This window comes from Papaver somniferum, chromosome 10 (assembly GCF_003573695.1).
Source record: "Papaver somniferum cultivar HN1 chromosome 10, ASM357369v1, whole genome shotgun sequence".
In the NCBI taxonomy this organism is placed as follows: Eukaryota; Viridiplantae; Streptophyta; class Magnoliopsida; order Ranunculales; family Papaveraceae; genus Papaver; species Papaver somniferum.
In genome coordinates, this window is record NC_039367.1 from 76,106,254 (window position 1) to 76,167,201 (window position 60,948).

The 60,948-nt window shown below is 35.9% G+C and overlaps 5 protein-coding genes, 1 long non-coding RNA gene and 1 other non-coding gene across 8 annotated transcripts; 4 read left to right on the forward strand and 3 right to left on the reverse strand.

Moving 5' to 3' along the window:
* Positions 1-21,117: 21,117 nt before the first annotated feature.
* Positions 21,118-22,313, reverse strand: LOC113315209 (non-specific lipid-transfer protein 3-like). Its single transcript, XM_026563516.1, has 3 exons — positions 21,895-22,313; positions 21,675-21,791; positions 21,118-21,556 (listed from the first exon to the last, which is right to left on the reverse strand). Exons 1-3 carry the CDS (start codon positions 22,220-22,222, stop codon positions 21,426-21,428), a joined length of 576 nt encoding a protein of 191 aa, XP_026419301.1. The 5' UTR covers positions 22,223-22,313; the 3' UTR covers positions 21,118-21,425.
* A 397-nt stretch (positions 22,314-22,710) lies between these two features.
* LOC113316910 (protein YLS3-like) lies at positions 22,711-23,727 on the forward strand. Its single transcript, XM_026565068.1, has 3 exons — positions 22,711-23,167; positions 23,268-23,360; positions 23,473-23,727. Exons 1-3 carry the CDS (start codon positions 22,834-22,836, stop codon positions 23,487-23,489), a joined length of 444 nt encoding a protein of 147 aa, XP_026420853.1. The 5' UTR covers positions 22,711-22,833; the 3' UTR covers positions 23,490-23,727.
* A 135-nt stretch (positions 23,728-23,862) lies between these two features.
* Positions 23,863-23,944, forward strand: TRNAS-GCU. Its single transcript has one exon. It is a non-coding gene; the product is annotated as a tRNA-Ser (tRNA).
* A 176-nt stretch (positions 23,945-24,120) lies between these two features.
* On the forward strand, positions 24,121-25,825 carry LOC113318106. 2 transcript variants are annotated; one of them, XM_026566229.1, is made up of 3 exons: positions 24,121-24,573; positions 25,276-25,320; positions 25,412-25,825. In XM_026566229.1, the coding sequence occupies exons 1-3, from the start codon at positions 24,144-24,146 to the stop codon at positions 25,732-25,734; spliced, it is 798 nt and encodes a 265-aa protein (XP_026422014.1). In that variant the 5' UTR covers positions 24,121-24,143; the 3' UTR covers positions 25,735-25,825. The 2 variants fall into 2 exon arrangements, with proteins under 2 accessions (XP_026422014.1, XP_026422015.1); XM_026566230.1 differs by having other exon boundaries at positions 25,395-25,798.
* A 64-nt stretch (positions 25,826-25,889) lies between these two features.
* Positions 25,890-30,317, reverse strand: LOC113318105 (probable RNA helicase SDE3). Its single transcript, XM_026566228.1, has 5 exons — positions 30,146-30,317; positions 29,058-29,876; positions 28,610-28,780; positions 26,975-28,432; positions 25,890-26,596 (listed from the first exon to the last, which is right to left on the reverse strand). The coding sequence occupies exons 2-5, from the start codon at positions 29,835-29,837 to the stop codon at positions 26,234-26,236; spliced, it is 2,772 nt and encodes a 923-aa protein (XP_026422013.1). The 5' UTR covers positions 29,838-29,876; positions 30,146-30,317; the 3' UTR covers positions 25,890-26,233.
* An 11,440-nt stretch (positions 30,318-41,757) lies between these two features.
* Positions 41,758-43,010, reverse strand: LOC113315803. The gene is made up of 5 exons (XM_026564052.1): positions 42,728-43,010; positions 42,349-42,575; positions 42,120-42,263; positions 41,895-42,017; positions 41,758-41,763 (listed from the first exon to the last, which is right to left on the reverse strand). The coding sequence occupies exons 1-5, from the start codon at positions 43,008-43,010 to the stop codon at positions 41,758-41,760; spliced, it is 783 nt and encodes a 260-aa protein (XP_026419837.1).
* A 1,695-nt stretch (positions 43,011-44,705) lies between these two features.
* Positions 44,706-47,139, forward strand: LOC113319732. The gene is made up of 3 exons (XR_003345775.1): positions 44,706-45,123; positions 45,251-45,264; positions 46,041-47,139. It is a non-coding gene; the product is annotated as an uncharacterized LOC113319732 (long non-coding RNA).
* Positions 47,140-60,948: the final 13,809 nt, after the last annotated feature.

Here is a 60,948-nt window from a genome sequence, read left to right on the forward strand (position 1 = left end):
AGAAAGAAAAAAAAACTATTGAAAAATAGTTTATAGTTCCTATTCCATTAATGAAACAATAATCACCAAAATAAAATTGGTGTTTCTTCTCTAATTTTTCATAGAGAAAGAAAAAACATATCCATAGAAAGATGGTTTAAAGTTTCTATTCCTCTAATGAAACTATAATCATCAAATTAAAATTGGTGTCATCGCAGATTTTCATCGTTATTACGGTAATTAATCACATGCATGGTTCATGAACCTCCGGTCGATTTACTTCGGCATCTTTGTCCATTGGACAAAGATCATATGATTTATCATATGGTTTATATTTATTTGCCCGAAACCGTATGTCAAGAATAAGAATTCCCACAAAATGAATTTTTTTCCATATGCGATGATTAATACGACATCTTTTAGTTTGTCGAAACGATTTCGATAAATCATACAAACCAATTGAGTTGGTGTTAATTTTTTCCATCGTTTCCATAAGAAGAGAGAATATATTGGCATATTTTCCAAATTTTTGCCAATATGGTGCGATTTCGAAAACCAACTTGTACCATCAAATATGGTTTTATCAAATAATAAGACATTGGTGTCTATCCCTTTAAAGAAACTATTTATCAACCATAATATGGTGTTTTTCCTAGAAAAATAGCGATTTACGGTTTCTTTATCTTCTTAAAAAGAAACTTTCTCTTAATCAATCCCAAAACGGTTGAGATCGTTATTCGTAATATTTGCAAATTCCAGTGAATAAAAAATTACTGCATTCTTGAGGGATATATCGAGCAATTTTAATTTTTTCCTGATAATAATCTCCGAATTTTTTTGGACTGTTCCACTTGTAATTGGAATATGGTAGGACACTAAAGGTCAGTGGGTATGCACCCGGCTTGTTAGCCTATATTATTAGTCCTTGCAGTGACTAAATTGATCTTGAATTTAGTTTCTTTTGAAAAAGAAAGTGTCCATAATCTCATTCTAAATCACTATCTCTTTGGCCTTAGAGGTCATAGAATTATTTGGAGATTTATTTTCATATTTTATATGTTTTTGACTGTAACCAATGAAATTCATGGTTAATATTCAATTTGTATGTCATGTAGACTACAATTTAAATTTTTAAAGACAATTTTTTTTTAATGTCTTTTGAAGTCATTATCTAGAGTCCAACTGGTATTTTTCTTAAAATCCAGAATACATTCCGAGTATATGTCCTTGATTTAATCGTATAATACTCTACGAAACTTATTTTCGTATACGAGATGATAATACTTCCGCCATAATCAGGGGGAGACTATACACTATACGTTTCTCTCCCATCATGATTAGATTGAAAAAGGTTGTTATCTCAAATAGGCGCACAAATATTTTATTTTTATTTTAATAAGATTATGCCTCTTGGTAAGGCAAATCCAGTCACATATAACAAAAATTAGCATGTTAGAATAAGCTACAGATAATACTTCAATAGAGTCTATCAGAACAAGATTCGCATTCTCATAGTTCATATCTCCTCACTGGAAGATGGGGAGATTATAATGTCCGCGGGCACTGGTACCTGTATTTCGGTGATTTTTTTTTCAAGATATGCATACACTTGAGAATTGTGTAGGATCGTGATAAGCTAATATGATTGTCGAATATTCAGTTACAGTAGCTAATGAAATAATAAAAAATGGTGGTTTCGAACTCCTTTGCAAAGGAATATCGACATATGTGATTGGTTGGCATACAATTCAAATTAGATTAGATTTATTTCTCGATTAACGCAATTTTGGATCCAAGACTTAACACCTTAAAAGTGCCAATCCCATTAATTACAGGATGGATTAGTCATAATGTGTTATACGAGAAATCTGTTCGTTGTAAAAACGATTTGAGGGTTTTCTTTTTGCACAGACCCCAGGATTGTTTCAATAGTTGTTCTTCTTATATGACACATTTGGCGTGGCAGTGTTTGAAGGACTCGTATGTGGTCGGGGAACATATTCAAATTTGTGATCCTCGGAATATTCAAATTATATTCAGGCGGCCACCTGACTTGATTATGGCAGGGTTAGCAATCCTCAATGTATTTTTAATTTTTTTTTGTACAAAACCAAAAATCTGGATTAGTTGATTGATGCTATCAACTTTATAGGTCTTTTGAGGAGTCCTTAAAAACACCAAAATCCACGCTTTTGCGTCATAAATTTTATTTTATTTTCTTTCTTAAATTTGCAGTTAGAATTATGCTAGCATAAACCCGTCTTGAAGATAGACTAGATTTATTCTTTTGATGCTTATTTTTGAAAAACTCATGTAGTTGGGTTAGCATCGATAAATACATCAAAAGTTGTACTCTTTTCCCTTCGTTTCAGGTTTTGTCCCATGTGGTTTTCCTGACAAGGTTTTAGCGAGGCAACATCTCTGACGTTTAAATTTCTTTTAATGTTGATATTTGTGCTCTTTTTCCTTCGTCCATATTTTTTTCCCATTGGGTTTTACTGGCAAGGTTGTAGTGAGGCAATTTATTTCAACATAGTGGTCATCCAAGGGGGAGTTGTATCAATTTTTATTATTTGGTGGATTCCCACTATTCACTGGGTCATTTTGTTAGACCAAATCAACATAACCATCTCCTAGAAATTTGGATGTCCTTATGAACCCCATACAACGTGTTAATAAATATAGTTTTGTTCATTTACACTAATATATCTATAGCTTGGCATTTCAATGAAGAAACAACATCAACTATTTCTGCAAATCATTTTCGAGAATCTAGCAACCTAAGACACAAGTCGTCAATATATTTAAAGAAGAATGAAGACTCGAGAACAACAACTATTAGAAGACTTACACAAAAGAAGAGTTCATCAGTCAGCAATTTTCTTCACGAAAGAACAAGAATCTTTTGCATTCAAGAAATACGTTCATCAAATTAGGAAGTTGCGACTCAAAGATTTGCAAGCCAAGGTTTAACTGAAGTACTCATCAGGGGGAGCGCCATCATCAAAGGTGCATTTACTGGACTTATCGCGTTGTACTCTTTTCCTTTATCAAGGGTTTGCCCCACTGGGTTTTCCCTGTCAAGGTTTTAACGAGGCAACATTTGTGTGTCCAACATTGTTTCAAGTCTTTATGTTCTTATGCAATTTCAGGTTTTTCTCTTTTGAGTTTTTCTGGTATATTTGTAATGAGTTAGCCACAGTGGTCATCAGGGGGAGTGTTATAAACCTAAAGTTTAATTACTAAGATGCCATTTGTGTCTAAGATTAGGGTTTACATACCTTGGGCACCAAATCCTCTATCTATATAAATAGAGACTTGAACTCTGTGTTCCACACCTATATTAATAGAAATCTCTCTCTCGTCTTCCCTATCTATTTTCTAGTTTACAACATTATCCAAATTTTAAGATATCCAGATATATAATTGTGATGAGTCCTAAAAAGTGCATATTTCTATATATTTTTCTTGGCATTTAACTCATCTTTTGTGCATTAATTCTACATTTTATCCCATATTCTGTATTTTCTTTGTTTTCAAGAATAAATATTTTTATTAACTAATTTTGCATTTTTAGGTAATAAATAAAGTTTGGATGAATAGTGGAGCGGAAAAGAGCAGAAAAGTGGTGAAAATCCGGGAGGAATTACACAAGGAAACCGCGAAGAATGTTGTGCACAAGACCAGAAGGATGAAAATGGGCTCACAAAGGAAGAAATTATTCTTAAAGAAGAAGTGGGCTCAAGATTGTTTAATCCCAAACACATTTCCTAAACCCAAACCCATTTTCTAAGCCTAAAATCAATACCCAAACCCGTTTCCCCTCTTAACCGTCAGATTGGATCCATTCCATCATCCAACGGTCGCTTCATCACAGTGCATCAAACTCTGAAGCTCCTGTCTAACACTACAGCACCTAACTCCATCTGGAGCCATCTGTTTTGTTGTGTCTCACAATCCTACGGTCACTGCAAGCATTGCCATCTCAGCCGATAGATTCGATCCAGATGTGTCGATCCAACGCTTTAACTCACTGGACATCGAATTCTGATACATCCGCTCAACACCCTAGTACCTAACCCTATTCCTACCCAACCAAACACCCCCCTCACTCTTTTCCATCGACTCCATCTTCTCTTTCTCCCCTCACATCCTCTGCAACCTCCATGTCCGCCACCATCTCCTCCACCTGCTATCCCAACTGCTCCGCCATCACCACCATAATTACCACAGCGTCAAACAATGATAACCCATCATTGTTCCCCTCTCCCTAGTCCATCTATTCTACCTATTTCACACATATCCTTCTCCGAAACCCTAGGTGTGAAGTGGGTAAATTAGGTCGATCTAGAGTCAAATTGGCGGTATGGGAAGCAAGAGAGGACCAATGACAAGCATGGATCGAAGTTTGATTGGATTCAGAGATTAGGTAAAATTTTAATTTCAATTTTTAAAACCCTAATTTTTCTGACATTGGGGATTTTTTGGGGGAATCGATTACATGTTTAATTGAAGTATGGGTTAGTATATTAGGGTTGTTATCAGAGTTAGGTAGGATTTTTTTTGATTTAATTTGTATTTTCACCAAACCCTAATTGGACTGATGTGGTCCTGTTTTGGGGAAAGTTGGTTTGTGTATAAATAGGGATGATGGGTGTGTGTTAGAAGTCATGCCTGGACTAGCCAGTGCTTCACCCAAGAGGACTGGAATATCCAGTGCCTCAAGGGTTAGTTTTTATTTTAAATGATGTTGTGCATTTCAATTGTTTTTATCCTATCCATGCTTTGATCTTGTTGTGCTTGAATTGTCTAGGATTGAATATCCTTATAGGTTGTTAAAACACTAAGCAAGCTTCTCTGCGGGTAGTTGCAGTGTGAGAGCCCCAACTATCACAAGGTTTAGAATTCATCTTAGTGCCTTTAGCCTCCTTTCTAGACCAACCCTTAGATGAACAGCCGGCTTTGAACCGCAACTGTCATCTAGTTATTCAGAAATCCTAGAAGATGACTGATAACTAACAAGGGACAAGAACATAGCTGGAGGACCTGCCTTTGTTTCTTTATCACTGTCCTTGGCTCACAGCCTTGGTTTGTTTATCTTTGTTTCAATGTTTCTTATTCACTGCCACTGAATTTCACTTTCTTTGTTCTCTGTCACTGTTACCTCATTGCTTTAGTTACTGCCTTTTTAATTTAGATAACTAGCTTAAAAACTTCAACTATACACCCTAGTCTCTGTGGTTCGACCCTGCCTTGCACACTCACTACAACAGACCCTGTGCACTTGCAGGTATCATTTCTGTGAATCTTTTAGAGAGCCACCAAGTTTTTGGCGCCGCTGCCGGGGACTTGGCGTTGTGTGGTTGTTGTTCTTTTTATCTTACTTTGCTGTTGTTTTTTTTTTTGTAACTTAGCTGCTGTGTAGTGTAACTTAGTGTAACTTAGTTGCATTGCATACTGTCATGTCATACTTGCATATCATTGCATAATTTTCATAACTTAGGAGCATTTTCATCTTGCATTTGCATATTCATCCTGCATCATCTGTTTTCTTGCATCTTAGTAGCTCTGTAACATGCTGTGTAGTGCAAGCATCTCTGGCCATGTTTATCTTGTAGCAGTTGCATATCTTGCTCTCAAGTTATTGAAACTTCTGGGACTAAGAACTTGGTTGAGTGACAGGTACTGCTGAAGCTGTGCTGCTGCTGGTGCTGCAACTAATTGGTGCTGAGCCTCTGGTGCTCTTGCTGTTGTTGCTGCATCTGTGCTGCTACTTTCTTCTTCTCCCTGCTGTTGCTGAAGCTGTTGCCCCTCCTGCTGCTGCTGCTTGCACTGCCTCTGCTGCTGCTGATGCTCCTGTGCATGCTGCGTCACTCTTTGCTGTTGCATCTTCTTTCCTGCAAATTTCTTGCTTGTGCACTAAGTGCATTGCTGTTTCTCTTCTATGCACTGTTGCATTCTCCTACTTGCTGCTGCTGCTGCTCTGCTGCGCTTGTTGTTGTTGTGAAATTGTTGCATTGAACCAGGCTCTTGCACTGAATTGTAGCTGCTGGCTAGCCCTTGCTTGCTAGCTAGCTAGTTGAATCTGCCCCTGGTGCTGCCTTAAAGCCCCTGCTGCTGGTGCAAATCCCTGAACTGGTGAAGCTGCTGAGCCTTGATTGCTGGTGAAGTTGCTACCTGTTGTTGCAAAGCCCTTGCTTGCTTGCTTTGTCATATTTGGGCTTCACCATTTTGAACCTGAACTGGTGCCCCTGTTGTTGCTGAAGCTGTTGCCCCTCCTGGTGCTGCTGCTGCTTGCACTGCCTCTGCTGTTGCTGGTGAACTGGTGGAACTGAGGATGTTACTTTCCCCTGTTGCTGCTAACTGCTGCTTCCTTCTGCACCTGTTGCTGTGCTGCTAAGGCTGAAACTTGCTGAACCAAAGCTGCAGCTAGAACCCAAGCCAAACTGGTCTGTAATACAAGCCAAAGAAGAAAGACCAAAGCCCAACTGGGCTTCAACAAGAGCTTAGGATGATCAAAATCCCAACTGGGCTTTTGCAACCAAACTGAACAGTTGGGCTGTGCTTCACAGGTAAGCCTAAACCCATTAAAAGAACCCAAACTGTGGGCTTCCATTTTTCTTGTGGGCTTGTAATATTAAACCCAACATTTGGGCTTATATTTTCTATTGGGTTTGTAATTAATTTCTTGTGGGCTTGTTTGTTTAATTTCTTGTGGGCTTGTGGTTTTAGATTGATTTGGGCCTGTTGTTTTAATTAAAAAAAAAAACTGAACTTTTGAAGTTGGGCCTCATATTTTAGTTAGTAGCTAGCCAAAGCCCAACTGAATTTCTGGGACTGTGGGCTTAACATCCATTTGAAAACTAAACATTTGCACTGTGGGCTTGACCCAAAAACAGAAAACGTTTTCAAAGCCCAGTTGGGCCTCGACCTTTGGCTATTTAAGAGCCCAAATTTCAAATTGTTACCTGGGCTTGTTTCTGAACTGTGGGCCTGAACCAAACTTCGAGTGGGCCAAAATTCCAAAAACCAACAGTGAGCTTTACTCACCAGCAGTGGGCCTGTTTTTTTTCAAAAACGTAGCTGGGCTTCGCAAAACCCAACAGTGGGCTTGGTCTCCTTATCCCATTAAAAACCAAAATTTTTCTTTTTCCCTAAAAAACCAAATTTTATTCCAGCAACCCATTAAAACCAAAAGGCCTTGCTCCCGATTTTAAAACCAAATTTTTCTTTTCAAAACCCATTAAAAACCAAATGTCTCCCGACAAAACCAAATTTTTCCCAAAAAGTCCAATCCCATTAAAAACCAAATTTTCTTGTATATAATCCAGTAGATAAAAATTTTAAAAATCCTTTTGTTCTTTTTGTATATATTTTGCTAATCCAATATGATCTCGGCTGACATATGTTGGATTCTTGCCTTGAATAACGGAGTTCTAATCTTGCTTTCGCCGAAATCGGGTATTCTCTTTCCTTTTTCTCTACTCAACATGATCCTCTTCACATGTTGTATTATAATTTTGTTCATATTTTGAAACATTGAGGACAATGTTTAGTTTAACTTTGGGGGTATAGAGTAGATACCACGATCACATGTTATAATTGAAAACAAGAACTCCTTCTTTTTGAAAAAAATTAAAAAATTGAAAAAAAATAAAAAATAAAAAATCATAAAAATGGAGCTCATTTACCTTGAAATGTTGACTCTTGTGCAAATATGTAAATTTTAGGAGTCTTAGTCTAGATATTTAGGCACCCTGATTCTAGCACAATTCACATGTGATAAGAAACTTGCACGCGCACGATCTACCAATACATGTATAGCCTCGATCTTCAAGGTGTTTGATAGGAAGTTAGATTGCTAATCACTTTAGAATACTGAATGAGACTTGACTAGCTTGTTCTTTGGTTGGCTGGGATAGAAGTTGGAGGATACGTTAAGAAAAGCAACCATAGAATTTGACCGGATGCATTCGATAAGGGCCACCTCTTGCTAAGAGTCATGTAATTATGTTTTTTTGTTCATGTATCAAAAGTGTCACTATGTTGTAAAGATCAAAGTTATTTCTTCAAAAAAAAAAAAAATAATCAGAAAAATCAGAAAAATCAGAAAAATTCAGAAAAATCAAAAAAATATCAGGAAAAAAATAAAAAAAATAAAAAAAAAATCAAATATTTATTTATTCCATGTTTTGTCATGTTAAAGACAATAGTTCTCTCTTGTTCCAAAAATAAAAGAGAGTAATCAATGTAAATAAGAGTCATGTAAAGAGTCATCTTTTTGTTGTAAATAGTCTTGTAATAAGCAAGGAGGGTGCAGCCATCGATGTATAACGCGGGTAAACTGAAATATCACCAACTCATTGGGTGAACATTCACAATTCTCGTAAAGCCGGACAGCTAGCTTGGCTTAGAATTCGGTTCTTAGCCTAAAAACTATCTCTTGGTGATTAGTAGTCATAACTTCAGGTCATTCTAGAAACATGTGAAGATACACTTTACACTCTTATCACGTGTCTTTAGTTGTTATCAGTGCTAGGATTGTGCCTTTGATAGCTAGATTGACATCTCCATTTTGCTGTGAGCTTAAACTGTCTTGCACATGTCACATTTGATGGAATATGAGCTTATATTTTGTCCTAGAACTTTGTAGGTACGTTCTAAGCAAACCTTCACGAGACTTCACTCGTCCACTAGGGACACTTAGTGGTTTAAAAGGCTTAGTTCATATGCTAAATGCATTCGAGAGACCAGCGACAGTGGTGTAGGTAGGATTTCCTTAGTTTTGTTTTACTTGAGGACAAGTAAAATTCAGGTTTGGGGGTATTTGATGAGTCCTAAAAAGTGCATATTTCTATATATTTTTCTTGGCATTTAACTCATCTTTTGTGCATTAATTCTACATTTTATCCCATATTCTGTATTTTCTTTGTTTTCAAGAATAAATATTTTTATTAACTAATTTTGCATTTTTAGGTAATAAATAAAGTTTGGATGAATAGCGGAGCGGAAAAGAGCAGAAAAGTGGTGAAAAGCCGGGAGGAATTACACAAGGAAACCGCGAAGAATGTTTTGCACAAGACCAGAAGGATGAAAATGGGCTCACAAAGGAAGAAATTGTTCTTAAAGAAGAAGTGGGCTCAAGATTGTTTAAGCCCAAACACATTTCCTAAACCCAAACTCATTTTCTAAGCCTAAAATCAATACCCAAACCCGTTTCCCCTCTTAACCGTCAGATTGGATCCATTCCATCATCCAACGGTCGCTTCATCACAGTGCATCAAACTCTGAAGCTCCTGTCTAACACTACAGCACCTAACTCCATCTGGAGCCATCAGTTTTGTTGTGTCTCACAATCCTACGGTCGCTGCAAGCATTGCCATCTCAGCCGATAGATTCGATCCAGATGTGTCGATCCAACGCTTTAACTCACTGGACATCGAATTCTAATACATCCGCTCAACACCCTAGTACCTAACCCTATTCCTACCCAACCAAACACCCCCCTCACTCTTTTCCATCGACTTCATCTTCTCTTTCTCCCCTCACCTCCTCTGCAACCTCCATGTCCGCCACCATCTCCTCCACCTGCTATCCCAACTGCTCCGCCATCACCACCATAATTACCACAGCTTCAAACAATGATAACCCATCATTGTTCCCCTCTCCCTAGTCCATCTATTCTACCTATTTCACACATATCCTTCTCCGAAACCCTAGGTGTGAAGTGGGTAAATTAGGTCGAGCTAGAGTCAAATTGGCGGTATGGGAAGCAAGAGAGGACCAATTACAAGCATGGATCGAAGTTTGATTGGATTCAGATATTAGGTAAAATTTTAATTTCAATTTTTAAAACCCTAATTTTTCTGACATTGGGGATTTTTTGGGGGAATCGATTACATGTTTAATTGAAGTATGGGTTAGTGTATTAGGGTTGTTATCAGAGTTAGGTAGGATTTTTTTTGATTTAATTTGTATTTTCACCAAACCCTAATTGGACTGATGTGGTCCTGTTTTGGGGAAAGTTGGTTTGTATATAAATAGGGATGATGGGTGTGTGTTAGAAGTCATGCCTGGACTAGCCAGTGCTTCACCCAAGAGGACTGGAATAGCCAGTGCCTCAAGGGTTAGTTTTTATTTTAAATGATGTTGTGCATTTCAATTGTTTTTATCCTATCCATGCTTTGATCTTGTTGTGCTTGAATTGTCTAGGATTGAATATCCTTATAGGTTGTTAAAACACTAAGCAAGCTTCTCTGCGGGTAGTTGCAGTGTGAGAGCCCCAACTATCACAAGGTTTAGAATTCATCTTAGTGCCTTTAGCCTCCTTTCTAGACCAACCCTTAGATGAACATCCGGCTTTGAACCGCAACTGTCATCTAGTTATTCAGAAAGCCTAGAAGCTGACTGATAACTAACAAGGGACAAGAACATAGCTGGAGGACCTGCCTTTGTTTCTTTATCACTGCCCTTGGCTCACATCCTTGGTTTGTTTATCTTTGTTTCAATGTTTCTTATTCACTATCACTGAATTTCACTTTCTTTGTTCTCTGTCACTGTTACCTCATTGCTTTAGTTACTTCCTTGTTAATTTAGATAACTAGCTTAAAAACTTCAACTACACACCCTAATCTCTGTGGTTCGACCCTGCCTTGCACACTCACTACAACAGACCCTGTGCACTTGCAGGTATCATTTCTATGACTCTTTTAGAGAGCCACCAAATTGATGTCAAAATTCTAGTGTTAATAGAGAATCCACGGTTCATCGTATATTTGAAGTGTTACTCTTATGAAAAAAAAGGTTAGTATTGCAAAAAATATTCATATGTTTAGAATTTTGATTATGTTGTTTACAAAATGTTAGTCATAATAAGCCAGGTGGATCTTACTTCAATAGGAATACTAATGATTAGATTGCAACTAGTGTTAGACCTCAGGAGTTGCATTTTTTTATCAAAAAAATGAAGGCTCTAAATCAGGTTCATCCAATGACAGTACAACATCCTCTAACGACGAAGATCCCTTCCAAGTTAAGGTTTTTGTCCAATGTATCAACCTTGTAGTCTTGTTCTTGTCTAGATACAAGTATTAAGTTAACGTATGTTAAACTTAAAAGCCTTACAAACTGTTTTTCTAAATTTGACAGGTAAAATAATTTGTGTGTCTAATAATTACTGACCACGGTTTCACATTTGCATACATCAAATTTACATTTGCAGTTCATGTGTGCAGTGACAAACCTAGAACAAAAGTTCAATGGGGGCATTGATCCAGAGCTAGCCTTGAGAGCGGTTCCTATAGAATTTCTAAGAATTAGTCAAAAATCCATCTACAGAGCTGTTTGAAATCCATGAGGAGCCTAAATTGGTTGTCAGATTAACATCATAAGGATCTCTCTAAGTTTTATCAGTTAAAAAATTAATTGGCAAAACATAAAGGCGGTCCACTGTTAACAATAAAACTAAAATAGCTCAAAGTTTTGTCAGTTAGATTACGAGTACTGGAATGAGGTTAGCAAACCAATATTTCCACTAAACTTAGCAAATTAATCTAAACGTTTATGTATATAAGATTCTATAATCGATTTTAAAGTTAACTGTTGGTATGATTTCATAACACAATTTCCTCAAACCCCCAATAATATTTTATCACTTTGATTATGTTGGAGAAAATGAGTTTTTAATATAGAATTATTAGTCTTGGTGTGGTTTGATCTTAGGACCTAACGGTTTCTATGGACACTTGTTCCTTTTCATGAAGGAATGAAAGAGATAACATTGGATAAAATTATAAATGTATACCACCATATAACTATGAACCTTAGTTAGTTATACCATATAACTATGAATCAACCAAGGTCTATTCTTTTCTCAATAACTTCTTTTGGGAAAAAATAGAACAAGATTTTAGTTCTTTAAACGGTTTTTGCTTAATGGGGCGGTTGACCTGCTTGGAATTATTTTCTTACCAAAAATAATTAATGTCTTAGCTGTTTTTGCCTATTTTGAAAACCTTTTGATCAGTTGCGCATCGTAGATTTTTTTTCCCAGGTGGCGTGGGAGTGAGATTTTCTTACTAAAAATTATTTATGTCAACATAATTAATGTCTTAGCCGTTTTTTCCCGTTTTGAAACCTTTTGATCAGTTGCGCACCGTAGCTATTTTTTCCCAAGTGGCGTGGGCGTGAGAGACTTGCCATAGCTAGTGCTTATATGCACAAGTGTGAGTCAACCAAGATCTATCTTTTCTCAACAATTTTTTTGGAAATTTCTTTTGGAAAAATAAAATAACGATTTCTTAAACGGTTTCTGCTTAATGATGGCGGATGACCTGCACGGGATTATGTTGTTGCCAAAAGTAAAATTGATAAAAAGGAAATTTTATTGCTTAGGGGGGAGAATAGTTACAGTCTTTTGCAAGAATACTGCAAATATCATCCGGGAAATTATCCAATACATTAATGTTAGCAGCTGTTTGTCTAACAGATTTTGCAACTGCATCAGCCACTTGGTTGTCTCTTGTACTAACAAAAGAGAAGTTGCATTGCAGAAAATTTGAGTTAGGATACTTTATTTCTTTAAGTAAATTCATGTTTTCCCATAGAATTAGGAACATTATCTTGAAGTGACTGAATGACCAGCTTTGCATATGCTTCTATGTGAATTCTTGAAAGTTGTTTTTCCTGCGCCCACACCAAATCTTCACGTATGGCCATACATTCATCAGTTTCTGGACTTAAAATTCCATCTGCATAGAATCCTTTGATACCTTCACAGCAACCTGTAGAAGTACGCAGCACAATACCAGTTCCAAGAGTATTAGTATCATAATCAAAAGAGGCATCTACATTAAAATTTAAAACATTTTGCATAGGGGGCTGCCATTGTGAAAAACTATTATGCAAAGTGTTATGAAAGTGTTCATCAGATTCATGTAATTGAGAATGAGAGTTAAGATGATAAATAATTTTTGCATGGAACTAAAAGGGTTAAGAGTTACTCCTTGAAATACTGCATCACATCTGTCTTTCCAGATGATCCATGCACTGATCATTAAAGTATATAATATTTTTTCATTAGTAGAACTGTTGCTACTTGTAAACCAACTTTCTACCCATTCTGAGACTGTATTGCAACTGTTTTGCACTTTATCAATGTCTACATTAACCAACCTCCATATTGATCTGACACAATGAAATAACAGTTGTTCCATGGTTTCAGCAATATCACCACATATTGCACACTGAGTTTTCATGCTGGTATTGTATATAGATCAAGCTTACACCGAGTAGAATTAGTTTCATGTATGCATTTCCATGCAAACAACTTAACCCTGTGAGCTGTATTACACTTCCATAACACCTTCCATACAATGTTTGGAATAGCTCTTCCATTAACTTGAACTTCTGTATTACTCATAGTGAGCTTCTTGTAAGCACTTTTAATAGTGAATTTACCATCCTTTGCTGGCATACAGACCATTATGTATTTCTTTGAAGTATCGAGAAATAAACTCCGAATTCTCTGAGAAGTACCAGAATCAAAGAGCAGGTTAAGAAGTTCTATGTTCCACTTATTGGTGTTTGGTAGAATTAGTTCTTCCACTTCTTGATAAAATCTGTGAAACTCATTAACAGTTTGAGGTGGTGAAGTAAGACCAGGAACCCATCTATCCAACCATATTTTAGCCTTCTTACCATTATTGACTTCCATGAAATAATTTTGTTGAACAACTTGAATACCTCTGATAATACCATTCCAAGTATATGAGCAGTTAACAGCTTTAAAATTTTGATGAAGAATATCTCCATTACTGAAATATTCCAAGTGCATATGATTCTGTACACAGTCTCCATGATATCTTAGTAAGAAGAGCTAAGTTCAGCATTTCTAAGTCCCTAAAATCCAGACCACCCATATCTTGAGGTTTACAAACTTTGAGCCAAGTAAGAGGATTAGAATCGTTGTTAGAATGATAACCCCAAAAGAATTTTCTCCGGATAGTTGTAAGTACTGAGGAGATTATTAGGAAACCTAAATGTACCCATTTGATAAATTGGTACTGAATTCAACACATGCTTTATCATTGTTGACCTGCCAGACTGAGTGAGGGATGTAGATGACCATGCTGAATATCTGTTCATGAAATTTTCTTCAATAGCCTTGAATGATTCTTGTTTAGAGTGACCCAAAAGCAAAGGAGAACCAAGATATCTTTCTTTGGAATTCATAATCTTAACTCCTAAAATCTGAGTAAGAGTTTCAGCTACAGAAGGGTTGTTTGTTTTTTTTTACTGAAATGCACTAAAGATTTTTCAAAGTTGATGACCTGACCTGATTGTGAGCTGAAGTTTTGAAGAAGTTCCAAAAGATTGTTAATTGAGGAGAGATTTGCCTGAGTGAAAATCAAGCAGTCATCTGTAAATAGCAAATGATTAATGGTTGGAGAGTTGGCAGCCACTTTAATACCTTTGAGGGTGTTATTTTGATGAGTAGAAGAAAGATTCCTTGAAATTTCATTGCAAGGATGAACAGATATGGTGATAATGGATCATCTTGTCTAATGCCTCTTGTAGGGTGAAAGTCTTCACAAGGAGTACCATTAAGCAACACAGAAAGAGATGTTGTGCTGATGCATTAATAAACAAGGTCAAAAAAAATCATCACAAAAGCCAAAATACTTGAGAACTTTAATTAAGAAGTTTCATTCTGGTCTGTCAAAAGCCTTTGACATGTCTAGTTTTAAAGCCATCCAACCAATTTGACCTATTTTCTTCTTCATGGAATGAATAATCTCTTGGGCTATGACTGTATTGTCACTTATTAGTCTTCCAGAAACATATGCAGCTTGGTATGGAGATATAATTTTCTCCATAACAGGCTTCAGTCTGTTTAACAATAATCTTGGATATCATCTTGTATGAAGAATTGCAGAGGCAAATTGGTCTAAAATTGATTTTTTCTTCTTAGGAATGAGAGAGATAAATGTTTCATTAAGTTGTTTAAAAAAATGAGGGAGGATCCATGGACACTCTTAGATGGACAAGGTCAGACAAGATTTGCGTCATTTTCTCCGGTAAACTCAAACGACAATGAATTTAAGTCTAATATTTTATTGATATGTTCCTAGTATAATACTTTACATTCCAACCTAAAATGAATGCAATTCGAGATATAAAACCTAACCATCTACCGATCTTAATTTCAACCGTTAATTTTGAATGACTGATATTCAAAGGGGTAGATGGTGGTTTTATACATCTCGAATTGTGCTCATTTTTTGTTGGAATGTAAAATCTTATAAGAAGAATATACCATCAAAATATTAGACTTAAATTCATTATCGTTTGGGTTTTGCGGAGAAAATGACACAAATCATGTCCGACCTTTTCCATCTAAGAGCGTCCATAGATCCTCCCTCTTTAAGAATATGCTTAGTTTCAAAAAATCTTGTGATCATCTGACAAATATCTTCACCAATAATCCTCCGCTAACTTTTGTAGAAGCCTGCTTGGAAACCTTTTGGACTTGGTGCACTCCAGTTCTCCATACTCTTGAGTGTGTCATGAATTTCTTGATGAGAAGGAACTCTACTTAGTGACGAATTATCAGCGTCAGATATAATTGTGGGAATAAGCATGAAGAGGCTTTCATCAAAAGTAACAGTAACTGAAGTACTTATTTCCTTGAAATGAGAAGTAAGATGCTGAGCTATTTCTTCCCTTGTGTGTAACCAATTGTTGTTATGATCTTGTAGAGAATCAATATTGTTCCTCAATCTTCTTCTATTTGTCTTGTTATGAAAATACTTGCTATTATTACCCATTTCTTTTATAAAGTGATCTCTGGACTTTTGCTGACATAAATCATTTTTGTACTTCTGCCATTTAGAGAGGTCCTTGTTGATGTTTAAAATCTTGTTGTGGTTTTCATCAGAAGAAGGTTGTTCCTGTTAAATATCCAATCCAAAAAAATGTATCAACAATAATTTATGTTTAATATAATGTGCAGTTTAGTATCTTAGCTATTTTTGCGCGTTTTGAAAATCTTTCGATTAATTGCGCACTATAATTTTTGTTATTAATCAAATTTATTCATCATTAACTGCATCTTATATCAAATCAAATTTCACTCCCTATAAAAGCAAAAAGATTTGTTCATTCCAAAATGTACCAGAAGCGGCTATTATCCCCACTTTTTTTCACCTCTTCTTGCTTTGTTTTGCGCATTATGTGTTTATATCTTTCTCTAATCTCTGTTGTTGAGTTCATATGAGCGAGCAAATATTGTAGTACTATACAATATTTGTATCGGGCAGTTTTGTCACGGACTTAACTTCACTATGGGGTATTAGAATCGCTCATTATTGAGGTGTACTGGTAAAATAATTATGTTAAGGGGAACTTGATGATCAAGTAACTCTGTTCTCGGTACGTTGTTTGTCAATCAATAATCCAATTCAGTTTTCAGCAATTCTCTTTGACAATATTTTTCTAGTATTTCATTGTTGTAGATACAACAAGTCAAGATTGTGTATATTAGGGTAAGTAAGAGAAGAGAAAAAGAGGGTTTAGAAGAACTATTTTCTGTATTACTGAATACGTTTTTACAGTACAATATTGCAAAGCCTTAACAACCTATTTATATAAACAGGCTTTGTAGAATTCTAAACGTGTAAAGACTTGGAATACAAGTATTGCCTAATATAATCCTTTTCCTAAAATACAAGACATTCTATGTATATAGAGTTCTAGAAGATTACATAACTAATGATGCTCTAACACCCTCCCGCAAGCGCAACGGGTCATCTTGAACCGTTAGCTTGATCCTTAGAGAAGCAAACCGGTCTCTAGAAAGAGGTTAGGTAAATATATCCGCAACTTGATCTTTAGAAGAAATAAATCGAACATCCATCTTTTTAGAAGCCACTTGATCACGAACAAAATGATAGTCTATCTCTATGTGTTTTGTTCGAGCATGAAATATGGGATTAACCGTAAGATATGTAGCTCCAAGATTATCACACCACAGAATAGGCGGAGACTGAGTTGATACTTGTAATTACGAAAGAAGAGACTGAATCCACATGATTTCAGCAGTAGCAATAGCAAGACCACGGTATTCAGCTTCAGTGCTTGAACGAGAAACTGTCTTTTTGTTTACGAGCACTCCAAGAAATAATATTATTTCCCAGAAAGATACAATTTCCACTAGTAGAACGACGATCTTCCAAAGAACCAGCCCAATCTGAATCGGTATAAGCAGTGAAAGATAATTGCAAGGTGTTGGCAGGTTTAAGGAAAATTCCAAAAGTAGAAGTATCTTGTAGATAACATAATATACATTTAACTAGACTCTAGTGATATTCTGTTGGAGCATGCATAAATTGACAAACTTTATTGACTGCATAAGCTAAATCAGGACGAGTAAATTTCAAGTATTGCAGTGCACCAACAATACTTCTATATTCAGTAGCATCAGTTAATAAAGTGCTACAATCAGACGATATATCTCCAGTTGTGCTGAGTGGAGTTTTAATTGGTTTAACACCATCCATTTTTGCTCTAATAATAAGATCATGAACATATCTCCTTTGCGTAAGAAATAATCCGGAAGACGTACGTTTTGCTTCAATTCCTAGAAAGTAAGATAAAGTACCAAGATCTTTAATTGCAAACTCAGTTTGTAAAGAAGCACGAATAGATTGTAATCCTGAAGAACTCGAGCCAGTGAGAATAATATCATCAACGTAAACGAGTAAGAAAACAATACCAGTGTCATCACGTCGAATAAAGAGTGAAGAATCACACTTTGAAGTAACGAATCCATTATGCAATAAGAAAGTACTGAGTCGATTGTACCAAGCACGTGGAGCTTGCTTTAATCCAGAAAGAGAACGATGCAGCTTACAAACATATGTAGGAAAATTGGGATCAACATATCCTGGTGGTTGTTTCATGTAAACTTCCTCTTCAAGATTGTCATGTAAAAAGGCATTCTGAACATCAAATTGATTAATAGGCCAGTTATGAGAGAGTGCCAGTGTAAGAATTACCCGGATAGTACAAGGCTTTACAACCGGACTATAGGTTTCACCATAATCAACATTTTCCTGTTGATTAAATCCTTTTTCTACTAGTCGAGCTTTACGGCGTTCAATAGAACCATCTGGTTTTCTTTTAATACGATAAACCCATTTACAACTAATGAGATTCATAGAAGGATGATAAGGTACTAGAGTCCACGTACCATTTCGAAGTAATGCATTATACTCATTAACAGAAGATTCACGCCAGTGTGGATTTGCCTGAGCTTGTGAATAACAGGTTGGTTATAGTTCAGAATCTGCAACAAGAGCATACTTAGATGTATTAGGCTTAAAGATCTCGTCCTTAGCCCTGGTAATCATTGGATGACCCGTAGTTTCAGAAACACTTGTAGTAGGCAGTGTAGGATGATCTGGAGCTGACAAAGTAGTTGATGCAGCAGGAGACGAAGAAACTGAAGCAGAAGCTGATGAAGAGGCTGGCGAAGAAGCTGACGCAGTAGCTGACGAAGAAGCTGATGCAGTAGCTGACGTAGGCAATGCAGATTCTAAATTTAATGATAGAAATAAAGCACCAGATGATGATTCAGCTTGAGGCAAACTGTCTGTTAACATATTAGGGCTACCAGTCGGCAAATGAGTGTGCATACTATCACCAGGAAATGGTGAAGTTGGCACAAAATTATGAGAGGAGCATACAAAGAACGGAAGATCGTGCATGGAGGCAGATGTTACCTGATCGTTAGTTGAGGGAGATGGTGTCGACGACGCAGCAAAGGGAAAGATAGTATCATTGAACACGACATGAAGACTCACATAAATCCTACCAGTAGGTATATGAAGACACTTGTAACCTATATCCTATAAAAACACAAGGAGATGATAAAGGTTCCATTTTATGAGACCTATACAGGCGAAGATGAGGATAACATAGACAACCAAAGACACGTAAAGACTGGTAATCTGGTAAAACGCCAAAAAGAGTTTCATACGGAGATACTTGTGCAAGAGATGAAGACGGCACACGATTCATTAAGTAACAAGTTGTGAAAAAGGCATCATACCAATAAGAAGAAGGGATATAAGCCATAGATAGCAAAGTAAGACCAGTCTCACGAATATGTCGATGGCGATGTTCAACTAAACCATTTTGCTCAGAAGTGTGTGGACACGAAAATCGATGAAAAATACCATGTTGTTGAAGATAAGGGGTAAGTTTGAGATATTCTGCAGCATTGTCAGATTGGAAATTTTTGATTTTTCGATCAAACATATTTTCAACATGTTTTTGAAACACAAGAAAAATAGAGTAGACATCAGACTTATGAGATAAAGGAAACATCCAAGTAAAACGACTATGAGCATCAATAAAAATAACGTAGTATCTATAACCTTCATTAGACAAAATATGAGAAGGACCCAGACATCAGAAACAATTAAGTCTAGAGGATGCAAATATTGAGTCATACTAGAAGAAAATGGTAACTTATGACTCCCATGCTCATGACAAGAGGAGCAAAAGGTTATAGTTTTACTAGATACTGGAAGGGAAAATTTTGAAATAATATGACGCACAGTTCGCATCATAGGATGTCCTAATCTAGAATGCCAATTATGCAGACTTGCTCTTTCACCAACACATGCTTCTGGAGAAACTGAGGAAGCATCCAGTTCATAGAGACCACTTTTTCTACGGCCGCGTAGAAGAACCTTCCCTGTACACCGATCCTTTACAAGACAAAAGTCAGGATGAAACTCGAACAACACATTATTCTCACTTGTAAGACGAGCAACTGATAATAAATTATGGGAGATATAAGGAGTATAAAACGTGTTGAAGAGATGTAACTTATGATCAGGTGTCCCTAGGATTGAGGATCCAACATGAGAGATAGGAATAGAATCACCATTACCGAGTTTGATTTGATCAGGGCCATTATACTCTGAGTGAATATGCAAGCGAGAGAGATCATTAGTAATATGATCTGTAGCGCCACTATCTGGAACCCACGGAGCAGTAGAGCCATAGTTTGGTGCTTGAGCAACATACGCACGAGGAGCAGAAGAAGTTTGAGAAGATGAAGCCTGTGAACGCCGTGGTGGTTGAGGACGAAAAGTTCTGTCAAAACGCTTCCAACAAAGGTGAGCAGTGTGACCCGGTTTGTGACAGAGTTGGCAAGGCACTGGTTGACGAGTATTTCCAGGCAGCATCTGAGAAGAGTTTGTGCGTTGTTGATAAGCAGATCCTGACAGGTTGGACTTGGAAGAGGATGCAACATTGGCAACAGGTTGAGAGTGCAACATCGTTTGTTGTTATTCCACACGCAGTTCAAAAGTTAGGAGGCAGGTTATGAAATCCTCAAGTTTCATCGTACCCATTGATGTGGTAAGGGAAGTAACAATGGCATCATAAGATGTATCCAACCCAGCAAGGATGCAATGGCGTAGTTCGGTGTTGGTGATTGTAGTGTCTGCGGCGGCCAAGCTGTCGACAATATCACGAGCACGATCAATGTATTCCCTCATCGATAGAGAACCTTTCTTCAAAGCTCTTAACTCACATTGGAGATGATGAATGTGAGCATCATATTTAGAAGCAAAAAAAGACTCAAGAGATGACCAAACTTCATGCGAGGTAGTGAGACGGTGGACTTTCCTTAAGACAGCAGGAGTTAAAGAAGAAAAAATCCATCCAAGAAGAATATGATCATGTTTAACCCAGGGAGCATATTCTGGATTAGGGTTTTCAGAGTTTTCAAGAGTTGCAGAGGGGCAAGGTTTATCACCGTTAACATAACCATCTAGATCATATCCCTGAAGATAAGGTAAAAATTGAGCACGCCAAAGTGAATAGTTTGTTTCATCTAGTTTGACAGTAATGATGTGATGTGGTTGGGAGAAGACAGAAGAAGCCATCATGGATTGTGAAGAACCGGTAATTGTAGAGACTGTAGAGATTGTAGAAGATGCGGAAGACATGGAGAATCGAACAAGGATGATAACAAGTCGAGATTGTGTATATTAGGGTAAGTAAGAGAAGAGAAAAAGAAGGTTTAGAAGAACTATGTTTTGTATTACTGAATACGTTTTTACAGTACAATATTGCAAAGCCTTAACAACCTATTTATACAAAGAGGCTTTGTAGAATTCTAAACGTGTAAAGACTTGGAATACAAGTATTTCCTAATATAATCTTTTTTCTAGAATACAAGACATTCTATGTATATAGAGTTCTAGAATATTATGTAACTGATGATGCTCTAACACAACAGATTAATTACACTCCATTTCTGTCACAAAAGTTGCACTAACAGTCGTCCTCTTTGATTGCACACCATTTTGATTTGTTTATTAATGAAAGATTACACACCATTTCAATACAGAAATCAAACAAATAATTCAGACTTCAAACAAAGTACAAGAGACAACGAAGAGAAAGACAAGGAGATAACGGTGAAGGCTTCCCAAGTTAGTCATATTTCCATCTGACGTATCTCCATCCTTGGTAGGTGTAGATTTAGATCCATTTCCTACACCAAATCAGTTATAAACAGTTAATATTGGTAAAGCCACGAGTGGCGATATTACAACTTTAATACATCGATAACTAGTGATTATCCCCCCAAAAGAAAAGCTCGCTAATTATACCTGCAGGAAAAATAGTCGAGGTTGGTGTATCCGATTCTGAAGTATCTGTAGGTGGGTCTGCTGGTGAAAGAGAAGCAACCGGAGAATTTTTCGGAGGACTTGCAGGTCCGTTAGCAGCTGATATTGAGCATAGAAGAAAGGTTATTTAAGGCAAATAATAGATAAGCTCGATAAGTTCAATTTCAAGTCGAAATTTTAGCAATAGTATATATGTACTTACCATTGCATCGATCAATAGATGGAGTTTGAACATTACAAGCACTAGGAAGAGCAAGAGCTAGTGTTCGATTAATTGCAAGACCTAATGCGGCACCAGCACCAGTATTAAGGATTGAGCAAAGGCACTCTGGTTGTGTTTGAACCGCATCAGTAAGTTGTGAACAACAGGAAGATGATGGGGTTGAGGAATTTCCGGTTATGTACGTAAGACAAGGTGCCATGCCCATGATCACATTTGTACAACTAGATTGAGCCGTTACACGTGCCGTGAATGCAGTCACAAGGACTACTAAAAGAACCATTTCCATCATTCTCAACGGAGCAGCCATTTGATTGAATATGAAAAGAAAAGAAAAGAAAAGAATTTTGTGGGAAAATGTAAATGAAAAGGAAAGTGTTTAGAGATTAAATGTTAGAGAAAATGTGGATTTGACTTGGAGATACATGTGAGAAACTGTGGTATTTATAATTATTCTATGCATAAGAGAGATGTTCCTGCTCATGAAGCTGTATAGGCAACAGGGTCATCGTCAGTTAAAAGATTGGTGATTTTTGGTCACCAAACTTAGGATTTTAGTGATAAAACTAAACAGAGTTTACAAGATCACTAGGCTACTGCATACTATGCTGTAGGATTTAACTATCTGTACCACTACCAACCTTACCTAATAATATCCTTAAATTAAAAAAATGAGATTAGTTAAACTGTTAGTTCAAGTAGTTCAACTTCGAGCCCAAATTCAAATCTAACTTTTTTCCCCTCCATGTATATATATATTTTGCAGTTAACCTTTTCATTTGCAATCATCTTTTTTACCTCTCAACTCCCACAAAAAGAAAGAAGGAAAGAAAAAGCACATCAATTCTTTCTTTTTTGTGATTGCATAAGAAACTGTCACCGGGAATTACAGATCTTGGGAGAAATAATATTGAGATCAATATGGCAGACTCCAGCAGTCGTGTATTTGCGATTTCGCTTATAATACTAGCAGTTTCAGTGTTACCAGTTTATGGGCAGATAACTACAGCATGTTCAGCCCCCACGGTCACTAGCTTCACGCCTTGCTTAAATTTTATAACTGGTAGTAGTGGAAGTGGGACTTCACCAACATCTGATTGTTGTTCTACATTTAAGGAGATTATGGGTAGTAGTATGGATTGTGCCTGCCTTTTAATTACTGGAAATGTTCCGTTCCAGTTACCAATCAATCGAACACTAGCAATCTCACTCCCTCGTGCTTGCAAAATGTCCGGAGTCCCTGTTGAATGCAAAGGTAATTTGATTTGATGCTAGGAATTAATTTAATACATCATCCTACAAATTTGGTGTAAAGACAAGTGTACTAACTGGCAATTCACCTTTTTCGTTTGCAGCTAATACTGGTAGTCCTCTGCCAGCTCCAAGTCCATTCTCATTTGGTTCTCCCTCGCCTAGTCCACTATCATCAACTAGTCTCACTCCCTCTGGTAATTACTTTTCACCTTTTACATTTTACATTACTAATTTTTTTTTCTCTTATTGGAAATAAATACATTCAACAACACAATTTATTTGTAAATCTTTTTTCTTTTGGTGCAGCTTCATTTACTCCGTAAGCACCTGAATCAGTTACACTGCCAGCATCTCCGCCACTGGACTCAACTACACCCACTGCCATCTCAGGACGTCGGCCAGTTTTTACACCTACTAATGCAGCATGTACCAAGCTCCCTCACCTTTCTACCACATCTCTCTTGTTTGCTTTTGGGGTGTTGCTTCTCAAGTACTAATACCCAATTTGAGCTTTCGCCGATTATGTCTTTTTCAATTTCATACTTCTCCATTTGTTGATTACTGGTTGTTCTCTATTATATTTTTTTCGTGGGTTCTTTGCTTTACTTATTCAGAGTAAGCAATAAACTGGATGTTGTATACTTGTGTGATATCGAATATTTACAAATTCTCATACATTATTGATAAACAAACCAAGTCGCTTTGGCCGAGTGGTTAAGGCGTGTGCCTGCTAAGTACATGGGGTTTCCCCGTGAGAGTTCGAATCTCTCAGGCGAGGAATATTATTTTTTCTTTTTTTTGACCTAAAATCAACTCTGACACGATTTTCTTTTTTTTGACATAAAATCTACCAACAAGTTGATGTAATTACAACATTACCTATCAAAAGGGTCTATTTAAACAACAGTCTCAGGCTACCCCCATTTACAATTACAATCAAATCTTTTCAAGAAATCAAACTCAAAATTTCTGGAAAGATGATGAAATTCTTCTCTTATTCTTTGCTTCTGGTTCTGATTTTGATGCTAACTATAACCAGCCAAACCACCGTCACCATCAACAACACCTCCATTACCACCACCACCTTCTCTCCTATGTGTGCTGCTGCTGAATCTACCACAATAGTGAGTTCAAAAGAAGGATGTAGTAATGAATTAACAGAACTGGCAGTATGCTTGCCTTATATTTCTTCACCACCGAATAATCTTACTGATGAAGTTCCATCTTCTTGCTGTGATCGCTATATATCTTCCTATGGAACTGGTTACGTTACTTGTTTATGTCATCTTGTTAGAGAACCTTGTTTGCTTGGATTTCCTGTTGATATCACAAGGATGTTTGCACTCTCTACGGTTTGTCATTCTGCTATTCCGGTGGATGGAATCTCTCTCGAAGTTCTATGTGAGGGTACGAATTTCTACTTTCTTTTGATTTCATATTCAAGTTTTGCTTATCAAGAAGTAGTTTCCATTCTATCCAAGTACGTGTTCTTAGACTCTTGAGATAAAATTAGTACTATAATTTCTTGATTTAGGTTAAATCTTGTTTCGGAATCATGTGTTGTGATTTAGGTTTTCTTTAATCTTGATTGGAACTTGTTGTCTCTTCAATTCATGATAATCATTTCTGTTAATTTCTGTATGCTCCTTAGATTTGTGTATATAAGTGTCAAATTCATCTGTATTTTATTTTCTTTCTTGATTCGATTTTATCTGTTATAAGTTTCTTTAATTCAATCATAAAAAGAAATGATTCTTCAATCCGATGGATTTCTTCATAATTCTGGTAGTTCGTTTTTCGGATCTAATCGGAGTATTACCTGAAATTTGATCATAGATTCTTAGCACCGACTAAATCTCAGGTCACTGAAATTGGCGCCAAAACTAAGAGAGAGAAAAATCTGTAACAGAAAAGCAATTGCGCAGGGCAACCACTTACTTTCTGGTGCCACGTGTAATTCGTTTCTGTTAGAACCTTTTGCACACCTATCGCAATTTTTAGAATTACATTACTGTCCTTTACCTTCTGCTTAAAGCCACCGTTTGTAAAGGGTATTTTTGTCTTTATTGGAGTATGATTAACGTTTATGACAACTGTACCATTTTTCAGCTATTTTGCCGAACTTGCGCCCTCTTGGAAGCACACTTGGATCAGGTACATTCTCGTGAGTGTTCTAATTTTCTCATATGAAGAGTAACTATAGAATTGCTAATTACAAAAGTTGTCAGTGATTTCATTTTTACAGAGCCGTCAGCATCGCCATCAGAATCCAATGGGAGTCCAGCAGCAGCAACAACTATCTTGCCAGCAAACGAAGCACAAACAAATTCATCCTTGCCAGCAGATGAAGCACACACAAATTCATCGACACCGTTTCCCACCCATACTGCCCACAGAAGCTTTGGAAGCAAGTTTTTACCTGAATTGAAGCCGAAGCACGTTGTTACTTGCATCGGTGGTTACTCGATCTTTGTCCTATGGCATTTGCTTAGCGATGGTGAGTATGTATTCTCATGGGTGCACCCATTGATGTTTTTGTTTAGCACTTGGGTTGTTTCCCAATTGTGATCTGTCGGTACACTTCTTAGGATCATGTGTTTTCACCTATCACCTAGATTGATGATGTCTGGTTTGAGTTCTCGTTGCTGCCTACCTGTTATGAGTCTTCTCTTCCAAATTGTTGTCTACCACGGTACTGTTCTTTTATTCTTAGTATTGCTGAATGGCCAACTGTAATAATCTGTTATCACGATTGTTGATTTCAAAAATGTTATGAAATAAAAACAACAAAACTGCAGTAAAAAAGCTCTAGCATTTGGCGCATCTAACAGATAAATAATAGTTTAGGTTTTTCTATAGAAGTAATTGGTAAACTGTAATCACCAATTACTACTAGACCATCCCCAGGTTCTAGTCAAAATATATCTTCCTACTTAAAAACTATCCTAACTTTCTTCTCCTCAACACTTCATTTATACAACCATTTAAGGAGCAATGTTTCATATGTGAATACTACCGATTGACAAAAGGCTTGCTTGTTCATGTGCAATTAGCAAAAACTTGAACACTAATCGTTCCATCCATCTGTCCAGTCAGCCTCATCAGTGACAGGCTTACCAGCATCTTCTGCTTGCAGGGGCTCAACATATGTGCCTACTTCGTCCGAGAGTACAGGGTTTTCTTCGTTCCAGTTCCCTTCTGAACATTCTTCTTTCCAGTTCCCATCTGACCACTCAGATTCATTACTGACAGGCTTGCCACAATAGAAATCCTGCTGTCCTTCAGATGTACTGTTGACGTGGTTATCTACTTCAGGTGAAATATTGATGTCATAAGGCCCTTCAGAACCATTCTGATTTTCAGGAAGATCACAGCCCTGATATGAATCATTGTCAAAGCAATACCTTAGAAGCTTATCCCAGTATGGATCCTGCAAAACACAAGCCAGATCAGTAACAAAACTATGCAAGAGCTTTTAATGTAAACAATCAGATAGCATTAGCTTTTCATAAGTTATCAACTATTTTTAAATTCCAAAATAAGCAGCAAAATCCAGTAAATAACCTTGTTTTTTTTTATCATCCATTGTTTTTCAAAATAAGGGATACAAAATATCTAAAGAGACCCTATTATTAACTTCTCTTAGCAGTAGGATAAAACGTGAGACAAAACCCAAGTTAACAAAAAGAAAAGGGAAAGGACGCAAATCACTGTCCCATGCGAAGGTGTCAGCAACACGAACAGTGTCTCAGAAAATAGATCGATAATCTAAAATAATTCGTACTTCTAAAGGGATGTGGAATACTACCTTACATATAATGTGTGGGTTTCCGACAATTATAAGCAAGGACTTAGCACGAGTCACAGCAACATTAAATCTCCTTGGGTTGCTAAGAAATCCCAGATAGTGTACCTTATCGAATTCATTATGTTTAACAGTCGATCTGACAGTGGATATTATTATGACTTCCTTCTCTTGTCCTTGAAATTGCTCAACACTTCCAACTTTTATGCCGGATATATCGAGTGCTTCAAGAGCTTTTTTTAACTTTGCTACTTGCTGGCGATAAGGAGTTATCACTCCAATATCTGTCTCCTTCAGATTAGAGCTTTCTGTCAGCTTCTTGATAATCTGAATTACTTTACTTGCTTCTATCCGATTAAACCAAGACGGGTTATTGCCCTCCCTCTCATTACATCCTTGAACACCAGCAAACATAACAGGAAATTCTTTGTTTGGAAGGAGGCTTTCCCAAGCATCTGTGAAAGAACATTTTTCTTCTTTACAAGCTACCAATTCTCCCTTGTAGAAAAGGTTGGACGGCAGCTCTAGGATTGATGGGTGGCACCTATAGTTCCTTACCAACTTTGTCACGAAGTTTTCATCCTCATTGTTATAAGATTTACATTCAAATAGCCTTTCCAAGTATGACTTGCCTAATCCATGCATTTCTGCATTCTTGGAGTATATAACAGGACCCAGTTGCATTGGGTCCCCTGCCAAAACTACAACAGTTTCTTTTCTACAAAGGTTAGCTATTGGGATCATGGTCTCTGGCTCTGAAGCTTGACCTGCCTCATCCAAGAATATATGGGAGTAATTACCCTTTTTAACACCTTCAGCATAAAGCAGAGAAGCACTACTATACGTGGATATTACGATCCTAAAACGTTTCAAAACCCCAAGTGGAGGACATTTGAAGGTGAGATCATCTTCGAAGTAGCAGAAACATAGATTATCAGGATGAACATCATCATAATTACGACTTGGTGCATTTAATCTGAATATCTCACTCTCTCTAACTTCGACAATCTCGTGGTCTATTATCCGATCTAATATATGATCTGCAGCACAGTTAGAAGATGCACAAACAAGAATCCTAGACTCTTTTCGCGTTGTGTACAGCTGCAAGATTGCTTCCACCAGCGTCATTGTCTTACCAGTTCCAGGAGGTCCATGAATCACATAAGGTGGTGCCCCTTCACAACCTAGGATCATCTCAACAGCAGACATCTGCTCTTCATTGAGATTTCGAGACAAAGGAACCACCGGGGTTGCATTAATAGATCTTCCCAAGGACTGGGACGGAAAGAGAAGCTCAGATGGCAAACCTTCAGCTGCTTTAATAGCCTGATATAAGCGCCTCATACCCACCCTATTGTATGTGAATCTAACATTATATAAGTCCCCATCATTGTGACGGGCATGCATGTCGTCTGCAAACCTCAAGAACACTTCATCTGACTCGACTCGGTGAATGTACCCCTACAATAACACAAGTTGGACTTTAAGTTTTGGAACTAAAGCTTGGTAATTGGATATTCTCCAAAATCATGATCATGAAAAGAATTCACAATGAGATAGTAGCATGTTACATGCAGGTAGTACAACAAATCTTTATCGCTAAATAATTCATAATGCTTTCCAAAAGTGAGTTCAAACCTGATATGAACGAGAATCATCGTTAGCATCAGAAGAAAGCTTCGCAAAAACATAATCACCATTAACAAGTGAGGGCCTTCTTTCAGCCAGCCCAGGGACTTCAAGGGCCAAAAACTGATATGCCTTCTTCCGCATAGTGACACACTCCATGTCGTAGCTTCTTATGTCTTCCTGGAATAAATGTAACAAATAAAATAATCAATACTCCACAATGTGACAGACTCCAAATTTTTTGTATATTAGCTTTTGCTGTTTAGCAGGATGCTTTCAAGTTTCAAGTAACTAGTAACAAATTTGTTTAACATAAGATATAAATTGTGTAACATTGAGGATATGCATGTAGACAGGAGAGGAAAGGTTACAACTATCATGACAACAACTTATTAATGTCGTAATTTTCATTGTTTTCTTACATAAAAAGACATTTAAAAAAAGCATCAAGAGTTACCTCCATGCGTAGTTCTTCCATGATCAGTAAAGTTTGAAAGTATGAGTAATAATTATCCTTTACAAGTCCTTTAAAGATAGCTTCAGGAACTTGCTTACTGTCCAAAATTTCTCTAATATCTTTTGGAATAGCAAACAGAGGAAGCTGATGTTTATAACCATTAGAAGTAGGTTTTGCAGGACGAGAGCCTTTCACAAATTCCTCCACAACAAAATGTTTCTTTTTATGGACTCTAGAATATGGGTTATTTGAAGCAAGGGATTGAGACACATTATCTTCAGCTACAAGAAAAACCACACGCTCAATCCTTTGATCCCCCACATCAAAATGTACCGCTGTGGTATGTATCCCTATCTCCTTTGGCTTACACGATAACCAAATTGTCAAAGTCCTTCCTGGTTGAAGCACCCTATCATCCATCGATGTCGTCTCCACGAACGCTTGAAGAGCTTCAACATCTGACTCATCTTTAGGCGGTTCCATCAGTGACAAAGTATACGAGTCTTTAGGATTCGAACTATAAATTTTAGCACCCCATAAATCAATAGGTTCTTCAGTAGTATTCTTAATCGTAATTGAATCCGCTATGGTCTCACCAACAAGGATGGACTTAGGTTTCCCATTAACAAAAGGAAACGGTACTGATACAATAACCGGACCTTCTTCCTCCGGATTGTAATTACATACTGACTTATCATCTTCAAAATCTAAAAACCCTATGTTCCCTTCATCTCCTATTACTGAACATTCTTCCCAGTCATCTTTCCACAGATTACTCATCGCAAAAAATCTCAACCTAACAACTTAACACTACAAATCCTGCATCAAACAAGTACAAAAGTCACCACTATTGCCATAAATGAACCATTTTTATGCACTAATACCTAACATATAAACAAAAAATCATATTTTTACCACACAAAAACCAACCAGATTAAACCCTATAACTAGGTCAAGATTGGAAAAAAAAATCCAGTAAAGATCAAGCACAAATGAGGATGAAAACGAAACAAATACACAAAAATAACCGTAAATAAAAAAGAATTTCAAAAACCCAAATGTAAAGAGATTGAGATAGACCCACTTACTGGTTTTTGTTCAGGAGATTCAAAGGAGAGAAATGAAGGAAACCCTAGACTGAGATGAAAACAACGATGAATGATTGAGAGAGAGAGAGTGAGAAAGTAGAGGGAAAGAGAGAATCTTTTCTCTACTCTCTGGTTTTCTCCAAGTGACAGAGTTTCATAGTTTGAAGCTTTTAGAAACTCCCCAGGGAATATGAAAGGGGTAAGTTTGATATCTTTATGTAGCAGAAAAAATGATGCTATGACCATCGATGTTCAACCACGTATATCTTGTGTCTCCATCTGGGTTGTTGGATTATATGATATTATATTCGGCCTAGTTTTAGACGTTGAACAGCTTGTTTCGTGTTCTGTATTTAATAATTGCTATTGCCTAGATGATCTGGGAAGAAAGGTAAGTCGTGTACTGGGAGGAACTGGAAAAGTAAATAAGAAACCAGTCATGCCATTACTGTGTGCAGTCAACAGTAGTGAGGTATGAGGTATAGGTATCCGAAGGTAATGCGACAACACAAGCATTTATAATCCAACAATATTATTTACTGTTATTAATACTTGCTGTTAAAAATTCAATGTGAAGGTTTACTTTAGCCAAACTTAGGTGTGCAATAAAAGATAAAATAGAATTATTTTGATTCAATTTTGAAAATTCATTATCGACGTATTTTTTCTTTGGTTAACAGTGAATTTCTCTTTTACTAAGCAAGTGTTGGATCGTGTTTTTTCTTCTTGTTTATTGATAATCAACCATTAGTATTTCATTCACAAAATTGGTCAATTAATCCAATACCGATAATTCTTAGGTGAAAAAGACATGTAAAATTTGATACTATTTAAATGGACGAGAATGTAAAAATATCCAGGATGTAAACAGTTTCATCCTACCCATTTTCAAATACTTTTTCTTATTTTTAATTTACATAGGATGCATCCAGTTACACCCTCGCTATTTTTTAAGTTTAAGCCATGATAAATCCAGATTCATTCTTGTTATTTTTTTGGTGTTCATTTCATCCATACTAATTTTTACTCGTCCATTAGAACCATGTTTTAAAAATATTTGGGCAATTGACCCAATTTCCGTATTTCATTCCATTAAGAAATGTTTACATGATGGTTTTCAAGAAAAATGAGTACATCATAAACATGAAACAAATACAATAAAAGATGCAAAACGTAAATAAATCGCGAAGAGAAAGAGCGATCCAGAACGGTAGCACCCAAATCTTGTACGGAGAGATTGGAGAAGGAATGGTACTTGAAATCACGGTTCGACCATTTTGATTGATTTTCTTCTTGGAAAAGAGATACTCCTATTAGAGAGGAGTGATTTTCCCAAAACATAAGTAATTAGTGTTCGATCGTGTTAATCATGCAATTAATTAATGTTACACAAAATTGGTTTAAAAGACCAAAATCAACAATTCCTGGGTGAAATGGACAGTTAGATTTTGATATTGTTATATGGACAAAAATGTAAAAATAGGAAGGATGTAACCAGTTTCATCGTGCCCATTTTCAAATATTTTTTCTTATTTTTAATTTACACAGGATGTATCAAGTTTCATCCTTGCTATTTTTTAAATTTAAGTTAGGATGAATCCGGTTTCATCCTTGTTATTTTTTCTTTTTGGCCATTTCACCCAAACTATTTTTTACTCGTCTATTTGAACCGTGATTTAAAAATATTTGGACAAATGACCCATTTTCCGTTAATGTTAATTAATCATTAAAACATTTAAAAAAAATGAACTTTTATTAAGGACATCTAACTAGAATCAGCGGATACGATGACACGTATGTCAACCTAATTTGATATTCTTCGTCCACTAAATACACTAAAAATCGACATATATTAGTTAATATATAGGTGTCGGTTACAATATAATCGGTGGATGCTCATATAAGTCGATATATGTATTGTCAGGAATCCTCGGGTCTAACTAACCTCGAAAACCGACTTGCAAGGTTAGGATTGCCCAAGGCTTATTAAGGAGAGACCTAGGATGCCCTAGGCTATGTGGTACTATTTAACACCCCCCCCCCCCCCCCTCAACGCCTAGGGCTACACAAACGGAGTGGCAAGGAAGCCACAGAAACACACTGGCGGGGATACAGAGTGGTACGGAAACCACAGATGCACACTGGCGGGGATACGGAGTGGTACAGAAACCACGGACACATGGGTAGCGTTGAGAGGGGCCTAGCTCTGATACCATATTAGGTTTATGATAAGAGAGAGGAAATTATAGATCGATAGAGGAAGACAGCGATTAAAGTGGTTCGGCACTAACACCTACGTCCACTGAGAACCCCTTAGGGTGAAATTAGATTGATCATCAGTGGATACCGAGATGTTTTACATTTACATTGTAATTCCTATTTATAGGAATGATAAGGTTATTAGTAAACCCTAAAACCTAGAAGATAATAACAAACTTAACGTATCTTGACTAGGTAATCTAACTAGAGTAAACAGATGTACTAGCTAGATTAAAATGACTTGGTCTTTTAAATATCTTTGACTTTATCTTCACTAGATACACGGCTACAGTCTTCACGGTCACCTCGCTCGGTTATCTTGTATAGGGCTAGATATTCCAACACCCCCTTCAAGTTGGACACGGAGAGAATTTAAATGTTCAACTTGAACTATTGTTGAAGTAGATGAATGCGAAGGAATCTTTATCATCTTCTTCTCTTCATCTATACGGTCTTCACTCTATAACTTGAACATCATCAGAGTAGTTACTTGAGATGCCAATTGGTTTTGAGTTGGATGCCCGTAGACTTTAATATAGTATCAGAGCAGGCTATTTGTGTCGAGTCAGTTGACCGCACCTTTACTCCGCGTCACCCGATTTAATTGCCCACGTGTTTGTAAGACCCGCCGAGGCTACACGTGAGGGGGCGTGTTGAGATTATTAGTCCCACATAGTTGGGTTATTTAAGATCCTGCAGTTTATAATCTATTAGGGCCTCTCCACTCATTTCCAATTGGTTTTGAGTTGGATGCCCGCAGACTTTATGTATGCTTCCCTAAAGAAAATTTTCATTCACAGTTTTAGGAAATTAGCGCATAATTTAGTATATATAGTCTATCATTTCAGTCATTAATACATCGTTAATGAATTTTACAGCACGTCTCCTCAACATGGATATTTCTCCATGTGCATGAACTATCATTCACCATTCCGCAAATACAATGGACTCGCAAATCGATTAACCTCAAAATTCAATGAACTACAAGTTAGTATGCAAAAATAAAATGACGAGATAGGAATAAACATGTTGAATTACTCACTTTTTCACTACGAGGAGCTTGGGGATGATGTCATTAACCATATGTCGAATTTTAAGTTATCTCTCATATTTATTTTGATGTTGTTGAATCTAAATACTAAGTCTCTCCATTTACGGTATTTAGGATTCCCAATGCACTCATTTAGCACCACGTCATCCACAAGGAGCATGCACCAAGGGATCTCCTCTTTAGTATCCCTTGTAACTTCATCCATCACCAAGGTGAAAATGTAAGGGCTTAGCGTTGACCCTTGATGTAATCCTATCTTAAAAGGGACGTCACTAGTTTCGTCTTCGCAATCCCGAACACTGGTCACAACACCGTTGTACATATCCTTGGTGAGGGAAACGTACTTTGTAGAGACTTTCTTTTTTTTAAGAGCCCACCACATCACTTGTTTCAGGACCTTTCCATACGCTTTCTCCAAGTGGATAAATACCACGTGTGGATCCTTATTTTATTCTCGATATCTTTTCATGAGTTTTCTTGTTATAAAGATTGCCTTCGTAGTCGACCTCCCAGGTATAAAACCAAAGCGGTTATCTGAGACGCTTGTCTACATTCTTAAGCGATGCTCAATTACTCTCTCTCAATGATTCATAAGCTTGATTTCTATATAATATGTGCAACTTTGAACATATCTTTTGTTCTTGAATACTGGTACTAAAACGCTTCTTTTCAATCGTCTGATATCTTGTTTGATTGGAAAGTATTGTTGAACAAAGTGGTTAGGGATAATTGGTGTTTAGTACTCAGATTTTGACCAACTGACTTTGGTCTACCATTTGTCCAACGTTAGGCTTTGGTATCTGGATTGGACGTTGACCTAAGTTGACTGCCTTAAATATTGACTTATGTTAAAAAAAATTAAGAAATTATTAAAAAAACGGTCCGCGAGTTATAACCCCAAAGGTGTCACATCCATGCACAAAAACTCCACCAAAACAAAATGTTCACAAAAACCCCATTTAACATAAACTGTCTACATTACCCTTCTATTATTTAAATCACCCCAACAAAAACAAAAATCAACCCAACCTTTAAATTTTATTATATTATCACCACGAACAACAACCCACCACCAGAAACACCACCATCGCCCGTCGTCGTCGCCGCCACCGACCACCACCGCGCCACCACCAGAAAAATGATGAAACCAAAAATTGGTTTCACCAAAATAAGATGAAATCAAATTTTGGTTTCATCATAAAAGAAAGGAGAAAGAAGAAGAAGAACAAATGAAACACAATAAGATGAAACCTTCCACCACCATCAACTGCACCGCCCCCATCGCCACCATAACCATAATCACCACAACCACCACTACCATTACCTCCTTAACTAAGACTACTTTCAACATAAAACAATCCACAATAAGATGAAACCTACCACCACCGTCAACTGCACCACCCCCATCGCTGCTACAACCACCAGCACCACAACCACAACCACCACTACCATTACCCCTCAACTACAACCAGTTTCAACAAAAAATAATCCACCTGTATCCCACCATCAAAAATTGGCTTCACAGATATTAATATTCAACAAAATGAAAAAAATACGATGAAACCTAATTAGGTTTCATCAACTTCAGCCAATTCATTACACTTTTAACAATGCAGACATACACCTCTTTAATTGTAACCCATACCAGTCCTTTATGCAACACCTGAAGCTCAACTACAACTCTCATTACATTAGCACCACCCTTACTCAGTTAATCCATTCTTTATCACTTCCATAACTTCAGTTAAGGTCACCACTACCAACAAAACTTCTTCATCAATACCTGGAGTACCAGTACCAGACCCTGCTATACACATTCTCCCAATTCATACACACATACAATCAAAACCACCATTGTACATACAACCGAAAACCACATATTGTCATTTCACCAACATAACTTCAATGATGAAACCAAACATGCCGTCTTCCAAGTCAGACCGAATAAACTAGACAAAAATCAGGTGAAACCAAAATTTGGTTTCATCATAAACTTAATTTTCATCATTAAAATCTTTGGTTTCATGACAGAAAATAGGCAAGTTTATGATGAAACCAAATTTGGTTTCATCATTAGTTTACTGTTTTCACCAACCAAAACTGTCAGAATTTGATGAAACCAATTTTGGTTTCATCATAAATCTGTCATTTCCCAATACAATATTGATTTCGACTTTGAAGATGTATCATCATTTGCTGGTGATGAAAACATCATAAGGTGGTGGTGGTGATTGTAGAGGATTGAACGAGGAGGCGGAGGTGATGTTGGGAGCGGATCTGCAGGTACTGGTGTTGATTGTAGATGAGGTGTTGTTGGTGGCCGATTTGAAGGTATTAGTGGTGGTTTTAGATGATAAAAGGAGGAGGTAGAAGTAGTGTTGGTGGCGGATCTGATGTACTGGTGGGAAAACAAAAATAAGAGGAGGCGGTGTTGTTGATGGAAAATCTGTAGACGGAGAAGAAGAAGGTGATGATGGTGTTAATGGAGGAGAAGGAGGGGATGATGGTGTTAATGGAGGAGACAGAGGTTCTGTTGGTGGCGGATCTGGACACATCGGTTGGTTTGATGGTGGCGGAGCTACTGTTGGTGATAGATCTGAATAGAAATAGAAGAAAAAGAGACGAAGGTTTCGTGGAGGAGACGAAGGTGTTGCTGCTGGTGGTGACGGAGGTGTTGTTGGTGGTGGTGACGGAGGTGTTGCGATGGTGTTCATGGAGAGATATTTGTTGCTGCTGGTGTTAATGGTGGTGGGAAGATGAAGACCGCATAAATAAAAAAAAGAAAGGAGAGAAGAAGAAGACAAAGTAAAAACGATATGTTTGGTTTTTTTAAAGTAATAAAAACTAAATTTGCACATTATTATTCGACCTGGAGTTTTTGTGTAACTTTTTAATTAAATGGTTTTTATTTATTAAAAATAATATGACTGGATTTTTTGTACCACATGTTTGGTCACCTTGGTTTTATTTGACTAGTTTTGTTAAAAAAAAAGGAATATAATATATTTACAAAGCAAATTTACTTTCATACCCTTTAATTTATAAATATTTACGTAATAATCAAACCCTAATTGACCGACCAAAGGGAGGCCTTTATACGATGACTTCCCTGTATATTGTCCATCACGGCAAATGTCCCGAGAAATACAAATCATTTTTCTGCATCTCACAATTCCATGAAATTATGCTGAGATTTGACAAAATCTGTCGAATTGATGAGCAATCTGGTCGGATAATAATCAAATAAACAGATTAGCAGTTGAAAGTTACTCAAAAACACAATTGAGTCGATGGGAATTAATCAATTTCTCCATCATGTTCCTGCGACTTTGAAAAAAGTTGATTCTGATAGATAACTTTTTCTTTTTAAAGACTTCAAATTAAATCTAAAATCTACTTCCATTCAAAACCCAAGGAACAACAAGAGTTCCAGTTTAAGTGAAATCTTTTAGTCGACTCAATTTCGGTCGAAATTCACGGTTGCTGAAAATTTTCATAAGCAGAGCAATAACAGTATATATCGGATTTATTGCGGGTGAGAAGACGACGGGTATCCAGTCCAGTTTCTCACCTCTTCACGGGTACAAACCCGACCCGACTCTCAGTCTTAAATGTTCACTACTTCGTTTTTTTGTGTTGTTTTGTTTTGTTTTGGAAACATTTGAAACTCTTAACAGCTTCTTGCTTCTTCCACCAAAAGGCTTCTCAGCTGGTTCTTCGTCTTTGAAACTTGTACGTTATTTCAAAGCTTCACCTTTTAAATTTCCACATGTAAGTTACTAACCCAGTTATTTGTTATGGTGACATTGCAAAGGGTGAAGGAAATATGAGACATGGAGTGGAGAAGACCCACGTTGTGATCTACCATTATGTTAGGTTATTTGAGATTTTGATCGACAAACTAGGAATTTAGGTTCTTCTTGATTTTTCTGATGAGAAGCGAGAACTCGATGACAAATCTTCCCATATATTTTTTTTTCTGAATTTCGTTACACTCGATGTTATTGCTTTACCATGTGGCAACGGGCAACGAATCAGCCAGTCATGAGGAAGCCACACGTGTAACTTTGCATGGTAAATTTCTACGTTGGATTCAGCTTGTAGGCAAGTCGCACAGTTTTCAACTTGGCTTGTCAAGCTGACACGTCACACAAGTTTTTGAAATTACTTCAAACCAGTAAAATGAAATGTTTGAACAAGATATTGTTTATTGGAATGTTTTACTCTCATATGTGATACGTGTACTGTGTACACCATTTGAAGTTTGAAAATAATAGATGTTGCAGTATACGCAACCGGCCTTGGCTTACTCCAACTCCATATATATGCCAATGCCCAAAGGGACTGCGTAAAGTGCCTAATTAATTATCTTACGCGTTCAAAATGTATGTATTCTCTTATCGTTTTATGTGCAACAAAAACTGTTGTTAGGAACAGTAAGTGCAACTGGACCATCGTTTCGTCGGCGCGTAGCAGTTATCTAATTTTAAAAAAAAAGAATAAAAAAACTAAACAATTACAATTGACGCCACCACCTTCATTTTCTCTGTCTCTGTCTCTCTAGTCTCTACCACTGCAACACAATCACAACCACCTTTTCACTTTCGCTATATCTTTTCTATTCTCAACCAATCTTTTATTCCTTCTCCAAACCCTGATTTAAAACAATAATAACAAGACGATTTTGTTTCACTTTCGATCGGATTGAGTTTTTAGATCCGTGAAGTTTATCTGGAAATTCGTAGTGGTAATAATCATATGAATCAAAGCTTACAGTAGAGAACAGATGATAATGGTTTTGTTAAAATTGGTCAATGGGTGAATCATAGTGATTTATTATCAAAATTAAATTTTATCCAAAAATTGGAAAAATCAAGATTCAATTTAGGGTTTTGGGAAAGATTGAAATTAAATGAGTATAGTAGTAGGATTCAGTTAAATGAGTAATTTTGTGTAGATTGAAGAGATGATTGAGAGCACCAGGAGGGTATCAAACACGGGTAGCAATTTCAAATTCTAACCCAGTGGTGAGTCGAACTGCAGAAGAAGAAAGATAAGCTGAGATGGTGATTTAGGGTTCTTTCAGTAAAGATGTAGGAGATGAAGCTTGGGGTTCATGTGTGGTCTGAATCGATGGTTCAATTGAAGGCAGTGGTGGTATTTTCTAGTATGGGTTTTGTCTAAAATTGATGTTGGTTGTGATTGCAACAACAGTGGGTTTATTTGTGGTCTGATATTGATGTTATTTGTGGGATGTTCTTCATATCTATGGCTTTTTAATGTTTTGTATTTTGTTTTTTTGTTATCATCAATTTTAAAAAATTCTCGGGGGTTCCGGAAGAATAGAAGAAGATAAAAAGGACAAGGAATGAAGTTGAGAATCTTGCTACCATTGATTAAAGATGCGTTCCTGTTGCCGTTGTATATTCCTGTGGCCTGTAGTTGGGTGGGAAGAAACAATAGACTAGGGTTACACTTGTAAATTCGTAATTTTAAGTTATTTTTATTTTACTAAATTAACTAAAATTTGGTCATAAACCGTCAATGGGGGTCAACATCCAGTCCGGGTACCAAACCCTAAAATTGGACAAATGTTAGACCAAAGCCTAGTATTGGTCAAAACCTGAATATTAAACACCAATTATCTCAATTGGTTACCCAAATTATCCCTACACATCCAAGGCATTTTTACACCTCAATAGGGATGTTATCATGCCCCGAAGCCTTCCCTATTTCATCTTATTTAACGCCTCATTTACCTTCGACTTTTGGATTCTCCTAATAAATCTTTTGTTGGTGTCATCAAAAGATTCATCTAGTTCAATCAGGGTGTTGTCCTCATCTTTATTGAAAAGCTTATTAAAGTATTCTCTCCATATGTTCACTATCTCGGCATACTTTACGAACAGTCGATTATTCTTATCTTTGATGCATTTAACTTGGTGGGAGTCTCTGGTCATCTTATAAACGTTCTTTTCTCCCTCGTTGCATTTAGCTTATGGTAGAAATATTCATGTGTACGACCACTTGCTTCATTTACCGCTCGTTTGGCGTTCTTTTTTGTCGCTTTATACTTTCATATGTTCTCTTGTGATGATGCAATCCTTTGTAGCACTCGTTCTTCTCCTTGACCGCATTTTGTACCTCCTCGTTCCATCACCAATTCTCTTGGTTCACACTTATTTCCTCTTGTTACTCCAAACACCTCTGCAACCTCTTTTCGAATATGAGTTGTTATTTCTTCTCATATGCTATCCACTTATGCTCCATAATATTTCTACCGAAACTATATCTTTAAATACCCGTGAGGCGTTTTCTTTGAGATTTCACCACTTCACTTGGAACTTGTTCCGTACAACACGAGTCCTAAAACGAAAGACGGATACCAGTAGTTGATGCTATGAGACAACACACTCTTCAGATATAACCTTACAATTTATGCCTTTCTGTTTATCCTCTCTCTTAGTAACATAAAATTGATCTGGCTAGAGTGTTGACCACTACTTGAAGTCACTAAATGGGATTGTCTCTTTCTAAATAAGGTGTTAGCAATCATGAGGTCGTTGGCTATAGCGAAATTCAAAATTTCTCATCTTTCTTGGTTTTTATCACCATACCCGAACCCTCAATGCACCCTCTCAAAAACCTCCCTACTTATGCCAACGTGACCGTTAAAGTCTCCTCTAATGAAAAGTTTCTCGGTGCTAGGCACACCTCTAACTATGTCATCTAGATTTTCATAGAACTCTCTTTTGGCTTCCTCACTTAAACCTACTTATAGAGCATACACTAATGATGTTCAAAAGCATATCTCCAACTACGAGTCTGACTAGGATGATCATATCATATTGTCTTCAAACATCGACCACTCCGTCCTTGAGGCTCTTACCGATTAAGATGCCTAACCCATTCTTGTTCCATTTTTCTCCTGCGTACTATAGCTTGAAACCTGTGTCCCCCACTTTTTTCGCCTTATTTCCCGAACATATAGTCTCATGAATGCATCAGATATTTACATGTCTCTTAATCACAGTATCCACTATCTCTCTCAGCTTTCCTAGTAAGGACCATATATTCTTACTTCCTCGGCTAACTTCCTTACCTCTCATACTCGCAGATTAAAGTACGAAACCCACGCTCATTTATCACTACATCCGGGCGAAGATGAAGCGCCCCACTAACAAGGGGACCATCCGACCCTTGCTCATTTAACACATACCCATGTTCCAATATGACGCGTCATATAAGAGGTTATGAACCGTCCCTTGCTGATTTAATACCACACCTGGGTACCGATATGGCACATCGCTAAGAGGGTGACGCCCCAATGATTTCTATCTATTTTTACGTTGGTTCGCCACACCTATCACTACCTTCCTCCTTTATCCTGACTTACGACAGGTTGTGCAGTAAGAAACTACACAAACAGAGTTATAAACTAACAAATATAACATTTTTTAATTCGAAAATAATAAAATTAAATACATATATTAGAGTCTTAAAAGAGAATCAAACATATATTTAGAAATCAACACCACGACTACCCAGACCTAGTTTAACATGTGGATTTGGAGCGTCATCATTACCACTACCATCATGTTGGTCATATTTTTCGTGGCCACTACTTGATGCACCGTGAATATTTTTTCTCGCTTTAACTTTTTTGCTTGGCACCTTCTTCGTTCCCCATATATAGTACCAACTTTTTTATTTTCCAAATTGTTGTATATGTTAATATATTTTTCATTTACTAAATATTTTCTCATTTTTCTACACATGCTTTTGCCATGTTAATCATAGACGTGATTCGACTTCTGTATTTTCATTTCAAATAACTAAATTTAAAAAATTAAGCTAAATCCTTAACACCATAAGAGACTAACAATATGAATCAGAATATCAAGAGCCCTATTCGGGTCCTTGATTAAATCTCATGGCTATGTGAAACATTTCGGTACCACGCCATGTAATTGTGGATGCCTCATTATTTAAGATCTTAGCAATACTCAAAATGATTGCGAAGAACCTCTTTTATTCCCAATCCTTAGATGATGGTAAAGGTTCATGAACAAGCACAATTCTGTCATTGTGTGTCTGACATGCGTTCTTGTTCAAGGCACACTTGTGTTGAAAAGATTCTTAGGGGAACTTTTCTACATAACCACATTTTTTCGCCACTCTTGTCGGGGTGCATTATATATCCTTTGGGGTAAGACAGAAGTCCAAAATAATGTTGTTCCTAGCACTGTAATATTTCTTTAAGTCATTGCTTGCTTGTAAGGGTTAAAAACAACATCTCACATCACCCCTGCATTGTGTTACTCATTTTATCAATAATGTCAGCAAAGGTTTTCTCACTAACCCTTCTCCATTGTAAAGGAATACCTAAGTACTAACCAGGATTACTGGCAACTTGAACCTGTAGATCATTAGACATACCTCTGGTAAAGCTCTTACCCAAGTTGGCAGAAGCAAGAAAGTAGACTTGCTAATTCTTTGACCAATCCAAGAGAAGAACTTGTCCACCAAAGATCTAAGATTAAGGGTATTTTTGTAAATGACCTTCAATAAAATGATGTTGTCATCAGAAAACAAAGAGTGAGCAATCATTGGATCTCCTCAAGTAATAGTAAATCCAGATAAAGATTTATTTTCAACACCAACATTGATAAGTCTAGTAAGGCTCTCCAAACAAAGGATAAAATGAAAAGAGGATAAAGGATCTCCTTGTCTAAGACCATTAGAAGGTCTGAAACTAGAACTAGGAAACCCATTAATGAGAACTTGAAAAGATACAGAAGAGATAAACTTCATGATCCAGCCAACAAAGTTATGATCAAATCCATTACATATCATTTTTTTTAATAAAGTCCGACATAATCCTATCATAAACCTTATCAAAATCCAATTTTAAGGCCATCCACCCTTTCTCGCCTTTTCTAGCTTTAAAAGACTGGATGATATCATTGCAAATATTTGTTGGATCAAATAGATCCCTACCAGGAATAAAGGCATGATGATTATGAGACACGATCTTACTAATCAGCGGTCTAACTCTATTAGTTTTAATCTTAGTGATAATCTTCATACTAAAATTACATAAACTAATATGCATGTACACTTTTATATACAATTAAGATTATTCACCTTATGTATCAGAGCAATGTAGGTTCTATTGAGTATGGGATCAAGATTTCAATTGGCAAAGAAATTCTTGACCATAGCAGTGACACTATTTCCTACATACTTCCAATACTTGGTATAAAATATACCTTGAAGTTCATCTGGTCCTGGGGATTTAAGAGAATCCATTTGGTGAATAATTATCTTGATCTCATCAATACCAACCTCTCTAGTAAGCTGAACATTATGGTCAGCAGTGATAGAAGGAGGAAACAGAGAACTAATTTCATTATCAAGAACATCGGAGTTAGAGGAACTAAAGAGGTCACAAAAATGATTAACAATATGAGAGTCAATGTCCTTAGCAGAATTAATCCATTCACCTATGTCATTCTGTAACATAACAATTGAGTTTCGTTTCTTTCTAACCATAGTTGAAATATGGAAAAACTTAGTATTAAGGTCACTTTCTTTAAGCCACCAGACTTTGGATTTCTGTTTCTAAGAAGTCTATTCAAGTCTAAGATACTCGATTAAACAATTGGTCATATTATTTCTAGCATCATTTGAAGGCCAATTATCAAACTCACTTTGAGCAATCCTAAGATTCTTATGAGCATCATCAATCTGCCTAAAAAGGTTTCCAAAAACATTCTTATTCCACTTCTTAAATTCAACATGAATCCTACCCACATTATCTAGAAAATTATTGCTAACAAAGCTAGTAATATTTTGGGACCAACATTTTTCTATAACAGACTCATATCTAGGATCTTCAGTCCAAATTGCCTCAAATCTAAAAGGTCTAGATTTAAATTTACACTTAGGCTCAAGGTCAACAAAAAGAACACGATGATCATAATTATAGTAGGGGTGATATACCTGAGCTTTATGAAATCTATTCTTCCAGCTAGAGTTTTCCACAGCTCTATCAATCCTCTCCTTAATATTGGCAGCACCAACTCTCTTGTTGTTCCACATGAATATTGGACCATTGGCACCAAGATAAATCAGACGACATTTATCCAGAATTTCCTTGAGCTCAGAAACTTGATTATTAGTTGGATTTTTACCCCCTTTTCTCATGGCCACCATAGATGGTGTTCAAGTCACCAATGACCATCCAGTCAGCATTAGGGATGTCAGAAATATCACTCAGCTCATCCTATAACCTTTTCCTACCGACCTTATTAGTACTACCATAAATATAGGACAAAATCCAAGGTTGTTGGAATTTTGTGGTAGTAACAACATGGATTGCCCACCTAGACTTCCTAGTAGCCTGAATATCAACTTCACCATTATTCCAAATGAGACATAGTCCATTAGAGAACCCCTGGGGATCCACTATGATGGAATGAGAAAATCCAAGTACTAACAATCTCAGAAACACTGTCTTCTAACACTCTGGTTTCAAGTAAGGTCACAATAGAAGGATTGCCTCTTAATCAGCTTCTTCATAACTCTCACTAAGGAATTTCCGGCAAGACCTCTATAGTTCCACGACATAATCTCCTTTGATTGTTCACATCCAAATACAACCGGGTAGCGATCAACATCTCGAACTGCCACATACCTTTTGAGATTTTTATTAGGGCTGACGTCTCCACTAGTGGTGCCGTGATCACTTCAGAATTATTACATCGCACCAACTCCTTGAATCGTGTTCTGCTTCTTCCCTCCCTTGTCTTAGGAATGCTGCTGGATCTTGATGCTCACAATTGGACCTTGAAAGACTTCTTCTATTTATGTGCAAAACGTTTAAATACAAAACAAAATCCTATGTCTTTTATTCAAAATGGCTCGGACCGCATGCCTACCCATAGGGTCCCATACTATGATCCATCGCCGACTACTATGTCCAAATCCCATTTCTATTTCAGTATTCAAAGCACTAATTTGTTTGAGTTAATGACGAGAAATATTTCAGCCATATATTTCGAGTTTTGACGCGTGGTGTTTTCACATCCAGTGCACCAATGTACTCAGTGCAAAATACTACCAAGAAGGTAAATTTGAGAGACGACTCTGGACCATTCTTTATTTTTCCCAAAATGTGGATCTTTGTCCAATTAATAAAACACCGTTTGCTCATAGATCATAATTGAACTTGTCAAATAAGAAAAAAAACTACCACCTAATTTTTGATTTAGTTAAAGAAGATTTTGCTTAAACTTTGGATCTCATTTTAAAAAAATATATAATTACCAAATATAGAAGAACCTGATTTCAGGCTTGTAAAATTGAAATCAAACAGGTTTTGTTAATTTCTTTCTCTTCGGAAGAATATTTTTACACTTTTGAGAACACAAAAAGCGAGATTCAAATCAAGAGAAAGAGAGGGAGGGAGAGAGAGAGGATAGTTAAATCATCTCTCTCTCGTACAACTAAGGAAGATGAAAATGGCAACTAAAAGCTTATTAATGTGCATTTTGGTCCTTAGCATAGCTATTCAGTTTTGCAGAGCGGACGATGATGACCTTGACAAAGGTGAAGTATATCAAAAATGTTTCAAAGATTGTGATGATAAATGCAAGGGGGAAGGGTATGGGGAAGTTTTCTGTCATATGAGGTGTAATAAACCTTGTACATAAAGAATCAAAAGATTAACCATGAATTTTGACTTTTTTTTCCTTCTTTTTTTTTTTTGGTTTGTTTGTTTGTGTATGCAGATAATGTAAACGAGGTACAATTTATACCCTGTTCGAGGTGAAATAAGTAGTTTTTAGTTATCATTTTAACCAACTACAGTAGAAACTCCATTACTTAATACTTGATTGTTTAATAAATTCTCTTAACTGAAATTTTTAATCGGTTTCGAGTCGGGGACAACGTACCAAATTAATAATTCGTTAAAATTATAAAATAATACATCTTTGATTATCTATGTAAATTCCATGTGAAATATAAATTATTAATTCATTATACATATATCCAACATATTAATGGTTTATGAATATTTTTTGAAAAATAATTCAGTTATCTTCTGTTTTTGTTAAAATCAATATCACATTGAATTTTTATTCTAATTTTTCTTATCGTCGTAAGAAAATCTTGTGTTGCTTTCTTACAGACAAGAAAGAAATTATTTAATGTGATAATAAAGTGGGGTATTGAAGGGCTTTATAAATTGGATACTTAATTGATATACATTGAGCAATGAAGCAAAATGGGAGATTGAAGGGTGCTTCGAAATTTTTGATATTATATAGTATTTTAAAAATAATTATTTAATAATAAAAGTATTTATAAGTTGATTAGATATTTATTAATATATAAATTAATAATTATTAGCTTATTTCTTAATTAATATCTCGCATAAATAATAAATTTTGGTGGTTCTAACCGTATTAATCTAGAGAGTTTTTAGTGTAGTCAGGATGCAAACCATATTTCAGTAACGTAATATCAAAGATTATTTTACTATTTTCTCTGATATGGTATTTTGTAATTTTAAATCAGACCTTCAGGGCAGTTGACGATACAAAAAATTTTATTAAGAAAAGTATCAGTGGTGCAACAACTGACGGAATACTAAGCAGTGATTCCCTTATCTCCATGTTTGGGATCTTCATGTTAGTTTTCTTATGTTACTAAGGTAAATACGAATATTTTTTGTGATGGAATATTTTTAGAAATGCCAGAATTATACCGTAAATTTACATATTCTACTCATTAATTAATTAGAAAATCATGTTTACTATGTCACAGTTGAATTATATGGTAGTGATGAGAGTTGATCGTCCAATCCATCGTCTAACATTTATTTATTTTTACCATCTTATGTATTCGAGGTTATAATTAATTATTAATATGAGGTTGTTAAAAAATATATTTGAATGCTTATTTCCTTTATTATCTCTCGTTTTTTATGCTAACAAATTTTGTTTCCGTACGTATTTTTCGGCGGTATTATTTGGTAGCATACGTAATTTTGAAATGATAACTCCCATAAACATTTTCGAAACTATGGCAAAATATAATCTTTTTGACAGTGTCATCTGGCCTTGAAATTAGTGATGCATATAGCCGTTACGAAATTGGTGATGCATATGACTTTGCTAATAATTCAGAAAGGCAAATGTTTGTTTGAAAATCATGCACCTACAATTCCTCGTGTGCGTAAACCGCCGTGTAATGCAAATACTCTCCATTTGTATAATGTAAAGGTAAAATGCTATAATTGTGTAAATTCTTTAGTTTTGATCATTTCTATTCCATGTCTCATGGAAGTTTGCGTAAGAAATTGTGTACTTTCTTTTAACCAACGATGGATTCTCTGTACTAGTTTAAAGGATACCAGGATTAGATCGATAAAGTATGGGAGTTAGAAAGTGTTCTGCACGTAAGCCTATAACGCTATATTTGTTATACTTCTAAGTAGAAAGAGCAAATTTATTTATGGCCTTACAATATTGCTAATTTTTTTTGGAGTTAGTTACACATATTAAATACATGAACACATTGTTATCTTTGGTAAATACTTGTATTTTAGGTTTCTTTATTCTTTGGAACCCGTTTTATCTTTTGTAATTTATCTCACATAGTTTGCACTAAAGAGAATATAATATTATTCTTAAATCAATTTTAAAACCAGTTATCAACATCAAATTTGTGGAAAGATAATATATATATATATATATTTATTTATTTATTTATTTATTTATTTTCCAAGGGTCTTTGAGTTTATTTAGCCTCAGATAGCGATCTAATTGTATAAACAGGTAGAAAAATAGTAACTTAGAGGAAATTTAAAAGTTTTATATGCACCCATTAGTCCACTCCCATCATTTCACATGAATCCTATTACTGGGGCTTGATTTTTTTGGGATTTGGGGGCTTTATAGGATATCTAACATCCTTAGGGTGGATAAGGGGACCTAATTGAAATAAAAAGTCATATATACCCTTTGATTAAAAGTAAAACAAATTTCAAAACTAAAATTAATTCACCAAACCTATTTTCTTCTTCTTCTTCTCAAAATCAAACAACAAAACCTATGACAAAAAAAATTGATTTTTTTTTTTTTTATCAAATCTTCATTGATTTTCAAAATGTTTATTAAGGTTGATTCTCAATGTGTCAAGATCAGGGCGATTTGGATTGAATTATCATAGACTTGTTATGATGAAGGTGTTGAACCACAAATTGAAGATTGAAGATTCGATGAATGAATCTGTCCAAACACCATTAAATCTTCCAGAATGTTAAGAATTCAAAAACCTACATTTATTTTGCCTTTAAATTGGTTTAACAGGTATGATTGAAGAATTTAGGGCTTAGGAAAACTGGTTCTGGGAGGATTACGACTAGGAGTTCTTTTCGACCTAGCTGAATGTGTAGCAACGGTTGTGTTAGAGCACTGCTCGGTCAAACTCACAACCGTTGTTATCTCAATCTTGTTTGTCAAGTTTAGTTGATCAAAACTATATACTTGATTTATAGTCTACTTATAGCTATGTCTCGGATTAGGATAGAAGTGTGTAGTTGAGTTTTAGACTTCACGACGTTCACCATGTGAAGAAGAAGATCTACTGAAGAGTTTGGAGGAACTTCAAAAGGTATGTGGAGACTAAACTTATCTATCACTCAGAAGACTATTCTATTCTATATTCTAATGAGACTAAGTCATATACCTATATATACTTTTACATTATACACATTTGATATTTCGAGCCGAGTTTATCTCGTTTATCTATTTCTCGAAGTACGTGCTGGAAGCTTTTCGTTTTAGCTAAGTTCATCTTATACTTGATAAGTTTAGTTGGTGACAATTTATTTGTTGGAAACTAAATATTAAGTCAAAGATGATCATGTGAAAATTACCTTGAACATCTTATATGATTTGTGTGAGACAATCATTTGATGTCAACTTAGGAAGTTTCGTATTGATCGATTAATCACTTGAAAATTACTTGAATCTAGTGGTATGTGTAAGATTACCATTGTTGTCTTCCAAGGATGTTTCAATGATTAAATGAGAGTCTTAGAACGACTACTATGTCTGGATATAATACAGGTTGTATACTTTGTATGCTAACTATGCAAGTCTAATTCAGGTTTGGAACTATTGTTCGCGAACCTTGTTTGCGAACTGGTTTACATGTGAAAAGGTCCGGAACTATTGTTCGCGTACCTTGTTTACGAACGGCTAGACAAGGCCAAGTCCTGAATGGTTGTTCGCATACCCTGTTTGCGAACGGCTGGACAAATCCAAAGTCCGGAACTGTTGTTCGCGTTCTCAGTTTGCGAACACAGTGGTCAAGTTCTAAAATCAGCAAGTATGGATTTTCATACTCATGAACTCAGGTTCGTTTACGAACTCAGTTTTCGAACTAAAGTCCCTGGAACTTTAATGTAATAAGGTATTCGAACTAGTTTAACAAACCGTGGCATTATGTTCATGAATTGGTTCTTGTATAAGTACTTTGTACAATTACAAAACAAACTGATTTTGTTTCAAATGGTTCATATATATATTTCTATGAGATGATGAACATTTGAACAACTCTCTAGAAACACATTTAGATTCATTTGATTATCTATCATGATTGATTGATCATCATATTTGATCTATAAGTGTTAGATGAATGTGGCTAAACTATAAGTGTTCATGTGGATAATTTCGGTTAACTATTATTGAGCCAAGAAGATATATATGTTTGGGTACGGTTCATCCATATCTAAATATAGGTATATACCATTTGTATGTATCAAGCTAATACTGTAAGGACCCTCAAGTTCGACAACGCTATTAGACTAGTTAAGAGACGATTTATCCGCTAATGACTCGACTAATTAAATACGAATGTTGTTGTAGGATTTAATCTAACAATCTAGATACGAAACTAGTATCACTCGATAGGTCTCGAATAGTTATGTGAATTAGACTACTCGAACGCGTCTTTCGGATACCGGACGAAGAAGACACCATCAGTGAATTGGGAAGGGAAAAAATAGGTTTTTTTATAAGTAAACCGACCTGGGCTGCCCTTATCATTCTGGACGTGTCTTATCATTTCCCTTTGGCTTTATCACAAAACCAGATCGAAGAGAATTCACTTTCTCTTATCTTCTTCTTTCTTCTCTTCCCTTCTTCTTCTCTGTGTTTTCGTCCTATGAGTGATTTGAGAGGTAAAAGGGGTGTTTTGGTATCAAGGAGAGCAGTGAAATATCGAGGATTAGTTGATGGTGGTAGTATAGGTTGATCGGGTGAAATCAAAACCCAACAGAAAAGGTAAACAACGAATTTTATTAGGATTCTTAATCTGTTATTGTTTATTTATGAAATTGAGTTTGTTTTGGTGAAATAGTTCATGGGTTTATTATTAATTAAGGTAGAACGGGTTGTATAAGGTTTAATTTTGGTTTCTTTAGGAGTTTTGAGATTCAGGTTAGGGTTTAGATGAATTGAAGATGAGGATTAGGGTTTCTAAGTTGGGAATCTACAGATGAAGAAGATGAATTGAAGAGTGGTGATTCGAAGAACAATTGATGTTATTACAAGCTAGAGTTAGTGACTGAATTGGGTCATTGATGTAGGTTTATATTGATCTTCAGGGGTTAGTAAATGTTGGGAATGAAGCAGAAATGAGTTTTAGAAGTAGTATTGATGTTGACTACATAGAACTGTGTTGGATTGCAGTCTAGTGAGAAGAACTGGTGGTAATTGAAGTGTTTCAAGACTTAGGTGATGATGTTGGCTACAGGGGATGAGATGTGTAGGATGGTGGTTCTGTAATTGTTGATGACGTTTAAGGGATTGTATTAGTGGTGGTACTATTAGCTGAAGTGGAAGGGGGTAATGATATGTAATAGACTGGTTGTGTCTGTGGCGAATTTGAGTGGAAATCCATGAGAGTGTGGTGATGCTGCTGATATGTGAAGATGGATTGCTAGTATTGTAATGAATTTGATCTGAGCTGAAGTTTTAGGTAAGTGATGGATTTAATAAAGAACAAAATGAACTGAGAAAGGTTGGTGGTGATGCAATGAGAGCTGTAGTTAGGCTACAGATGTTATACAAAGAAGGACTAATATGGATTTCAATCGAAGTGGTGCATGTCTGGATGTTGGTGTTGCTGTTGAGAGTGGAGTGAATATGTAATGTGTGTTGTAGAGTGCTGATGTTGTAATTGTTATACGAAGTAGTACTGGCAGAGGTGGAGATTCAGGTTGGAGTTGAATGTACAAGTGAACTTTCAGTGAGAAGAGAAGTGTTGTGTTTATATGAAGGGGTTTCACATGGAGCTGAACCATGGTTCCAGGGTTAGTGGGGAAGTATATGTGTTTGGAGCCGTAATTGCTTAGTCTTGCAAAGGAAATTAGGAAGTATGAATATGAAGAGGAGGTTGGTTGGGAACTGGTAGTGCAGGTGTCATGAGTTGAGTTAATGGTGAACAACAATTGTTATAGGTGGGTTGATATTGAGTTACAGACGAGAGTGTTATGTATGGGATGTAAGAGTTGATGGTGAAATTGATATTGTTGTGGATTGGATGGTGTTAATGGAGTTCATTGAGAATCAAGTGCGAGGAATGGAGGTTGTAATTTAGTTAAGTTGTTGGGTTGCTTTTTAAGTTAAAAATGCATCTTAGATATAAATCTGTGGTGTGTTGCACCTTGAAGGCACAACAGAGTCTTTTGCCTCTGCAGTGACTCAAGCCAGAATCAGTCATATGTCTAACTGGTTTTCTTTAGCTGACTTAGTCCTTCTGACTGAGCTGAATCGTGTAGACTCACCAAGTTCCCTATCTTGACCTGAGTTGACTCAGTTGACCGATTTGGATAGTTGACCAGCCATCTTGACTCAATCTTGACTAGTTGACCCTGGACTTGACTTGGGCTAGACGTTGACTGTTAGATTGACTCCTTTGACTGTAGGTGACCGTTAGTTGACTCTTATGGACTGGACCTTAGTTTAACGGGTCGGTTTGTTGGGCTTGGACTTAGAGCCAGTATCCCCATTGAACATGAATTGGACCCTTATGGTCCGAATTGACCTTTGGTTCATTTTACAAAGTTGTAGATATTCTTAAGACATATCTGATGGAATATAAAATCAATATAATTGAATTAGTAAAATCTTTAGATGTGCTAAAGATAGGTAATGAAAAGGTGTAGAATCATAAATGGGCTTAGATTCATTAGATAGTTCACTTAGCTTATAACTAGAGAATTGTATGGGGTTATGTTATGAGCATTGTGTGAGCCTATTGGCTAAATTCTTAGAGTGTTTCTGTGATTAAAAATTGGTCTATATTAACAACGATCGATCCAAAGGATGAACCAGTGGATTGAGGATCTCGAGGTAGGCGAGGCTTGTCATCAAATCAGGTGGGAACTCTGTAACCTTCTTGTAATCATTGAGCATTCTTTCTATTGCGAGCATGATGAGTCTTTATTACTTTTGACACGTTTGTGTGTTATACTATCTATGCAAATGCTTGTATGGTGTCTTGATGTGCGTGTAACATGCGTTGTATGATTTCCCCGCAAGGAGTGTCTGTGATTCCCCACGGCTCTTTGTTAAGTTAAGTATGGCGGCTTCTTCCCCGTTATAATATTATTTAGTAGGGCGGCTTATTCCCCGTTTCAATATAATAGTAGGGCAGCTTCTTCCCCGTTTCGATAGTATACAAATAATATATAGTAGGGTGGCTTCTTCCCCCTTATAATATTACCTAGTAGGGCGGCTTCTTCCCTGTTTCGTTATTATATATACTATTTTATTTTGGGGAAATTACTCGTGTGCATATTATACTTGTTCGACTAACTTTCTGATCTTGATAGTAATATTCTGAATCATGGTTTGTATGAGCACTCTGTGTGGACGATGTTATTATTATTGATTAGGGTTGCTTTCGCGTCGTCTTTTCCAATGAGTTTGGCGAGGTTAGAGCGACACTTGCTTCGTAATGCATAAATTGTTGTATGATTAGTTTATCGTTATTTTCTTTCAATTTATATTCTTTTAGAACTGTGAAGTATGTTAGTGGTTACCTGAGAGTTACATGTTTTCATTGAGCACCCTTTTGGGATGATGTGCTCACTCGTTCCCACTTCAGTTTCAGTTACCAGAAGGAATGGTGCACATGAAGATACCTGTTTTTGTAGTTTAAAGCGTTACCGAACTGTGTTATATTTATGTACCTCGAATATGTGTATTCTTATTTATTATAAAACAACAAACTAAAATATTAATATCATTTGACAGTTCTCATTTATAAATACCAGAGTGTTGGGTATAAGTTTGGTTTTTAGTTCACTTTATGTTTTTATGATTCTTAAAATCGTTAATCTGGAAATTGATTCCTCAATTAGGTTGTAATCCTATTAGCTAAGAAGGTTTATTAATTGGGACGTCACAAATACCATCCAACGGTGGAGATTGATGCTTAGTTTCTAAGCATACTTAGCTTGAATCTTAAATCAGGAGTTCATCTAACGGTGAATATCAATTGCTTTGTTACTAATCTATCTTAGTTTTGTTTGTAAGCAACCCTGATTTGAAAGACTATATAAGGGAGAACTCTAGCATCTGGGAAACTAATCCCGACACTTCCGTGTGTCCTAATTGCAAACTTGAGTCGATTCTCCTTTTACCTAGGTTTCCAAAACCATTATTAGGTTAACGACTCGAAGAGTTCATTTGGAATTCGTGAAGCCATATCCAACTATTTTCTCTTAGTTGTGTATTCTGATCTTACTTGTTCTATTGTATTGAGTTTTATCTTCTCTAAGATTTATTCGAAAATCATCTCCGATAAGTAAGATATAAAAAGTAATCACAACGGTTCGTCGTCTCAGACTCTTGTGATTCCGTAACAACTTTTTCTGTTAATCAGTTAGGTTATTATGACGTGACTAATATTTCTAGGTTGCTCTTCGGGAGTATAAGACCACATTATTAGTTGAGTTTCCTGTTCATCTTGACTTATCTAAAGACGGAAACAAAACCAGAATAGACATATATGTGGGAGACAAATTTTTTTATAATCCTTCGACTTTGGGTCGTAGCAACTCTTAGTTGTGGGTGAGATCAGCTAAGAGAATCAAGTGCGCAGAGTCATGTTGGGATTCAAGAGGCGTACTGCCATTAACCAAATTCTAAAGAAATTTTATTATTACTCAAGTCAAAACAGAAATTAAAAAGATGATGGAAAATCACCTGGGATTTCGTATCGGTGCCATTTATTCCTTTCCTTTTATCTACTCGCCAATATGGTGTTCTTCCCAACCTTTTTCTTAACGGATACAAAACCAGGATGAAATAGTACGTCGATTATCAATCTGGTTCGTTTTTTCTATGGTCTTAATAAGAAATAGAAGGATGGTTCAGGTTATCTTCGATCGACAAACTTCTTCGAATTTGAAGTAAAGTTAAAAAAAACTTTCCTACAGTGGAAAGGCTCGAGTTGTTGGGGATTCTGTAAATGTTATACCTATTTCAAGGTAAAGGGTATAAATGTAATATGAAAAATTCAAGGTTAAGATCGGTATTTGGATTTTCATCTGAGACATCCCTTAGCATAATTTTTTCCTAGAGTTAGTATATTTAAGCGGAAACCATATTTTCATGTAGCGCAAGCCATTTTTCTCATTGAAAGGAATTTATTTCTACACCAAACTAAAAATCCTCGCAGATTCATGATTTTTGGGATGATAAGATTCAGTTGAAGATAACGTCTGAGTTTTATTTTAGCTTAGAGACTTGAATCTTAGCCCTACATAGGCTATGAGAAACCAAAAAAGCTTAAAAATCTTAATTAACAACACATGTCCTTGTATCACCTATTAGTTAGTTGGCTCCGTATCCTTTGTACCAGATATTGCTTGTATTTTCCTTTCCAACCAATGGAAAAAGGCTACATGTTTTCCTCTAACAGTTTATAAGTAATAATTAATGTTGACAAACAATGTAAAATAAGACCACACACATAGTTACACCTAATTTTTTTTACCAGAAGACAAAACGATCATCTAAAACAATATAGTATTTATTTCTGAATCATAAAGTTGAACTTCGGTAATGGTCCAGTAAAGAGATGATAATTTTTCCAAATTCATATAAAATTCCAAGATAAACCTTTCAACTAATTCAATCAAGAAAGATGAGAGTAACATTAGTTGGATTATTTTTTTTTTATTTATATCGTGCATTATAAGGGGCAAGTCAAATGGATTTCAAATGACTTCCGGAAAGTTTTCAAATCTACCGTTAGTCCATATAGATTTTTGGAGAGTTTCCTAGTTCTCTTATTAATGGTCAAAGGCTTTTTTTAAGTCATTTAAATTCTATGAAACTCCATGTTATTGGATTAGGATTTCATAAGAGTCACTACAACACCCTTGTTATTAGAAAGAGAACTAAAAGTCATTGATTTGTTGTGTTTCAGAGATTTGGGGCGACTTTTTTTAGAAAAATAGGCATGGTAGAAATCTCTGCCCAAGTGGTGATATTTTGGGAGACTTGAAAATTTGGGGAACATTTATTTTTGAAAGTAGAGCCAAATTTTTTCTCTCTCTTTTTTTGTTTGAGTTGATGACCAAGGAACGGGCCATTTGCGCAGTAATCCAGCCGACCCATCTGAATACATTAGACATCTCCTCTCTCTTCTTCTTTTCCCTCGTGTGTACCGAGCTTTCTCTTTGCCACTTTGATGCATAATGGGATTTATGAAATACCATTTCTATCCTTCCATTCGTGTTCTGCAGTCTACCCATTTCTTTTAGTTATTTCCTTACACATTCTTTTATCTCTACTACATATTGTAAACCCTGGATCTACTTTAGTAGGCCAAGTTGGTGTTGTTTAAAAGAGGTGTGAGAACCTTGATCCTTACTTAGAGAAGATCTTCCATCACTTTGTTATTTCCAATTTGAAACTCGGTAGAAATTACAACTTGTACGAGATGCCTCTTTTATTTTCTAGTTTCCAATTGGGTAGAAATTTGAAGTGTTATTAGAAAAGAACCTCAAATCTTTGTATCTTCCTTGTTTCAAGGGTAGAAGAAGCTTCATTTGAAGGTTAGTTCCTTGTGTGTTATGGTGTTTGTTACAATTTTATATTTTAATTTCAATTATAAGTAGCACTTCACATTAATTGGTATCAGAGCTTTGGTTTGATTTTTTGGTGGAATGTTTGGTAAAGATATTAATTGTTAGTAGAAACTACTTATATAATCAAGTATTTTGGGTTGTGTTTCTTTTGCTTGGTAATTTGTTCAAATTGGGTATTTCAATATTATGGTTTTTTCATTATAGTATCAAAAAGAATATTGAAAATTGATGGGGAAAGAAAACTAGGTAAAAATAAAGTGATGGAATGGTTGAATAAGATGAGACACAAGATGTTTGATGAAATTCATCAATTAGTGGAAGAGAAATTTAAGAATATAGAATGTCTTTATGTGGATTCATTTGAACTTTCTAATAACTATGAAGATGAAATGGAGATAAAGAGTTCAATTTCCGTTGGTGGGTATAAGCGTCAAGAAGTTTCCCACAGGGTGTTTCATAAAGGGTCTCCACCAAAGTTTGTTACTTTTTCAAGTTGTGGGGAAGGTGAGACTGGTGACGATGTTTACTTTGATCCTACGTCGACACCCATATTTGATGAAGAACCTAATGAAGAAATAAAAAAAGAATTTCTCACCGGTTATCAAATTCAAAGATTGGGTGTCATAGAAAAATACTCCATGCTTGGACTTGATGATGGTGATAGAGGGACAAGGTATGACACATTCCATACCACTTGTACCATGGGAAGAAAGGTAAGCAACTTGTTAATGTTTACAGTCGTTATGTTTACACCATATATCCAAAAATGTGACTAAAATGATGAAATTGGAAGAAACGTTTACCCAAAAACAAGCTCTTTATCAAGTTTTAGCAAAGAAAATGAGAAATTTACTTATATTGATAAAATTTGGGCTTCCTTTGAAGACATCCATCGTGAAAAATTGGGAAACCAAGTTGATGTTTTGCTGCTTCTTGCGTATGCACTTGATTATCACCACCAGATCTTAGACTCAATGAGTAATTATAAAGGAAGAAATTGAGGTCGAGTAGTTTTGAACAAGGGAAAAAGTGCAAGATCTAACGAGTTCATCTTATCTTTGGACTGCATAGCATTGGAACACGTCAATTGCCAAAATAAGCTTTTCCGAGAAATGATAATTGGGTTTCTTGTTTGCACTAATTCACTTGGTTCCATACTGGGTTGACTATGTTACGGATAAAGAAATTGACAATTCGAGGGAGAATTCTCTTAAGAAGGAGAGGATGATACATAATGGTATTTACGAAATACCATTTTTAGCCTTTCATTCATGTTCCCCAATTTACCAATTTCTTTTGTTTATTTCCTTACACATCCTTTTATCTCTACTACATATTTCAAAATCCTATCTCTACTTTAGTAGGCCAAGTTGGTTTTGTTTAGAAGAGGTGTGAGAACCTTGATCCTTCTTAGAGAAGAGTCTCCATCACTTTGTTATTTCCAATTTGAAATTGGTTAGAAATTGCAACTTGTATGAGATGCCTCTTTTATCTTATAGTTTTCAATCTTAGAATTGGGTACAATTTTGAAGTATTATTAGAGAAAAACCTCAAATCTTTGTATATTCCTTGTTTCAAGTGTAGAAAAAACTTCATTTGAAGGTTGGTTCCTTGTGATTTATGGTGTTTGTTACAATTTTATATTCAAATTTCAATTTTAAGTATCACTTTACATTACACTTCAAAGCACGTCAGCTTGTCATTCCCAACTTTGAGAAATTCAGTAATTCTTTTCTCATAAGGACTATCTTTCCCAAAATCAAACTCAGAGGCAACAACGAGAAAATGCTAACCAGCGTTGAGAATGTAAACTTAGGCATATGACAACGAAGGGAATTAATTTTGACAATGAACACATATTTTGGTAAGGTACTTTTATTAACATTATAACATGTATAATAATAAAAAATCAGTAGATATTTTGAATTTTGAATTAGATATTATACATATTTTTGTTTCTACAAATCAGAGAGACTCTTTACAAATATCATTTTTTTGTCCCTACAAGTCACAAAGACTCTCTATAATACTCTTAGAGAATCACTAGAAATCTCTAGATTTTCAGAGAATCTGTGAAAGTCACTAAAATTTAAAATCTCTGAAAGTATATAGAAATCTCATTTAACAATCCCTTATTAGTCTTTGATAAAGTTAGTTATATTCCTGATTTTAAAACTCCACAATGAAATTGATTTTTCAATTTTTACATAACTTCTCTTTTTTAGTTTAAAAAAAATTCTTAATCATGACATCGATTTGTTATTTGGGAATTAAATCTTAATTATTCTTGACTGATTTTCCCACACTTATTTTATATTCTTTTTGGATTTTTTTTTTAAATTCAAAAGATTTCTTCTATGAATAGATCAAGCAAGCTGGGTCGGTGGACTATAGCAAGGATTTTTATTTTATTTTTTGATCAATTTATGAAATGTTTTTTAAAGTTTATCTAAGAAAAATATATTCTTCTATAATTGTAAGATTCAAAAAGATAAGAAAAAAAGGTATGAGATTTTTAAATGTTTTAGTCAATAAAACTAACTCTTTTAGCTAAACATAATAATATCGTGAACTAAGATATAACAATCTTATATACTATAATAAAGAAAAGGGAGACTTTTCGACCATGGTACGGATTTGGTTCGGAGACGCGAAATTACTAATTTATCTTTCACTGCGAACACAACCTAAGATGGTAAACCGCGTAAATTACAAAATACTAAAGGGTATAATTATAAGAAGGTCTAGATTCTCCCTTATATTTGCTTCTTCACCCTTTCTATTTGCTTCTTGTTCCCAAATGAAAATCGGAGAACAATTTTTTTCCCCCAACTGAGATTATACAAATAAAATCTTTTTAACAAAACCCAAAAATATATCCCTAATTCGAATTATTCAAATCAAACTCTTTCTAAGAAATCATATTTGCAACAGGGTTTTGATGTTGTCTACTAGGAAATATCTTATCAAATTCTGCACTTTGATCCCTCTCAAACAAGTTGTCGGGACACCAAATCCAATTAGGATTTGCATTAATATTAGATAGATTTTTTTTCGATATGTTGTGAGGTTTTTTCGTGAGAGTTTTTCCAACGTGAAGTCTCGTTATTTTAGGATCAATTTACTTGCTTTCCAAGGTTTATTCTCTATAAATATATTAGTTTGTTCTAGGGATTAAATTATGCAATTAATACAATCAGAGTTTTAAATATTTTCAACTTGGTGGCTAATCCCCAATCAAAAGAATTTTATCGTTCGGTATAGGTTCCTACCATCTGGACTCAAATCCAGGTAATTATCAATCCCATTTTCCGTTGTACCATTGTCATTGTCTCTTCGTTATCAATTAAAAAGCGTCAATTCCAAAAAAATAAATAAAATAAAATAATATATATATATATATATCGTAAACTTACTCAAGTCTTACCCTACTGCGTCAGCAACTAGGTATCTTCCCTCGATTGAACAAGGTGATTATATATTTGATTGGTTTCAGTTTGTAAGTTTCCATCATCAGAAAGCTATACAGATATAGTTGACTGAACTACACCAATCCTATCCAACCGTCAATTAATAGATACAACAACTTCATTCTCACAATATTTATATATCAGTATCCAACTCAATTTCATCCCAGTACCTAGTTTGAATATTCTCGTAAACCACATAGATCTTTACAGCTAAAATTAACTAATTATCAAAGCGTTGTTTGTGTTAGTGGAAAAGTGAAGTTCTTGGTAATTAAATTTGGTTAATTGACATCATCATCAATATGGCGGGGGTAACTAATACACAATTAGCGGAACGTATTGATACTTTGAGTGCATATGTATCATCGGTACTTGAACAGATGCGGGCAAGTCGTACCAACATGGAAACTATACAAAACACTCAAACTACAATACTCACTGAATTGCAGCAGAGTTGTGAAGACACAAATCGTCACATGGAAACTCTTCTTCTTCGATTGCAACCTGCTGGAGGAAACAATGAACGACCTGATGCTAATGGTCGTCCTAATCAAGGTGACGGTGGGATGGTCCGATCATTCGAGGAGGTACCATTAATTTGAAATTTACTACATTCCATGGAGATGATCCTGAATGATGGATTTTTTAAGCCGGGAAATATTTTTCTCTACATGGCGTAACTGATTTAGCTACAACATATCTTGATGGTGATACAAACTCATGGTATCAACGGATCAAAAATTCTCTAGGAGAATTAACATGGGAACATTTTTCGCGTGTACTTTGTTCTCGTTTCGGTAATTGAAAGCATATTGATGCATGCAGTACTTTATCCAAGTTGTCACAAAAAGATATTGTTTGCAACCTTATTACTGAGTTTGAAAAGTTATTGAATTTTGTTCATGGGCTGGCCGAAGAACATCAAATTAGTATATTTATTTCAGCACTTCGTGAAGACATAAGAGCAGGTGGTCGCATGCGTCGACCCGCAAGCTTATCAGAAGCTTTTGAATTAACACTTCTTCAAGAGGATGCCATCAATGTAACATCCAGTTTTAAAGCTGCAGAGTCTCCCAAAACTGGATCAACACCCGCCATGGCAACTACATCTGATACGACTCTTGTTCGTCAAACTTTTAGATTCGAGCAAAAAGAAATGTGCAATAAAGGTTTATATTTTGGTTGTGATGAAGTTTATAAGCCAGGTTATCGGTTCCAAGGAGCAGGTCAATTACTACTATTTGAAGGGGCTGACTCTGATGATGTCATCGTGTTAAATTATTCAGACAATCCAACTTGAGGACAAACTGCATTTCAAGGGACTGGGGATGTTGGGACACCAACTCCAATCAAGATATACATTAATATTAGAAGGATTTGTTTTAGAGATTTTGTGAGGTGTTTTCGTGAGAGTTTTTCCAACTCAAAGTCTCGTTATTTTAGGATTGGTTTACTTGCTTTCCAAGGTTAATTCTCTATAAATATATTAGTCTGTTCTAGGGTTTGAATTATGCAATTAATACAATCATAGTTTTAAAGCTTGTCAACTTGGTGGCTAATCTCCGATCAAATGATTTTTATCGTTCGGTATAGGTTCCTGCCACAAGTTTACCATCAAACATAAGAAACCACCTGTTTCAATCCACAAATTAGGTGCTCCATTTCAAATTTCATTGTACACAACTTACTTCACGTAGTCTGGGTGGATTCAGGTGATTTGGATTGACAAATTTGGGTTCCTAAACTTTAACTGATTTTTATGTCAATTTCCACCTAATTTTTCTTTTATGTTAAGTCGAATCATAAATTGATGCATGTTTGATATTGCTTCAATAGG

Bases quoted from the DNA above. Each gene is read 5' to 3' on its own strand.
- LOC113315209 (XM_026563516.1), bottom strand. From the start codon at position 22,222: ATGGCTGCTCCGTTGAGAATGATGGAAATGGTTCTTTTAGTAGTCCTT. The intron at 21,792-21,894 runs GTAAGTACATAT...GCTCAATATCAG, and splicing joins ATCTATTGATCGATGCAATG to CTGCTAACGGACCTGCAAGT. The intron at 21,557-21,674 runs GTATAATTAGCG...GATTTGGTGTAG, and splicing joins CTCGACTATTTTTCCTGCAG to GAAATGGATCTAAATCTACA.
- LOC113316910 (XM_026565068.1), top strand. From the start codon at position 22,834: ATGGCAGACTCCAGCAGTCGTGTATTTGCGATTTCGCTTATAATACTA. The intron at 23,168-23,267 runs GTAATTTGATTT...TTTCGTTTGCAG, and splicing joins AGTCCCTGTTGAATGCAAAG to CTAATACTGGTAGTCCTCTG.
- LOC113318106 (XM_026566229.1), top strand. From the start codon at position 24,144: ATGATGAAATTCTTCTCTTATTCTTTGCTTCTGGTTCTGATTTTGATG. The intron at 24,574-25,275 runs GTACGAATTTCT...ACCATTTTTCAG, and splicing joins TCTCGAAGTTCTATGTGAGG to CTATTTTGCCGAACTTGCGC. The intron at 25,321-25,411 runs GTACATTCTCGT...TCATTTTTACAG, and splicing joins TGGAAGCACACTTGGATCAG to AGCCGTCAGCATCGCCATCA.
- LOC113318105 (XM_026566228.1), bottom strand. From the start codon at position 29,837: ATGAGTAATCTGTGGAAAGATGACTGGGAAGAATGTTCAGTAATAGGA. The intron at 28,781-29,057 runs GTAACTCTTGAT...CATTTATTCCAG, and splicing joins TGGAAGAACTACGCATGGAG to GAAGACATAAGAAGCTACGA. The intron at 28,433-28,609 runs GTTTGAACTCAC...GTGTTATTGTAG, and splicing joins ATGATTCTCGTTCATATCAG to GGGTACATTCACCGAGTCGA.
- LOC113315803 (XM_026564052.1), bottom strand. From the start codon at position 43,010: ATGGTTAGAAAGAAACGAAACTCAATTGTTATGTTACAGAATGACATA. The intron at 42,576-42,727 runs GTATATTTTATA...TGTATATAAAAG, and splicing joins AGGACCAGATGAACTTCAAG to TGTACATGCATATTAGTTTA. The intron at 42,018-42,119 runs GTTGGTGTTGAA...ATTTTATTGAAG, and splicing joins GCCTTACTAGACTTATCAAT to GTCATTTACAAAAATACCCT.